Source organism: Gossypium hirsutum, chromosome D07, assembly GCF_007990345.1.
Source record: "Gossypium hirsutum isolate 1008001.06 chromosome D07, Gossypium_hirsutum_v2.1, whole genome shotgun sequence".
NCBI lineage: Eukaryota > Viridiplantae > Streptophyta > Magnoliopsida > Malvales > Malvaceae > Gossypium > Gossypium hirsutum.
This window is the reverse complement of record NC_053443.1, coordinates 22,982,406-23,054,494: the sequence shown is the minus strand read 5'-3', so window position 1 is coordinate 23,054,494 and position 72,089 is coordinate 22,982,406. Positions and strand designations below refer to the sequence as shown.

The 72,089-nt window shown below is 34.5% G+C and overlaps 3 protein-coding genes and 1 pseudogene across 4 annotated transcripts; 1 reads left to right on the top strand and 3 right to left on the bottom strand.

Annotated features, from left to right (window-relative positions):
- The first annotated feature begins 23,374 nt into the window (after positions 1-23,374).
- LOC107954493 (cyclic nucleotide-gated ion channel 1) lies at positions 23,375-27,152 on the top strand. The gene is made up of 8 exons (XM_016890075.2): positions 23,375-23,662; positions 24,151-24,258; positions 24,484-25,033; positions 25,147-25,658; positions 25,733-25,844; positions 25,943-26,179; positions 26,267-26,661; positions 26,738-27,152. The coding sequence occupies exons 2-8, from the start codon at positions 24,230-24,232 to the stop codon at positions 27,039-27,041; spliced, it is 2,139 nt and encodes a 712-aa protein (XP_016745564.2). The 5' UTR covers positions 23,375-23,662; positions 24,151-24,229; the 3' UTR covers positions 27,042-27,152.
- A 56-nt stretch (positions 27,153-27,208) lies between these two features.
- On the bottom strand, positions 27,209-27,903 carry LOC107954494 (non-specific lipid-transfer protein A). Its single transcript, XM_016890076.2, has 2 exons — positions 27,478-27,903; positions 27,209-27,385 (listed from the first exon to the last, which is right to left on the bottom strand). The coding sequence occupies exons 1-2, from the start codon at positions 27,843-27,845 to the stop codon at positions 27,373-27,375; spliced, it is 381 nt and encodes a 126-aa protein (XP_016745565.2). The 5' UTR covers positions 27,846-27,903; the 3' UTR covers positions 27,209-27,372.
- Positions 27,904-31,645: 3,742 nt separating this feature from the next.
- On the bottom strand, positions 31,646-50,376 carry LOC121219098 (uncharacterized; annotated as a pseudogene).
- A 1,701-nt stretch (positions 50,377-52,077) lies between these two features.
- On the bottom strand, positions 52,078-55,565 carry LOC107954491 (O-acyltransferase WSD1). 2 transcript variants are annotated; one of them, XM_041096740.1, is made up of 7 exons: positions 55,164-55,565; positions 53,462-54,031; positions 53,294-53,360; positions 53,085-53,191; positions 52,761-52,970; positions 52,556-52,693; positions 52,078-52,480 (listed from the first exon to the last, which is right to left on the bottom strand). In XM_041096740.1, exons 1-7 carry the CDS (start codon positions 55,446-55,448, stop codon positions 52,325-52,327), a joined length of 1,533 nt encoding a protein of 510 aa, XP_040952674.1. In that variant the 5' UTR covers positions 55,449-55,565; the 3' UTR covers positions 52,078-52,324. The 2 variants fall into 2 exon arrangements, with proteins under 2 accessions (XP_040952674.1, XP_040952675.1); XM_041096741.1 differs by having other exon boundaries at positions 53,297-53,360.
- Positions 55,566-72,089: the final 16,524 nt, after the last annotated feature.

The window sequence follows — 72,089 nt, the reverse complement described above, 5'->3', positions numbered from 1 at the left end:
CCGCCAGTACTATCCAGTACAGGAAAAGTCTACTTGGAACTAACGATTGTGAAAATTCGTTAGGGACTCTCTAGAAAAGAGGTATTCCACTAGAGACTATATGTTATGGGAATTCCTGGTAATGGCCTAAAATGGAGAAAGTTCCTAAAGGACTATACTAAATGCAAGTCTGCAAAGGAAAAAGGGTACATAAATCATCTTCCAAATTTCATATTCAAGGCCGTAAAAGAGGATGTTAGATTGTGTCTTCCATGAGGAAGGGTCTATGCCATGGATTAAGCCAAAAAAAGAAATTACTGGGTAATATGGTAATTATATGTTTAGTTTAGTGTGGAATGAGCAGATCGAGGTAGGGATTCGTCTTAATAGCAAAAACGGTTGTAAGTCTACCAGTAGCAAATGTAGTCACTAAATCATGTATGCGCAAATATGGTTATCTTGAGGAGGCAAGACCATGAGAGTTAAAATGGGAATCTAAGATGAAGCAGGGCAGGATAAAGTTCCAAAAAGAATTGTTAATTGGAAGAGCATGCTGCAATTAATTAGATTTACAATTGTGCACTGCAGTTTGAATGGATGCCATACGCCGATCCGGATATCATAGAATGTGTCCCGGTCACATTTTTGGCCATTCGGAGTATGTGGGACGCGAATGTTCCATTGATAGTGTACGTGACGGTAGAGATGTATGAATCGAATCGAGTGATGAGACATTTCGAATTAAGGCATGAAATTTTGCCACCACTAGAGACATAGAGCACTATATAGGTTGGATCTTTAGGGGAAGACCAAAGAGAATTGGCGAGGTTACCATAAGGAGTTCATCGAATTTTGAGATTGTAAGATGGAATTCCTACCCATCCGCGAACCTTTTTTGCATCAGACACGATATTCTATTTGGAGTAAACACCCTGATTCAGAGTCGCTGGCAAACCATATCTACTATTAGTGAGGTGATGAGTAGACAACTTTATCAAAAGAGGTCACAATGAGCGCCCAATAGCGTAGGTCCAGAGGAGGTGTGGTGAAAGGTTCATCCTCGTCTTTGACCTAACAAGCACCAATGATGTCTATGCCACATCTCGATCAGTTCACTCTACTTATTCATATTCATTTCACTAACCTCATTTTTTCACAAGCACCACATTATGCACCACTACAGCACCCTACATCTACACCTCTTGCAAGTACGTTTTTAGGGGCACCTTCATCCTTAACATTCTACGCCCCATGCCGATGTCGATGCTGATACAAATATCGACATATATGTCGACCCATGAATCGTCACCGATGACGACACCAGTGTCATCATCGATAATAGTATCGATGCCTAGGTCAGTGTCAACGTATTTGAGTTTTACAAACATTGTACGATTATTCGCCGATAATGTCACAAACACCCATCGTATCGTTGTTTTATCGAGGTGGGTCATCGACATAACCACCTTCTCGTGGAGTGGAGGAAACACGATGAGAGGCTAGGATGGCACTGACATCAAGCGCGAAGTAAGGCAATAGAGACGAAGATGAAGTTAAGGGTGGGGATAAAGATGAAGCCAAGGGTGGAGATAAAGATGAAGACAACGATGGAGATGAATATAAATACAAAGGTGGAGGTGAAGACTAAGAAGAAGAGAACGATGATCATGATCAAGACTCAATCTGCCACCACTAGTTGTACGCAAAAATCTTGCGCGCCCCTGTCAGCATTCACCTTGCGGCACTCATTCGGGCCGACGCCATTGATGATGTCTTTTTTATTTGCTTATTGTGATGTAAATATAAATGAAATCAATAAAGAAATGATCAATTTTTTTTATATTTCTATTGCAAATCATACTTATTTTTGTTAAATTCTAATGTAAATTATACGTAAATTTCTATATATAATATTTGATATGAAATATGCAACTTTGGATAGGTACCTTTATTAAACTAGTGATTAATAAAGGTACTTAAAGTAGCGCTTAAAGTAGGAATTTTACACTATGTAAATGTTAGTAGACAGTGGCAAAAACAATTGAAATGCAAGATAAAAAGAAAGAAAAATTTTTGTACACAAAAAAAGAAGAAGCTTGGTAATCAATTTTATATAGCTGAAAAAAATGAATGCTACCAATGTTGAGGCACCATTGTATCCCTCAATACAGAACATATTTCCTTCATATGTCTTAAGTTTCTACAATACCCACAAAACCTTTGTTGGTTTTCCCTCTCTCGAACATTCATATTCGTGCGTACCCGAGTGGAAGTCGGACGACCTTTCGGGATGCGATACAAGTTCATGTTTGGGGCCAACTCGAATGGCATACTGGACATGGAAGCCATACATTCTTATTTGGTATGGGTGGAAATTTAGGTCTCCATACATTGTAAATGCATTCCACTCCATACACATCGTTGACATGAGGTGTCTACTCAATTCATACATTTGCGTATACGGCAATTACATGTGCGTATAGGAATCGAAGTGCCTGGAATCTTCCATAATCACACTTCCCTTCTGGAAGGTTGATATGATATGATTCCCTCGACATGTCCTGGTTGGGCCTATCATACTTCGTGACCCGATATTTCAAGTTTCGATGTGAATGACACACTACATACATAATATTCACTCTTACTATATTTCGTCTAATTTCTTTCATGACATCTTCGCACCAAACGTGACTGCCCATTATCTGCCCAACATACACCACCGTTCACTTTGGAAATAAAGTAGCTAGGTGAAGCTATGTTTCTTTGACAACTGAAATTATCGAAAAATGACGCGTCCTCTTCAGGATGAAATTGATGCATTCGGCTAGGTTCGTCGTCATGTGCCTGTACAATAGACCCCTATCATACGATTACTTCCACTATTCGAAGTGTATGTCGATGAGGTTGTCCGTACTGGCCCTGTTGATGGTATACAAGTTATCCAACATCTCATGAAAACGAGGTTGGACGAGCTTGTACGATGTCAATTAAAGCATACCGATGAGTGCAAACGATATACAATGATATATGGTTTAGCATGACTGTGGTCAAAGTGGAAACTGCGTACCCATGTCAGTGCATTGATCTCACTCACTTTCTGAAGGTCATTTTGTGTGGTAGTTAGATTTGACATGTCGTATATAGTACTTATGGTGGGTGTAATCCCAAAGGCTACCCTACCGCTCAATAGTGGACAAGATTCTGATTCCCCTGTCTGATATGAAACATATGTCAGGTTGTGGGCAAACACGATGGGGTAATCAATTAAGGAAGAAATCCCAATCATCTACCTTTTTGGAGGGAGTTATTACAAACGCTATCGGTAGAATTCTCCAATTACCATCTTGGGCAATAACCATCAACAATAGATGTTGATACCTCATGTCCAGTCAAATGCTACCAATTTGCACCAAAGGCTTGCAGTGCTAGAAGACTTCCCTACATTGATCGAATGTCTAAAAGAATCGGTGAAATACTCTTTTTCTAGAGACCAGACGATTGCTGAAGTATGTTGGTTGCATTTCTAGATCAATTATGAAACTTGGTACGTATTGATCCAATACCTGACATTATTTCCCTAAATCATTGTACAACCTTTCCCAGCCGTGATGCAACTTGTCCATAACCTTTTACTTTGCAACCCATGCTTTATAGTACTGTGATATGTAAACGTACTGGCTACGGATGTTGGCAATCAACACCGGGACGGGAATCTTGAGACTCGCCTTCACCATAGGTAAAATAATGTTAGCTACCATGTTAGAGTCTAGCCTCGGATGATCCTGACTTATACCTGTAAATTACGAGTGAAATTTACGTTATTGAAAAAAGTAAAGACCTCAGTCATATCACATTATGTCAGAAAATCGAGTGATCCCATTGCGAACCTATTGCAACACAAATATGTAGACCAGAATACTTCTTTATCACCCACAAGCCCGTCTGAATGATATTTTCCTTAAGGCCGGGTCATTTCATCTTCCTAGACCAACTAAAGCATATCGTTAGGTCCCTCATGGCACCATTTGTCCAATTTGGGTATCAGTAGGGACAAAACTACTCAAGAACTTTTATTAATGGTGAAAGCTAAAATTTAACAAAATTATAGAAAAGGCACTTAATTTTTCTGAGAATACATACCTTTAGTGTATTGGAGAGTCTAATTTGACGTATCAAATTATGATAAATCACTAAGAGCCAAGTTATTACTCTTTTCCAATAGAAATAGGTAGCCAAAATATTGGCGTGTATGATTTGGTATCTGTTACAAGGAGGCCACCAATGTTGTGGTAGATGCATTATCTAAGAGACCTAACTTATAGCATATTGGGATCTTGTAACACCCCTTACCCGAGACCGTTGCCGGAGTTGAGCATGAGGCATTACTTGACTTAACTTAAAAGTTCGGGGCATAAAAATTTACTTTTAAAAGTTATTTCACTGTTCATAATAAGGCCTAACCACTCAAAATCAATTATAATTTGAGCTATGAAACTCAAAATTTAGATCTGTAAATTTTTCCTGAAACTAGACTCATATATCCTTTTAACATAAATTTTTTTAGAATTTTTGGTTCAGCCAATTAGTACAGTTTATTAGTTAAAGTCTCCCCTGTTCCACTGATCGACTGTCCTGACCTCTCGTCACTAAAATTAAATTATCTCATTGTACAGACTTCATATGGTGTTCTCACTTATTTCTACAGAAAACAAACTCAATGAGAAATCTATAAATATAAATTAAAACTCATAAATATTTGTTTACAATTTTTAATGATTTTCCAAAGTCAGAATAGGGGATTCCAAAAACCACTTTGACCTTGTCTAACTAAAATGCAAATATCTCAGAATACATAATTTTTTTTGTCTACACCGTTATTTTTCTATGAAAATAGACTCAATAAGATTTAATTATATATCTCATCCACCCTCTAATTCATTTTCTACTATCCTTGGTGATTTTTCAAAATCACGTCACTACTGCTGTCTCAAAACTGATTTACTACCAATTTTTACTTTTTCATGATTTCTATGCATAATTTAGCACCTAGAATTTTATAACAACAAACACCTTCATACTTAGCCATTTTAATAACTATTCATCATTGTTAGAATTATGTGACCCAAATTCTAAGAGATTGCTTGCAAGTCAAGTTAAACAAAAATATATTTTCTTTCTAGAAGATTTAGTATTTATTAGTATAATATATTTAGCATTTATTAGTATAGTTTATTTGACTTACTAATTTAGCCTATAAATAGGCTCCTTTACAATCTTAGAATTGAGAGACACCCATTAGATTAGAACTCATAACACATTCAGAGAATTTTGTGTTTACGTTTGAGGGTTCTTTGTTTTTCGGGTTTTCGGGGTTTAGTTTTTATCTCTATCTTTTGTACTCTTCATTCTTTTGCCATTATAGTAAAATTATCTTTGCCCGTGGTTTTTTATCCTCTTTTGAGGGGTTTTTCCACGTTAAATTTGTGTGTTCATCTTCTCAATTTCTTCTACTATTTTTACTTGTTCGTTGCTTATTCGGGATGATCCTAACAAGTGGTATCAGAGCTAGTTTAACTTTCATAGATCAGCCTGGTCAGAGATGGCAGCAACAAGGTTTGAAATTGAGAAGTTCGATGGTGAGACAAATTTCAATCTGTGGCAAGTTTGGATGATGGCAATTCTAGTTCAAAATGGCTTGAAAAAGGTTGTTACAGGGAAAAAGCCTGAGAATCTAAATCAAACAGAATGGGAAGAGCTTGATGAAAAGGCCTTGTCTGCAATCCAGTTGTGCCTCGCGAATACAGTATTGCAGGAGGTATTGATGGAGAAGACCTCATTCGCCTTGTGGAAAAGGTTAGAAACTCTTTATGCGACTAAGTCTCTGGCTAACCGTTTAGTGTTGAAACAACATCTATTTACGTTTCGCATGAACGAAGGTGAGCTTCTTAAAGATCACATCAGTCAATTCATTACTCTTTTAAATGATTTAAAGAATGTTGAGGTTCATATTGACGATGAAGATCAAGCTATGCTATTATTGTGCTCTTTACCCTCTTCATACAAGTCTTTCAGGGAGACCCTGATTTATGGCAGAGACAAACTCTCGTTCGAAGATGTGAAGGGTCATTTGTTGAGTAGAGACAAACTCGACAATAAGTTTGATTTGAATAGCAAAGCAGATAGACAAGCTTCCGTTTTGGTAGCATCAAAGAAATGAGACAAAAGGTGTCGCTATTGCAAAAAGTTAGGTCACGTCAAAGCAGATTGTTATAAACTGCGAAATAAAAGAGCTGCTGAGAGTAACGAGGAAGATGTAGCTGGTGCTAATTTGGTCGATGAAGGCGGTGATGATTTCTTGTTAGTGTCAACGAGCGATAACTCCAAGCTTACGTCTGAGTGGATCCTAGATTCAGGATGTTCTTTCCACATGTGTCCCAATAGAGAATGGTTCTCCACATACAGTTCAGTTGAAGGTGGAGTTGTGCACATGGGAAATGATTCATCTAGTAAAATAATCGGTATTGGTACTGTTAAAATTAGGATACACGATGGGACGATTAGGACACTCTCAGATGTCATGTATGTACCTGATTTACGAAAGAATCTCATCTCCTTGAGTATTTTAGACTTGAAAGGATGCAGAATCAACATCGAGTCGAGCGACATTAAAGTATCTCGTGGAGCTCTCGTTTTGTTAAAAGGTAAAAGAACCGACAGTCTTTATATTCTGGAAGGTTCTACAGTGACCAGTGAAATCGGATGTCCCTCGTCCGTTACGGAGTCAAAGTCAACTCATTTGAAGCGGAGGTAACTTGGTCATAGGAGGGAAAAAGGTATGACTGTTTCGTTGAAGAGAGGTTCTCTTTTGGATGCAGGTTTTGAAAAGTTAGGGCACTATATTCATGAAAATCAGACCCGAGTTAGTTTTGATTTGGCAGTGCACAAGTCGAAGGCTAGAAGTCTTCCAGCTTCTAAGCATAGATTCGACTCAGTTAATTCCCTGCATAGTTCAAGATAGGCCCGTGGCGGGTTTTGGCAAAGATGGCATTGAAAGAATTCGTGTCAAGGTGGAGATTGTTAGAATTATGTGACCCAAATTCTAAGAGATTGCTTGCAAGTCAAGTTAAACAAAAATATATTTTCTTTCTAGAAGATTTAGTATTTATTAGTATAATATATTTAGCATTTATTAGTATAGTTTATTTGACTTACTAATTTAGCCTATAAATAGGCTCCTTTACAATCTTAGAATTGAGAGACACCCATTAGATTAGAACTCATAACACATTCAGAGAATTTTGTGTTTACGTTTGAGGGTTCTTTGTTTTTCGGGTTTTCGAGGTTTAGTTTTTATCTCCATTTTTTGTACTCTTCATTCTTTTGCCATTATAGTAAAATTATCTTTGCCCGTGGTTTTTTATCCTCTTTTGAGGGGTTTTTCCACGTTAAATTTGTGTGTTCATCTTCTCAATTTCTTCTACTATTTTTACTTGTTCGTTGCTTATTCGGGACGATCCTAACAATCATCAAATATTTACATATCATCTTTTGGTCATAATTTAAGAATATAAAATCGAAATAACTAAGTCCCGACACATGCCATAGCTCAAAACATTTATCGTCTTAAAATATCGAGTTGTGATGGTTGATAGTGTGAACGCTCTCCGACGTCTTCAAGATCCTGACTATGCTGGATAATACTATATGAAATAAAAAGAAATAAAAGAAGTAGGCATAAAACTTAGTAATTTCACAAGTAAATAAATAACAACGTTTATCATAAACCATCATACTCAAAAATTTTCATCAAGCACTAAGATCTTTACTTTCTTCTTTACTTACTCACTTACTTGTTTACTTACTTACTTGCTTAAATAACTCACGATTATAACTTACTCTTCACTTACTAAAATTTTCTCAACTGATAACTGAGATATTTTCAATCCTTTATAACTCACTTGAATCTAGATATCATGCTTTTGTTTGAACTTTCATGTAACATAATTCATTTTCTAGCCCGTTGAATCACTTGGAATACTAAGGATACTCGGGTCTCTTGTGTGAATATAACATGCCAAAGCTATGTCCCAAACATAGTCTTACATGGGATGTTTCCTGTACTGCCAATGCCATATCCCAAATATGGCCTAACATGGGAGTTCTCATATCGGTGCCCATGCTATGTCCCAGACATGGTCTTACGGGGGACCTCTCGTCTCGGTGCCAACGCCATGTCCCAAACATGGTCTTACATGTGACCTCTTATCTCGGTGCCAACGCCATGTCCTAGACATGGTCTTACATGGGACCTCTTTACCCAAATGTCATGACATTTGTATCCAATACACTCCTAATGTTTCAACGGGGCTTTTATCACTAATTCTCTGTCATCTCATACTTAAGTCAACATTAAATAATTTTATTAAATAAATACATAATTGCTGGAAAATAGCAGCATTAATAATAATTATTGAAATATTGTATTTATTTACCGTAAACTTACCTCAGTACAAAAATGTGATCAAATCTAACACTTTTGTCCTCAATCTTTTTCTTTCCCCAGTCTAGCTCCGGATTTCGTTCTTCGTGATATATAATTACAAATTTAGCTTATTTAATACCCACATTCATCAAAACATTCCTCGACTCTAACTTTGATAAAATTATGATTTTGCCCTTAAGCTTTTACATAATTACACTTTTCCCCAAAGCTCGAAAATTAAACTTCATCCCTTATTCTTATGTTTTATGACATGATGAACATTTTTCCCTTCTATGGCAACATCAAATTCCCACTCTAACACTTACTTATGAACATTAGGTATTTTTATCGATTGTGTCGTTTTACTCGTTTTCACTTAAAATCACTTAGCAAAAGTTGTTTAACATAATTTCAAGCTTCATATTCTACCATAAACATAAAAATAAACACATTTCACCTATGAATATTTTTCCAAATATGAACCCTAGGTAAAATTATTGCTAGAATAAGCTAAATCAAGTTACCGAGACTCTAAAAACGTAAAGAACATTAAAAACGGGGCTAGAGCAGACTTAAAATCGAGCTTGGAAGCTTGAAAAACCCTAGCCATGGTTTCCCCTTGTGAAATTCGGCCATGGGGTTGAAGATGGACAAAAATTGGCTTTTAATTTTGTTCTTAATTCATTTTAATAACTAAATGACCAAAAAAGTCCTTAATGAAAAACTTTGGAAACATGCCTAACCATATCCATTTTTGTCTACCAACTTAACCAATGGTCTAATTAACATATAAGGACCTCCAATTTAAAATTTCATAACAATTGGGCACCTTTAACATGTAGAACTCAACTTTTGTACTTTTTACAATTTAGTCCTTTTGACTAAATTGAGTGCCCAAACGTCAAAATTTTCGAACGAAATTTTCACGAAATCATTTTTTGAAATCGTAGATCATAAAAACATAATAAAATAAAAAAATTTTCCTCATCGGATTTGTGGTCTTAAAACCACTGTTCTGACTAGGCCCAAAATCGAGATGTTACATTTCTCCTCCCTTTTAGGGATTTTTGTCCCCGAAAATCTTATCTGTGAAGAGGTTTGGGTACTGTTTTCGCATGGCCTTCTCAGGCTCCCATTTAGCCTCATCAACTCCATGCCTATTCCGTAATAGTTTCACAAGTGCAATACTCTTATTCCTTAGTTGCTTAATCTCTCTTTTTAGATTTTTTTTACCAGTTCTTCAACATAAGTCATGTCTGGCTGAATCTCAACCTCTGTCGGTGAGATCACATGTGACGGATTGGAACGGTAATGATGTAACATAGACACATGGAATACATTATGAATCTTCTCTAACTTAGTTGGCAAAGCTAACCGATATGCTAAGGGCCCAATTCTTTCAGTCACCTCGAACGGTCCAATAAAACGTGGACTTAGTTAGCCTTTCTTGTCAAATCTAAAAATTTTCTTCCGCAGGGATACTTTCAAAAACACTTTGTCACCAACTTGATACTCGACCTCTTTTCTTTTTAAATCTAAATAAGACTTTTGTCTGTCTGAAGCTGTTTTTAAATAATCTCTGATAACTTTTACTTTCTCTTATGTTTCTTTAACTAGATCAACCCCGTAAATTTGATTCTCCTTAAGCTTTCTCCAATACAAAGGTGCACGACATTTACGTCCATACAAAGCTTCATAAGGTGCCATCTTCAAACTCGACTGATAACTATTATTATAGGAAAACTCTACCAATGGCAAATATTTCTCCAAATTGCCTTGAAATTCTAAAACACAACATCTGAGCATATCTTCAAGTAACTGAATAACTCTCTCTGACTGACCATCGGTCCGAGGATGAAAAGCTATACTGAAATTTAACTTTGTACCCAAAGCTTCCTACAATTTCCTCCAAAACCGCGAAGCAAATCTCGGATCTTTGTCTGAGATAATCGATAACGGTACCCCATATAGTCTGACTATCTCTGAAGCATACAATTTAGCCAACTTGTCAAGTGAATAATCCATACGAACCGGAATAAAATGAGCTGACTTTGTTAGCTTATCAATTACAACCCATACTGCATCTTTCTTTTTCGGTGTTAACAGTAACCCTGGTACAAAATCCATGGTAACTCGATCCCATTTCCACTCAGGAACTAACACAGACTGCAATAAACCTGAAGGTACCTGATGTTCAGCCTTTACCTGTTGACAGATCAAGCATCTAGAAACAAATTCTGAAATATCTCTTTTCATTTCTGCCCATCAGTACATTTTCTTTAAATCGTTATACATCTTGTACTACCTGGATGAATAGACAAAGAACTGCTATGTGCTTCCTGTAAGATCTTCTGAATAAGCTCATTATTCTTTGGTACACATACTCTGTCTCTAAACATCAAACAACCATCTGAACCAATCTGAAAATCAGACTCTATTCCCGACTCGCATTGAGCTCTTTTAGCTTGCAACTCACTGTCATTTTTCTGAGCTTCATAGATTTCTTCGAGAAACATCGGTTTAGCCATCAACTCAATCAGGTGATAATTGATCACTAGCTCATGATCTTTAATCAACTCTAGCCATCTTCTTTGCCTTAAGTTCATATCTTTCTGAGTCATCAAGTATTTCAAAATTTTATGGTCAGTGAATATTCGACACTTCTCACTGTACAAGTGATGTCTCCAAATCTTTAACATAAATACAATGGCAGCTAGCCCTAAATCATGCGTCAGGTAGTTTTCTCATGTAGCTTTAACTGTCTGGAAGCATATGCTATTACTTTACCTTCCTGCATAAGTACACAACCCAATCCATTCAAGGATACATCACTGTAAATCACAAATTCTTTACCCGGTTCTAGCTGTACTAAAACAGAAGCTTCAGTCAACAATGCCTTTAACTTGTCAAAACTCTGTTGACACTTCTCAGTCCATTCAAACTTGACATCTTTCTGCAACAATCTTGTCAATGGGGTAACTATCATGGAAAATCCCTTTACAAATCGTCTGTAATAACCAGCTAATCCAAGAAAAATTCTAACCTCTGACACATTTCTAGGTGGTTTCCACTCAACAATTGCTGAAATTTTACTCGGATCAACTTTAATACCATCACCTGACATAATGTGTCCAAGGAATCTGACTTCTTGAAGCCATAACTCACTTTTACTAAACTTTGCATACAACTGATTATCTCTCAGAATCTGTAAAACTGTTCTTAAATGTTTGGCATGTTCAGTCTCATCAAGAGAATAAATCAGAATATCATCAATAAACACAACTACAAACTTATCCAAGTACAGTCGAAAGATTCGGTTCATTAAATCCATGAATATGGCAGGAGCATTAGTCAAACCAAATAACATCACAAGAAACTCATAGTGACCATACCTAGTCCGAAAAGTAGTCTTCCAAACATCTGATTCTTTAACCCACAATTGATAATAACTGGATCTCAAATCTATCTTGGAGAACACAATGGCTCCCTTCAATTGGTCAAACATATCATCAATTCTAGGCAGTGGATATTTATTTATTTTTATTTTTACTTTGTTTAGCTACCGATAATCTATACACAACCTCATCGAACCGTCTTTCTTTTCACAAAAAGTACTAGTGCACCCCACGGAGAACAACTAGGCCTTACAAAACCTTTATCAATTAATTCCTGCAACTGAGCTTTCAATTCTTTCAATTCCATCGGAGCCATTCTATAAGGAGCAATAGAAATAGAAGTGGTACCTAGAATCAACTCAATACCAAACTCAACTTCTCTAATAGGAGGCAAACCTGGCAATTCTTCCGAAAACACATCGGAAAACTCTCAAACTACTGGCATTGATTCAATTTTCAACTCTGGATCTTTAGTATTCAATACAAAAGCAAGATAAGCTTTATACCATTTTCTCAAACATTTCTGAGCAGACATAACAAAAATCATGGCAAGAGAACTATCTGACTCATCTGCCTTTTTTTCGAGCCTTGAACTTCAATTTCAGCTTTTCCTTTTTCTTTTTATTTTAACAACTCATCCGCCTTACATGCTCTCTCAACTAGAACAACAAACTCTTTTATCTTTAGAATACCAACTGACAGTCGAATATCATCATTAAGCCCATCCTCAAATCTTTTACACATAATAGCTTCTGTAGATACACACTCTCGAGCATACTTGCAGAGTCTGAAAAATTCACATTCATACCCAGTAACAGTCATCTTACCCTACTTTAACTCAAGGAACTCTTTTTTTTTCTGGTCAATAAACCTCTGACTGATATACTTTTTACGGAACTCCTCCTGAAAGAAATCTCAAGCAACTCTCTCACTTGGTACAACTGACACAAGAGTCTTCCACCAATGATAGGCCGAATCTCTAAGGAGTGAGACAACACACTTCAACATTTCTTAGGTGTACAGGATAACTCATCAAATACTCTGATAGTATTCTCAAGCCAAAATTCTCCTCTCTCTACATCATCATCTTTAGTAGCCCAAAACTCTTTAGCCCCTTATTTTCTGATCTTATCAACTGGTGGCCTTTCTCTTATAACTGTACTTGTACCTGTAACTGGAGGAGCTACATGGGAATCTAAAAATCATGAGGGGGTGGAGGTCTAATAGCCGGATTCGTACGAACGAACTCCGCAAACCATTCATTCATAGCTTGAAAGAAGGCTTTTCGAGCCCTTCCTCCCTAACTAACTGTAACGGGCCTTTCACTACCATCTGGTGGCACCGTCCCTTCTGCGGGAGTGGACGCATTACTTTCTACATCATCTGCACCAGCTCGTTCGGGATCCATAACTATAAAAGAAAACATTTTAAAATCGTCAGGAGTCGTCACACTATCAAAATACAAGTATGACATGTATAACTAGACTCTTATTCATACTAAATAATTCGAGAACCGGCTAAACCTGCTCTGATACCAATAAAATGTAACACCCCTTACCTGAGACCGTTTCTGGAGTTGAGCATGAGGCATTACTTGACTTAACTTAAATGTTCGGGGCATAAAAATTTATTTTTAAAAGTTATTTCATTGTTTATAATAAGGCTGTCCACCAGCGTAGCAGTCACGAAACTTGAAATTTACATCCGTAAATTTTCCCTAAAACTAGACTCATATATATTTTTACCATAAATTTTTTTATAATTTTTGGTTCATCCAATTAGTGCAGTTTATTAGTTAAATTCTCCCCTATTTCATTGATTGACTGTCCTGACCCCTTGTCACTAAAATTAAATTATCTTATTATACAAACTTCATATGATGTTTTCACTTGTTTCTACAAAAAATAAACTCAATAAGGAATCTATACGTATAAATTACAACTCATAAATATTTTTTTACAATTTTTTATGATTTTCCAAAATCAGAATAGGGGATTTCGAAAACCACTTTGACCTTGTCTAACTAAAATAAAAATATCTTAGAATATATAATTTCTTTGTCTACACCGTTATTTTTCTATAAAAATAGACTCAATAAGATTTAATTCTATATCTCATCCACCCTCTAATTCATTTTCTACTATCCTTGGTGATTTTTCAAAATCACATCACTACTGCTGTCTCAAAACTGATTTACTACCAATTTTTACTTTTTCATGATTTCTATGCATAATTTAGCACCTAGACTTTTATAACAACAAACACCTTCATACTAGCCATTTTAATAACTATTCATCATCAAATATTTACATATCATCTTTTGGTCATAATTTAAGAATATAAAATCGAAATGACTAAATCCCTATACATGCCATAGCTCAAAACATTTATCGTCTTAAAATACCGAGTTCTGGTGGTTGATAGTGTGAACGCTTTCCGACGTCTTCAAGATCTTGACTATGCTTGATAATACTATATGAAAGAAAAAGAAATAAAAGAAGTAAGCATAAAGCTTAGTAAGTTTACAAGTAAATAAATAACAACATTTATCATAAACCATCATACTCATAAATTTTCATCAAGCACTAGGATCTTTACTTTCTTCTTTACTTACTCACTTACTTGTTTACTTACTTACTTGCTTAAATAACTCACGATTATAACTTACTCTTCACTTACTGAAATTCTTTTTCTCAATTGATAACTGAGATATTTTCAATCCTTTATAACTCACTTGAATCTAGATATCATGTTTTTGCTTGAACTTTCATTTAACTTAATTCATTTTCTAGCCCGTTGAATCACTTGGAATACTAAGGATACTCGGGTCTCTTGTCTGAATATAACATGCCAAAGCTATGTCCCAGACATAGTCTTACATGGGATGTTTCATGTACTGCCAATGCCATATCCCAGATATGGCCTTACATGGGAGTTCTCATATCGATGCCCATGCCATGTCCCAGACATGGTCTTACGGGGGACCTCTCATCTCGGTGCCAACGCCATGTCCTAGACATGGTCTTACATTGGACCTCTTATCTCAGTGCCAACGCCATGTCCCAGACATGGTCTTACATGGGACCTCTTATCTCGGTGCCAACGCCATGTCCCAGACATGGTCTTACATGGGACCTCTTTACCCAAATGTCATGACATTTGTATCCAATACACTCCTAATGTTTCAACGGGGCTTTTATCACTAATTCTCTGTCATCTCATACTTAAGTCAACATTAAATAATTATTTAAATAAATACATAATTGCTGGAAAGTAGCAGCATTAATAATAATTATTTAAATATTGTATTTATTTACCGCAAACTTACCTCAGTACAAAAATGTGATCAAATCTAACACTTTTGTCCTCAATCTTTTCCTTTCCTCAATCTTTTCCTTTCCCCAGTCTAGCTCCGGATTTCGTTCTTCATGATATATAATTGCAAATTTAGCTTATTTAATACCCACATTCATCAAAACAGTGCTCGACTCTAACTTTGACAAAATTATGATTTTGCCCTTAAACTTTTACATAATTACACTTTTGCCCCAAAGCTCGAAAATTAAACTTCATCCCTTATTCATATGTTTTATGACATGCTGAACATTTTTCACTTCTATGGCAACACCAAATTCCCACTCTAACACTTACTTATGAACATTAGGTATTTTTACCGATTATGTTGTTTTACTCGTTTTCACTTAAAATCACTTAGCAAAAGTTGTTTAACATAATTTCAAGCTTCATATTCTACCATAAAACATAAAAATAAACACATTTCACCTATGGGTATTTTTCCAAATATGAACCCTAGGTTAAATTATTGCTAGAATAAGCTAAATCAAGTTACCGAGACTCTAAAAACGTAAAGAACATTAAAAATGGGTCTAGAACAGACTTACAATCGAGCTTGGAAGCTTGAAAAACCCTAGCCATGGTTTCCCCTTGTGAAATTCGGCCATGGGGTTGAAGATGGACAAAAATTGGCTTTTAATTTTGTTTTTAATTCATTTTAATAACTAAATGACCAAAAAAGCCCTTAATGAAAAACTTTGGAAACATGCCTAACCATGTCCATTTTTGTCTACCAACTTAACCAATGGTCTAATTACCATATAAGGACCTCCAATTTAAAATTTCATAACAATTGGACACCTCTAACATGTAGAACTCAACTTTTTCACTTTTTACAATTTAGTCCTTTTGACTAAATTGAGTGCCCAAACGTCGAAATTTTTGAACGAAATTTTCACGAAATCATTTTGTGAAATCATAGACCATAAAAATATAATAAAATATTTTTTTCTCATCGGATTTGTGGTCCCGAAACCACTGTTCTGACTAGGCTCAAAATCGGGATGTTACAAATCTAGTACCTTTAGTGTAGTATTTTCGTCTATATGTACTTTTATTTTTTGAAAAAATTATTTTAATAAAATATCCATCAGTTTAATTGACATATTTGTATATTGTCCTCAACGGTTTTTACATGTAAAGCAAGATGAAAGCAAATATTGACTCGTTGATTATCTATCGTCTAACTAGTACTAACTAGTATTACATGGTTAGACTGTGATAAGAAAAAACAACTTACATTAGTAGATAATCTAAACATGTCCTTAGTCTAATTGAAAATGAGCAAACTAATTGAAAAACTAATATTTCATATATCAAGTCCAATTAGAGAGGTGTTTTGTCTTGGGCATTAAAGCGAATGACTCCTAGAAGATAGAGACATATATGTGACTAACTGGACTAGCAATGCATTGGACAAGTAGAATAGATCCTAGATTTGTTTATAGATTTATTCACTTGCGGCGTTCATAGTTTGACATATCTTAATCTTAAGTGGATGATGAACTATAGATTCATGACTCGTATACTTTGATGTAAATGAAAGCCTGAGTTAAAATAGATAAGAAATTGAAAGGTGGTATGTTGGGTATATGACTTCTGCAATTTGTAGTATCATTCCATAATGGTAGAATTCATAGCCCAAATAAAAGCATAAGTGATATCCTCTTATCGACATTACATGATAGATAAAAAGTAAATATGGTCATGGGTTATTTCTCTTTGTGATAAATGATTTAATTACTATTTGATAGTAATTGACTTTTTATGAAGGAAGATGTAATGGTTATTGTGAGATAAAATAGGATCATATTGGGAGAACAAATTTATCCTAAAGAAATTAAGGATTTCTTATAGGGGTAACACATTTATGTTAAGCTCATTGGGTGAGCAGTTATTAAGTAGCTTTCGTAATGTTATATAATAAGGGAGAGCTCAGTCACGATAATTTAGTGGAATGACTTCGTGACTAAATAAGTTTATAATTAATAGGCAAAAAGTCAGAACTTAATTATAAATTAATTATGCCCTAATTATATATGTCCAATTTATCCCTCTACTAGCTTGAGATAACTAAAAATGAATTAATTAGAACCAAATACTATGGAATGAATGAAAATGACAAAGTAAGATAAATAAATCACAAGTATCACTATCCGCTTTTCTCACTAAGTACAAAAGATTACCTGAGAATTAATTTAAGTTATTTGAATTATTATTTAATTAATTATATTGAAGTTTGAAGTGAAAATTAAATTAAGTCATTATGGATTTTTTGAATAGGGTAATTAAATGTATTTTTCTCATAGATTTTATTACGATAAAGTTGCTTCGACTTTAATGAAATTAGAATTGAGTTGTGAAAATAATTTAATTGAAAGTTTATTTTAAATAAATAAAATTTTGTGTAATAGAAAATAAATATTGTGTTGGATAAATCATAAATGTTGTATTAAAGTTCAGGAAACACATATAATTAGACCAAATACAAGAAATGCCCAACTTGGCCTTATACCATGTAAGAGACGGTAAACCCTAATGTTTTACTTGGGGTGTTGTCGCCCATTGTATTATAGTTTTACTATATTATTGTATTTTTTATTAAAATAATATTATTTAATTAGACCTTATTCAAATATAACTTTTGTACTTTTTCTCTATAAAAAGGAACTACCAGTTAAACAATTTACAACACTTAATAGACGTATTCTGACAGAAAGTAGTGAAAATTTATTTAACAAAATAAATTTTATTTTTTGGGAAAAATGCGTAGTTATCGATTATAAAGAGAAATTAACTTTCCTACTGAAAGTTAATTAAACATTTTCATGGTGATTTTGTTTGTGTTGCTCGAGCTCATACTTAAGGCAATTTGTGGTTTGTGGATAGTGAAAAAGGACGTCTCGTTGAAAGCAGGGATCAACTTAACTGCCTTGTACAAAGAACATGTACTATTTCGATCAGTAGGTTTATTGCTATAAATAAAACAACAACTTGATTTTAGAACATTTTAAAACTTTTGTTGTACCTAAGATAATTATTTTCCAACAGTGTTTGTGGCCACAGATTTGGTACAAAAAATTAAACTATCTTAGCAAGTTGATGATAAGATTCAAAAGCTTATTGGGGGCTTGGTAGGATCAGTGGGTCTCATGCTAAATATAATTTGGATGGTCAATATTTGAGAAGAAAACAAAAGTTGGTGGTTGGTAATAACTTAGACTTGAACTTTCATAACAGTTCTTTGGAGGACCATTCAAGGGTTCATGGTGTTGGAAAAAATCTGGTTTGAAAAAGATTTTTTTGCACAGCCAAAAATTAAAATTTTGAAAATCGACTTGGTTTGTGATATTTATAGTAATTAACCTTAAACCTAATTCGTATCTATGTTTTCGAATAAGCGAATCCTTGATGTTTTTTGACTTTCAACCAATTGATCTTCTCCGTTATTCTCGTACCACAAACTGCTTCGAGTGTGAGCTCGAATCAATTGAATCAAAACACAGAACTAAAAAAAGTTTTCTTTTCCGTTAGGGGTGAAAACGAAAATTCTCTCTTCTTTAATAGAAATAGGTAGAGATGTTATTATGGAAAAATATATATAATAGTTGAAAATAAATTCTCTTTATTTTTCGGCAGAATAACAATCTCTCAAAGTTGTGTAAATAGCTCTATCAGTGCCATCTATTTATAGGGAGAGAAGGTAGAACCCTTGTTGAGTTGTAGAGGTTTATTTCAAATAAAAACAGCCTCCTAGTCCAACTTGGAGAGGGAGAGGGGCTAATAAGGTGTGCTTCCCCTCATAAGTATTATGATGGAGATTCGGACCTCTCATTGTATTAGGCCAAATTATATGTGCTTTCTAAACTTTTAACCCAACATTTTATAATTTAATATAACTCATACATATTTTTCTATTTTCCAAAATAAACATTAATAATTTATATTAAACAAATTTCTCATCCCTATTTTACCCCCAGTAAAATTTTGACGATTTTACACCCGATAAAATTTTGATGATTTTACCCTTAGTAAAAATTCAAAAAAATATGTTTAATATTTCACAACTCAACATGTTTAGTGTGACCGAATGATTTATTTTTATTTGTTGGCTTCAAAATAGCTCAAAAACATAAACTCATTTTTTCGATCATTTTTAAGTAATTCACATAGATTTCCAAATGGATCATTCTCATTTCCATTTCCATTTTGGAAACCTACATTCTTTTCCAAATGATTTCATTTCTCCACTTTGGAAAAAACCATAACCATACCTAAATGTTTCCCATTTCTCTTTTCCTATTCATTCCATTCATTTTTATTCAAACATGCAATTCATTTCGGGTTTCAACGAGCTAGCAGAGAGACCGATTGAACATAGTAATTAGGGATCAAATAATTTATAATTAAGTTCTAGCTTTTCGCCTATTAATTATAAACTCATTTAGTCACGAATTCACCACTATATTATCGTGACTGAGCTATCCCTAATGACATACCATTATGAAAGCAACTACTCAATGCTCATCCAATGACCTTGTCAAAAATGTGTTACCCTCATAGGATATCCTTAATCTCTTTGAGATAATATCCGCTCTCCTAATATGATCATATTTTATCACATAGTAACCCTTACATCTTCTTTTATAAAAATCAATCATTATCAAATAGTGATCAAGTCATCCATCACAAAGACAAATGACCCGTGACCACGTTTACTTTTCATCAACCATGTAATGCCTATGAGAGGATATCATTTAACCTTGTCTCGGGTTATGAATTCCACTATTGTGAATGACGCTACATACTGCAAAAGTCGTACACCCAACACACCAACTTTCAGTTTCTTATCTATTTGAACTTAGGCTTTTGCTTACTTCAAAGTGTACAAGTCACGCATACATAATCTGTCATCTACTCAGGATTTAGGTATGTCACACTATGAACATCACAAGTGAATAAATCCATAAACGGATTCAGAATTTATTCTACTTGGGTCCAGTCTGATGTACTGTTAATCCAGGCAGTCACATCTATGTCTCTATCTTTTGAGTCATCTGCTCTGATGCCTAAGACAAGGCATCTCCTTAATTGGACTTGATAGATGACATATTAGTCTTTCAATCGGTTTGCTTATTTCCTATTAGACTAAGAACATGTTTAGGTTTGTCTACTAATACAAGTTGTCTTTTCGTATTATGATTTGTCCACGTAATATCGCTTAGTATTAGTTAAACATTAACAATCAATGAGCAACATTTACTTCTATTTTGCTTTGCATGCAAAACCATGTGAGGAAAATATACAAAGTATTAATGTAATTCATGAATAATTTTATTAACCAATCTGTTCGAAAAATTACAAGTGTACTTAGACGAAAATACTACACTTATGGCACTAGATCTAGCACATGACATCAGGAAATGGTTGGCTAGTTTCTTGTACTGGAAAGGAATGAGCAAAGATGTTCAACCTTGGGTCGCTGAGTGTGTGGTGTGTTAGAGGTGTAAAGTTGATAATGCAACCTCAATTAGAGTATTGCAACCTCTGTCCATACCTAACAAAGCTTGCATAGAAGTGAGTCTTGATTTTATTAAAGGATTGTTAGTTTCAAAGGGAAAAAGTTTCATATTGGTGGTAGTGGATGCATTGAACAATTATGGACACTTCCTAGGTCTTTTTCATCCTTACTCTGCCCTAATTATGGCTCAAGAATATTTGAATAATGTGTTTTAATTGTGTGGGGTGCCTGGATATATTGTTTCAGATAAGAAAACAATGTTTTAACACTTTTTTGGCATGAACTTTTAGGAAATTGGGGTATAAACTTAAGCTATCAACAACCTATCATCCCTAAACAGATGGTCAAATTGAGGTTCTCAACGGGTGTGTAGAAGGGTACTTGAGGTGCATGACTAGGGAGAGACTTGGGGATTGGTTTTGCTAGCTACCGCTAGCTGAATGGTAGTACAATACCTCTCATTATTCCTCTATTGTCACTACTTCTTATGAGGCCTTGTATAGCTAGCCTCCACCATTACATTCTCCTTACTTAGTAGAGTCTTCTTTGGTGGCCACAGTTGACAAAATTTTACCAACAAAGGGGAAAAATGTGAGAATGCTCAAATTTTATTTTCAATAGACCAAGAACAAGATGAAACATATGGTATATAAGAAGGCAGTGATAGGGATTTTTCTATGGGTGATAGGGTCTATATGAAAGTACAACCTTATAGACAACACACAGTTTGTAAAGGGGAAATCAAAAACTTAGGAGCAAGTATTTTGGTCCTTATCTAGTGGTGGACAAGGTTGGGAAGGTGGCATATCAATTATAGTTACGAGAGAGGTCTTAAGTGCACCCTACTTTTCATATGTCTCAACTAAAGAACCATTTAGATGATCAAATTTGCCAAGCTGACTTACTTATTGTTGGCTCTTACGGGGAAATGGTTAAGGAACTTTTAGTTGTATTTGACAGGAAGATGGGTAAGAAAGGCAATCGAGCTGTAACTAAAAACTAGGTAAGGTGGACAAACTTATTCCCTGAAGATTCGACCTAAGAAAACCTCTATGATTTGCAACAATAACTTCTTTCTTTCAATCCTTAAGGTCAATGATCTCTTTACAATGGGAGATATTGTTGTGAATGAATAAACTGTTATAAGGATACGATGTCGTATGGAATTTTGTGTATTTGTTTTTGTGATACGATGCATATTGTTGTTGTTTGTTGTAATGGTCATTAATAGATTATAGTTACTAGACTGTTATAAGTAAGCACCAATAGTTATGTGGAAGTTTCAAGCAATCAATTTAAGAATTCTTTTTCCCTTCTTCTTTCTTCTCCCTCTTCTTTTTCCCTTTTTTTTTTCTTTAAATTTAGTGTTAGTAATTAGGTATCACCGGAAACAATAGCCTTGCACCTTAATAGAAACACAATATAGTGAAAATAGAGAGCATCAATTGAAACTAACAAAGAAGCATTGCCTCAGCTTATAGATGATGTAATTAAAAAGTGGGATCTAACAAAATTATTTTTTTATTAATATCTAAGACATATGAAGAATCCTAAGTTATCGTTGAAGTCACCACTGTCCTTAGTAGTTTTCTCTTGCCAAATTAGGCACTAAAATAACTCTCTTCTTCCCCTATTTCTTGTTCTGCCTTTGGATTGTTCTAAAATAACCCCAAATCTCATGAACTTGGAACCCAAAATTTGAACCCTACTTTATCCGATCTTGAGCCTTTCTTTAAAAAAATTTGATGATGTGTTTCATGTTGCTTATATGTAAATTTTAAGTGTTAACTTTTTTAAAATCAAGATTAAATTCATATAAAGCATAAACATTGAAGACTAAATTTATTATTGTGCTAATTGTTGAACTATCATGTTATCTTTTGATCACCAAGTTAACGATATTTAATAGAATTGGACAAAAAATGACAAACAAAATTAGTTAAGTGATTGGTTTATAACTTTTTATAGTTAAAATGAAGATTAACAAAATTAGTCCCAATATATATAATTTGTTTTATTGTTTTTTTAAAATGAAGATTAAATTACTCATGAATAATATAAAATTTTTAATTACAGAATGACATTTCTGCAATTCTCTTAATTGAGTTGATGATGCGGTTGAGAGTGATATCAACTCAATAGAACATTTAATAAATAGTATAGATAGAAAATTTATTTTTTCACCATATTTTAGTATACGGATTAGTAATAAATTAATTTTAAATAGTAATTTTTAATCATCCACATGAATTGTTTTTGAAAAAGAGAAATTTTTTTGTTTATTTTAGAGAGGTTTTAATTTTTGAAATTTTTGATTAATCATTCTAATTTCAAATTTATATTTTTATAAATATTTTTTATTTTAGGTTTAAAAATAAACTTTTTCCATAGTAACCGAACTAAGCTTCCGTAAAGTTGTCTCACTTATAAATCCAAATGACTTTTTTAATGTACTTGTAATGCCCCCCAAAAGCTACGCTATACAATTTCTTAGAGGCGTCAGCCAAGTTTTTGGCTTGACTTGTCTTCCCCTCTGCCCTCTGTTTTCCAATTTTGTTTTTGGCTACATTTTTTTTTCTTAGTTTTCATTTTGTGTGTATATATATATATTTCCCTCCCTTTTTTCTTTTTGAAAAGGCATTAAAAATTGCAGATAGTAACTGTCACTAACAACTCCCTCCCTCCCTCCACGAACTTTCTTCTTCTTTTTGTTTTCCTGTTTTAAATGCGAATCCTCTCCTTCATTTTCCATTGCTTTTAAGTCTTTATAAGATCAAAGACAAAACGGCTGTTGCTCTGTTTTGTCTCTCTCCCTGGTTTTTGTTTGGTTTGTCTGAAAATATTCGAAACCAATTACCTAAACAAGTTTTCGGTCACCGGGATTTTCGAAAAATGAAATGGAACTTATTTTTGAGTATTGACTTCATTAAGGTGAGTCTTCCCCCCCCCCCTCCGTTTTGAAGAGAAAGCAACGTAACAACAACGACCGTTGCTTCTCTTTTTCGTCAACTAATTTTGTCGTGAATTTATGAGAGATTGATGATCATGGTCTTTATTGGATCTTCATTTTGTTCTTCTTCCATTTTTGTTTTGTTGAAAATATATTCTGTTTTATGTAACTTATTTTCGTAGTTAAAGTAGACATGATTTTCAGTGCTTTCTTCCTCATACTCTCAGGTCTCCATTAAGAAAACGAGGAAAATGAATGAACATTAACAGTAACTTGTTTTACACTCTGAGAAAAAAAAATACTGTGCAGGTTAGGTAAAGTAGATTATAATCATGGCACAAGTTGAAGTTTATGTTTTATATTAAAAGATTTTCTAGATAAACCAATGATCTACTTTTTATGTTTAATGGATATTAATAATATGAGGTTTTGCTAATAATCTGATGTGAGGTTTGGTTTTGTTTGGCAGGGCCTGGATTATAGGACTAGACTCAAAAGGTTTGAATTTATTACACTTGAAGAAACCGCCACATAACTTGAACGAATTCATGAATATCCGGCGACAAAGATTTGTAAGGTTTGTAGACAGTTCCAGTTTTGTTTGTTTGCTTTGTTTTCGTCGGTTTAACTTTAGAATTATTGACATATTCCAAGTATATAGTACAAATCCTAGCATGAACATATAAATAGTAGTCAACAATAAGGCCCTGTTTGGAAACTGTGGACCAATTTACATGGTTTGATCGTTGCCTTTTCTTGAATACTAAGAAATTACGACTAGTCTAACTTGTTTCAAATCCAGGTTCCAAGATTGGAATTCAGATGATGGATTGTTTCAAATGAAAGTTGGACAATCATTGAATGCATTTATGGAGCGCCTCCAAGGAGTGTTTGAGAAGGGTGTTGAAAGGATTAGAAGCTTGAAGAAATCAATAAGTTTCCGATCTTTGGGCAGTAATCCGGCAACTGAGAAGGCAAAGGCATTGGGTTCCAAGAAGAGAATTCTTAATCCACAGGGACAGTTTCTTCAGACATGGAACAAAATGTTCCTTTTATCATGTGCCATTGCTCTTGCTGTGGATCCCTTGTTCTTTTACATCCCTGTTGTCGATGGCCGTCGCAAATGCCTTAATTTGGATGACAGATTGGAAATTACAGCTACCGTGCTTCGAACATTCATAGATGCCTTTTATATACTTCACATGATCTTTCAGTTCCGCACTGCGTTTATCGCCCCGTCGTCCCGGGTATTTGGTAGGGGTGAGTTGATTGAGGATCTTTGGCCAATAGCGAAGAGATACTTGTCCAAGTATTTCATCATTGATGTTCTGGCAATTCTTCCACTCCCACAGGTATTTGATGCACCTAATTTATTTCCTTTAGCTTCAAGTTACACATCAAACTTGTTTCGAACAATATCATGATGGTTCTGTTGTTTTAACACTAATGTGTTTGTTTTGCTTAGGTGGTAATCTTAATTATAACTCCAACAATCAAAGGCTCGGTTTCATTGGTCACAAAGGACTTGTTGGAATTCATTATTTTCGCCCAGTATGTTCCGAGGATCATTCGAATCTTTCCTCTTTACAAAGAAGTTACAAGAACTTCTGGCATACTTGCAGAAACAGCATGGGCTGGAGCTGCTTTGAATCTCTTCCTCTATATGCTAGCCAGTCATGTAGTAGGAGCCTTTTGGTACTTGTTCTCAATAGAACGAGAAGACAGCTGCTGGCGCAATGCCATAGGCGAAGGTGAAGAAAGTGCATTGTACTGTGATAAACACATTACGACCATAAACACCACATTAGTGAACTTGCTGAATAGTTCATGCCCATTTATAAATCCTGATGACATAAAGGATTCCAAGGCCTTCAACTTCGGTATATTCATCGATGCACTTGACTCACGGGTGGTAGAAACTTGTGATTTTCCAAAAAAATTCTTTTACTGCTTTTGGTGGGGTTTGCGTAATTTAAGGTTTGTAAACAATGACCCTCTCTAGTTTAGTTCTTGAAAAGTTTGCTAACTTACAGGTTCTTTTCTTATTTTAGTTCTCTGGGTCAAAATCTCAAAACCAGCACTTTTGTGTGGGAAATACTCTTTGCTATCGTGATCTCCATTGCTGGACTGGTTCTGTTTTCACTGCTTATTGGGAATATGCAGGTGTTTTTTAATTCATCGTCATTGTTTTTATTTTTATTTTTATTTCATGTTGCTAACTCTTTCATACTACCTGAACATTACTTGTTCCGTTTTGCCAGAAATATCTGCAGTCGACTGGAGTCAGAGTCGAGGAAATGAGAGTGAAAAGGCAAGATGCAGAACAATGGATGTCCCATCGAATGCTACCTGAGAACCTGAGGGAACGTATTAGGAAGTATGAGCAGTATAAATGGCAAGAAACCAGAGGGGTTGAAGAAGAGACGTTGATTTCCAGCCTTCCTAAAGATCTCAAGAGGGATATAAAGAGGCATCTTTGCTTGGATCTTCTCAAGAGAGTGAGTGCGCTCCTAATAATTTCCATCTTATGAAATGAGCATGCATATTTACGTCAAAGATTATTAACCTATAGATTTTCCTTTTAGGTGCCAATGTTTGAAAAAATGGATGAGAGACTGTTAGATGCAATGTGTGATCATCTCAAGCCGGCGCTTTACACCGACAAGAGCTACATCGTCCGAGAAGGGGATCCAGTAGAAGAGATGCTGTTTATCATCCGAGGAAATCTAACAAGTACGACCACCAACGGTGGAAGAACCGGCTTCTTCAATGCAGTTCATCTCAAGGCTGGTGATTTTTGTGGAGATCAGCTTCTTACATGGGCCTTGGATCTCCAGTCCTCATCCAACCTACCTATCTCAACTAGAACCGTGCAGGCCTTAACTGAAGTTGAAGCCTTTGCTTTAATGGCTGATGACTTGAAGTTCGTTGCCTCCCAGTTCCGTCGTCTTCACAGCAAGCAGTTCCAGCACACTTTCAAGTAAGTCTAGAAGAAATACACTTCGCTTCCATAATTACCAATTCGAATACTTGCCTCAAGTAAACTTTATTTTCAGGTTCTACTCGGTGCAATGGCAGACTTGGGCAGCATCTTTTATACAAGCGGCATGGTGCCGGTACTTCAAGAGGAAGCTTATGAAACCCCTTCGTGAAGCAGAGGATAAGCTGCAGAATGCTTTGGCAAAAGAGTCCGGAACCTCGCCAAGTCTCGGAGCCACTCTTTATGCATCAAAGTTTGCTGCCAATGCATTGCGAACCTTGCGGAAAAATGGTTCGCAAAGCACCAGGCTGCCTCAAAGATTACCACCACTTCTTCCTCAAAAACCAGCCGAGCCTGATTTTACAGCTGAAGACAGCTGATTAACAGTTTTTATCATATAACGCATTATTCCAAACAGATATATGTATAGTTTTTTCCCCATTCCAAGTTTATTTCCTGAGGAAATTTAAGTTATTATGAAGTTTTCTATACTACATGGGTGATTTTAAATACAGAAACTGAAAAAAGAGCAACGAAGAAAGTATGATTTCACATTAACGTCATGTATGATCTTATTTGTCCACAACTAGGATTTGTTATTCACTAAGTACAATGTAAATTACTTAAAGAAATTTAAAGGATGATGGATTGAGCTAGATATAATTAATATCTTCCCTAGTGTGGCACAACACGATGGTATATCAAACGAAGTCAAGGGAAGAGCCTGCAAGAAGAAAACTCAAATCAATGTGGCCTTAAACGTTGAAAACACTGATGAATGAAAGATGGAAACAAAAAAAAGGAAGACATTGGTACTTGGAACAATAATCTTTGTCGCTGGTAATTGGCGGAAGAGAAACATCAACACCGCATTGGGTAGCAATTAAAGGTATCCGCGCAGTGAAGGAGTCAGATGTGCCAATATTTGCTAATGCATTAACAAGGCACTCGCAGATAGCCCGTCGGTCATCTTTGGTCTGTGCTTCGTAAGCAATAGTTTGAGCACCCAAACAACATGCCCGCGATGGAACATCTGCAGCACCGTTGCCAGACAGGAAGCTGAGGCATGGGAGTAATTCTATGGCAACTTCAGTGCAGGAAGGTGCAGCTGAAATTTCTTGGACAGTCAGGGCTGATAAAGTAAGCAAGAGGAGCATGGGTAGAAAGTTGAACGAGCGAGTCATGGTGGCCTATGAATTTATTCCCTGATGTAATTTTGGTGTTGTTTCAAGGACGGGGATCCCAACCTTAAAACATATATTATATATACCCTTTTAACTGCAGTTTGTTTGTTAGGGGAAGTAGTAGTGAATGTTGCAACGCGAGATTCATGATAATGGAAGTTTGGAAGTGATGCGTCTTCAGCTATTAGAATAATAGGAAAAGAGAATTCAAGTTGGAAAGGTGATTGGTGAATAGGACAGGCACTTAGCACTGTCATTTCTTCAGCCTTGAAATGCTTTTGTTCTGGCCAGCAACCTCAACCAAAATGATCAATTGCGCCTTAAAGTTTATGATAATAGAAGGGCCAAGTCTAAACGTAGGATCTGGAATCCTGCGAATCAACGTCTGAAATTAAACGTAAAAAATTATGAACAAGTAAGGGTAACATTTATTATTATTATTATAAATAAATGAATAAATAGAAGTGAAACGTAAAATGTTTAAACCAAAATTTCTTTGTTTTAGAAGTTTATGATTAGGTCTTCTTAATTGGTTTTAATTTAATTCTTAACTTTAATTTGTTTTATTATTGAATTTCATTTAAATTTATGAAAGTGAGTAATCTCATGTGTTAAAACAAGGTTGACTTTAAAAATCTATGAACTTTTTATTTTATTTCAATTAAAATTTAGTTTAATAATTTTAATGCATTTGAATAAACTTAATTTATTATCATCAATAGTTGTTTCATACTATCACTTTTTCTTTATATATAATTGTTTAATTATTATTATTATAATATATTTTTTCACACTTTAATATATAAGTTAAAATTATAGTGAAATGGTAAGAAGGTTAAAATATAATAATTGAAAATGAATATTCTTTTTAAGCAGGAATAATTTGTTGTTGGAAGTGAGAAAATACACCATTTCAATTGAAATATTTTTCAATCGGGAATAACATGTTTAAAAGTGAGAAAATTAAGTAACTTCAATGAAAAACATAAAGTTGGAAATTACTATAATTTTATAAAATAAATTAAAAATATTTTCTCGTGTTAATAGAAAAGTTAGAACTCCCATACCAATATATAAAAAGATTTGTACTGATGTTACGAGAGTGCCTACTGGCTGTTGTATCTGACTTTGCGTCAGTGTTGACATTTGTGCTAAATATCAAACAAATCACATAAAATCACATGTCAAAGCAGTAAAGAGGATTATCATATAAGTTTTGATTGGGGAATTTGGGTATCAAAGGACAATGCTATAAGTCTTGTGGGATAATAGCGATTTTGATTGGACAGGTAATTTATATGATCAAAAAAACACTTCAAGTGATATAGCAAAAGTAAAGTATATTGCAACAAAGAGTTGTTGGGCTCAATTGCTTTAGAGTGACATTGCTAGTGACCACTGTCTACTGTGATAATACTAGCGTCATTAATATTTCTAAGAACTCATTGATGAACTTGAGAATTAAACATATTGATATTAGTTGAAGTTTGTGTCTATACAAAACCAATTGACAGTTACAAAAATCTTAAATGCAGCCAAGTTTGTAACCTTGAAGAACTTTGTTGGTATCTACCACTTGGCAGGTAATTGGTGGCATCCAAACCCTGATTCCTAATGTTGTTTTATTTATTTTGAAGATAGAATATTTTTAGACCATAATCTCTGTATCTTTGGAGGATAGTTTTCAAAATTTTCTCTCCCTATCTTAGATAGTTCCCTTTTTGGGACAATATTACCCACGTCTTAGTCTCCACTTTTTCCATCACTTCACTAAGTTTTTTTGCAAGACCTAAAAGTTCAATCGTTTTTCTAAAGGTTTAATGTTTCTCTTTTGTCAACCAAGTTTCTTTCTTCATCTTCAAGCTTCTTCTTTGTTCTAATGGCTTGAGTCAAGTACACCTCACAAGATCAATTCGAAAGACAACATCATGAACTTTAAACGAATGAAGGAGTTAACCCAAACCCTAAAAATTCTGAAGGCATGACTCATGAGGGTGAATCACATGGAGAGTCGGTCATAGTGATGGACTCGGAGGCCACTACCAATGCCACTACTCTTGTGGCGGTTGTTCAAGGGACTCCCACAACCATTGTTCCTTATACCTCATCTAAGGATTTTGGGAGTATGAAAGCTACAAAGGAAGTGGGAGAAGCTACATCACAAGCCATAGATGTAGAAACCATATGAGTTAATCCTTCTACACAAACCCTACAAGTTGCCGCTAAGATTGATAATCTTCTCTCCAGTCTATATATGCCAGAGCATGTTTCTATGCCTAAGTAGAAGATTGATGTCCTGGTCAATGTCATCACAAGTTGATGTGCATTGAATCCACCAAAAATAATTTTTTTTGTACTTAAAAAGAATATATAAATAGTAGTATAGGAGTAGGGTCAATCTACAGGAATTGAGATATCTAAATTTATTTTTCCTTATAACCAGAATGCGTAGTAGGCAGTTATTGTGCCCACAACTCGTGTTGACCTATATGAAATAAAAGGGGATTAAATATGGAAAATAAACAAATAACATAAAATAATTAAAAAAACAAAATTAAACTAATAAACTGAATGGAAGATACTCTAGCTTCAGGCATGATTTAGGCTTCGACTTCAAGCTAATCTCAAACAATAATTTTTTTCCTCCAACCAATAAGTCGGTTATAGTGATCGAGAAATGCCTCAGACTACCAATCTTTTTGTGTGTAAATTAACTACGGGAACACTCGACAATTAACCCTTACAGAATGAACAGCTCTGAATTCGCGTCGACGATTGAGCCTTGATAGCCTTGCGAACTAGAAAGACTCGGCTAGAATCAACGACCTCAACAGTGCAAGCCATTTAAATTTGATCGTTATTTTCCTTGATGGATCTAACCTCTCACTCAATTAGTTGCATCAAGTTGATTGAATTTTTAAATATAGATGGTTAAATTTGTTAAATTATTTAGAATTAGGACCAAATTGATAAAATGTGTAAATATTGAGTACTAAATATACTATTATACCATTAAAAAAATGCCACATCATCGTTTCTGTTAAGAAATTAATGGAGGGTGACCAAAACAAAATCAATAATAACGTTAATGATTAAATTAAAATTTTTTATAACTGGATATTTGAATAGTTAATTGTATAGTTCACCCTTAAATTATTTACTAATTATATATAATTGACAAATACTTCGATGTAGCAAACTTCTAATTTTCTTGGCTAGTAAATTGGCCTAATATATTAAATTGGTTCTTAACTCTTTTTTTTCTTTGTTAGTAGTATCCTACAATTAGTTTTTGTCTCTTTTTACCAAAAGATAAACAAATCCAATAAAAACATATCTCATGTCATTGTTTTTAGTAAATTGAGATAAAATTGTTTGTTTAGGTGCTTCTTATAATTTTAAAAATTTCAAGGATGAATATGAAAATAAGGTATAATTCAAAAACAAATTTACAAATATTTTTTTTAATCTAGGAAACAACAACCAAAAGGTAAAAGTACAATAGAGGCTATTGTATACTTTACTTGAAAAATGAGTAAATTAATCCCTATACGATAGATAAAAAAACAAATTGTCCTTTTTATTAAAAAATTATCAATTTCTACTATTAAAACTTGGCGTGCTTGACAGAATAACTAGACAAATACATTGGCATGCTACATGTTCCTTTGCTGACATATAATGACCAGTTTTTAACCGTAAGAGTAGATAGAATTTTTAACAAAATGATCAGTTTACTCTTTGATCTAATATACAAAAACTAATTTATCCGATTTTTAAATAGATTGGACAAAATGCAATTCAAAAATTCATTTCTCAAATCTTTAATGCTACAGATAGCAAAAGATAATTTACACCTTCATTTTCCAGAGTAGGTTACGCACTTGACAGAAAATTGTGAGTCTTTGCTTTTCAATATAGTAAACATATTCTGGGGACTGTGGGAAGGGATAATTCATAATTGTGATGGATGGTCAAAATCAATAGTCAAAATTTACAGCTTCAATATAGAAAGAAACTTGATTTGAAGCTTATAGCTGCAGTGTAATATATTAAACTATTTTGGTAGATAAAAAAGGTGAATTTAACTATACCCTGGCACCCTGAAGATATGTTCCTCCCCACTCTCCTCATCAACTTTAACAATCCCTTTGCTCTTAGCAGTAGCAGTATTCTTCAGCGGAATTCCCCTTTTAATTTACGTTCCAAAGTGACCTCCACCACCCTGATCATGCCTTTCACTTGTGTTGGTTTTTCCAATTGTAGTAATTTCCATTCCTTTCCCAATGGGATGCTTCATGGACCTCACTGTAACCTTATTCTTCTTTCCTACGATGTGAGCTCCCAAGCCTTGTTTGTCATCCGATAAGTTGGTAGCCACTACTACTGCCCTTTTTGGGTTAACTTTTATCGTATTTGGCAACTTTGGGTAGTCACCATTCTTGCAATCAACTAGAGAAAAATCAATCTTTCCATAATTTTGTAAGTTTTGAATTCTACAACATCAGTGAGACCTAAATCTTTGCTTTCTCTTTTGACTTCAGGAAGGGCTGCCTCTGGTAGAATGCAGACGAATTTGGCCCCAGTATGCTTCGCAGCAGTGGCTAATGCTAATGTGGATGGTGATACACTGGATTTAACCTCCACTATCAGTTTAGATTTCATGCGTGCTGCTAAAGCTGATATGAACTCGTTGCTTCTAGGCTCTCGTGTTTTACACTGTAAAAAACGAAAGCAGATCGTCATTATTTATCATTATTTCTAAATAGAAAGACTTGAAAGCATTTTCTTTTCCCTAGTTGATTTTGCAGATCATTATTTATCAGCTGGTTTTCTGCCAAAACTAGCCAACAAGGCAATGGAAATAAGAAACTTTGCATTCATCATCCACCAAGCTGTTGGAGCTAAGTGCAACAAATAGCAAGGTTCAACAAAAAGCTTGCCGAGCAAGAATCGAGACTTGCGGCAGAAACAAAGAAGAAAAATGAAATAAATTTTAAGCAAAGCTAAAATAGAGAGTATATGGATGAAATCTTGATTGAATTCATTCATATTTTTTTTAAAATGGCATAAAGCCTATTTATACAAGCTTACAACTTGACAACTTAGTTGGAATACAACTAAGTTTCATCATTACATCCACTTAAAATAAATCACCACCTACTACACTAACAAACTTAGTTGGAATACAACTAAGTTACATCATTACATCCACTTAAAATAAATCACCACCTACTACACTAACAAACTTAGTTGGAATACAACTAAGTTACATCATTACATCCAAATAATAATAATAATAATAATAATAATAATAATAATAATAAAACATGTGATTGCTACATGCTAACCATTGCTTCAATACTCCTCCTTGGTTTGCATGGAGCAAACACCTAGCTTCCTTCTTAGACATTCGAACCTTGTGACATTAAGGGCTTTAGTCAAAATGTCTGCAAGTTGATCCTCAGAATTACAATGGATCAGCTTCACTTCCTGAGCTTGCTCCATTTCTCGAACAACATGCAACTTGATGCTGAAATGCTTTGTTCTTCCATGGAACACTGGATTTTTAGCAATTGCAACTGAAGATTGGTTGTCACAGAAGATCTCAGTAGCTTCCTTTTGATGCACTTTCAAATCAGCTAAGATTTTCCTTAGCCAAATGGCTTGGTTGACAGCACTTGCAGCTGCCACATATTCTGCTTCAGCAGTAGATTGAGCCACCAGACTTTGCTTCTTCGAGCTCCAGCAAAACATGGCTGAACCAAGGTTGAAAGCATACCCTGAGGTGCTTTTCATGTCATCTATCGAGCCAGCCCAGTCACTATCAGTGTAGCCAACCAGCTTCAGATTTCCTTCCTTGCTGTACTTTAAACCATAGCTCAAAGTGCCTTTGACATATCTAAGCACTCTCTTAGCAGCTTGTAAATGCTTTTTATTGCAACAATGCAAGAACCTTGAGAGCAATCCTACAGCATACATTATGTCTGGTCTAGTGGCAGTTAAATATAACAGACAACCAACTAGACTTCTGTAGGTTGTTTCACAAACCTTCTCAAAATCACCTTGGCTCGATAGTTTTTCTCCAACAGCAACAGGTGTTTTAGTTGCTTTACTGTTTTGCATGGAGAACTTGGTCAGAATCTTTGTGGCAAAGTTTCTCTGACTTAGAAATATCACATTTTGTGCTTGAGTCACCTCCATTCCAAGGAAATAAGACATTTCCCCTAGATCAGACATTTCAAATACTTCTTGCATCTTGGTCTTGAAATCGACCAGCACTGCTCGATCTCCTCCTGTCACCAGCAGGTCATCAACATATAGGGATACAATGAGCTGTGTTTGTGTCCCTTGCTTCTTGACATACAGTGTTGGCTCACTCTTGCTTCGATCGAATCCCAAATTAGTCAAGTAGCCATCGATTCTGCTGTACCAGACCCTTGGAGCCTGTTTTAAGCCATTTAGGGCCTTCTTCAGTTTGTAGACCATATGCTCTCTGCCAGCTATCTCAAACCCTTGTGGTTGTTCAACATAGATCTCTTCATCTAAGAAACCATTCAGAAAGGCTGATTTCACATCGAGTTGATGGATCTTCCACTCGAGCTGTGCTGCTAAGGCAATCAGTAATCTGATGGTGTCTAGCCTGGCCACTGGTGCAAAGGTCTCCAGGTAGTCCAGGCCATACCTCTGACTGAACCCCTTGACAACTAGCCTTGCTTTCAGTTTGTTCAAGGTACCATCAGCATTTTGCTTGGCTTTGTACACCCATTTCACCCCAATTATTTTCCTTTTGACTGGCCTTTCAACTAATTCCCAGGTCTGGTTCTTCTCAATCATGCTAATCTCCTCAGCCATTGCCTGCTTCCACTCTTGCTGAGCTTCAGCCTCTTCAAAATTGCTTGGTTCAGCTATGGCTACATGAGCTCTTTCATAAATCTCAGTCAATGGTCTTGTTCCTCTAACTGGTTCATCATCAATGTCCATTTCAGGAACATTTTGATCTGGCTCAGCTTGATCTGCTGCAAGTCCTTCTGAAACTTCCCCAGGTTCATGTTTTTCCCAGTTCCAACATGACTTTTCATCAAATACCACATCCCTACTGACTGACACTTTCTTTGTTGAAGGATCCAAGATCCTATAGCCCTTCTTAACAGTGCTGTAGCCCACCAAAATACCAGGTCGAGCCCTTTCAGACAATTTGTCCCTTTTTACAGCAGGTACATGAGCATAACAGATGCATCCAAAGACCTTCAGATGAGCCAGTGATGGCTTGAATCCAAACCAGGCTTCGAATGGAGTCTTCTGATCCAAGGCCTTGGTTGGAAGCCTATTTTGAATGTAGTTTGCAGTGTTAACTGCCTCTGCCCATAGTGCTTTAGGCAGATTCTTCTGAATCATCAAGCACCTGGCCATATCCATCAAACTCCTATTCTTCCTTTCACTTACACCATTTTGCTGAGGTGTATATGTGTTGGTAAGTTGATGTTTGATGCCTGCCTTATCACAGAAGGCTTGGAACTGAGCTGAGGTGTACTCAGTCCCATTATCAGACCTTATGGACTTCAGCTTGCAACCTGTTTCAGTCTCAGCAGCAGTCTTGAACTTCCAAAACACTGAGGCCGCCTCTGATTTCTGTTTTAGGAAGTAAAGCCAGCAATATCTTGAAAAATCATCAATGAACAGTATGAAGTACCTGTTTCCACTTAATGACTCAGTCCTCATAGGGCCACACACATCAGTGTGCACCAGTTGGAGTTTTTCAGAGGCTCTCCAGGCTTGATTCGAGGGAAATGGGAGTCTGGCCTGCTTTCCTAGCTGACACACTTCACACACATCATCATGATCCACTGAGTTGATGAAGTTTTCAGCCAAGTCCTCTCTGACCATTCGAGCCATCGATCTGAAGTTGGCATGTCCCAGTCTTTGATGCCAAAGCTTGGATTCATCTGATGTAACTGTGTAGGCAATGTTTGACTCCCTGGTCCAGTCAACTACAAAGCTCTTATTAGCCATAGGAACTGCCATCAGCTTGGATCCACTTGGATCATTGATTTGGCATTGGTTGTCTTTGAACACAACAGAATAACCTTTCTCCAGCAACTGAGCTATGCTGAGTAGGTTTCTGTCAATTTCAGGCACCAAAAGCACATTTGAAATCACTTTGGCACCTGTGGGGGTGCATATCAGCACATCACCCTTGCCTTCAGCTTGAATAAAATGTCCATTTCCTATCTTGACTTTAGTTCTGCAGCTTCTGTCTAAAGACTTGAAGATTGCAGCATCAGGTGTCATGTGGTTGGTGCATCCACTGTCTAGAAGCCAACCATATGAGAACCTTTCTTGAGCAGCTGAGCATAACATAGCAAAGACTTGCTCCTCTTGGTCACTATCCTCCTTAGCTACTCGAGCCTCAGCTTTCATCTGTTGAAACTGACTCTGCCTTGATTTGGCCTTGCTCTTGCAGACTCTCTCAACATGACCCTTCTTTTTACAATGCTGACATACAGCATCTGGATTGAACCAGCAGTTTTCTTTTGGATGACCAGCCCTTCTGCAGTGCTTGCAAGTCTGACCCTCTTTTCTTGCAACATCAGTCCTTGGCTTGTCTCTCCAGGCCTTCTTGCCTTTGTAGGCAGTGTTTGTTCTTGCCTGAAAGGCACCTTCTTGATGCTCCTCCAGTCTGCTTGCTCTTCTTTTCTCTTGAGCATATAAAGCATTGATCAACTCTGTCAGGGAGATGGTGTACAGGTCCCTTGAGTCCTCGAGAGATGAGATTTTTGCCTCATACCTCTCGGGCAGAGTTGCAATAACCTTCTCCACTATCCTAGCTTCCTTGAGCTGCTCTCCAAGGAGCCTAATGCTGTTAACCACAGCCATAATCCTGTCAGAGTACTGCTTGATAGTTTCTTCTTCCTTCATCTTCAAATTCTCGAAATCTCTCCTTAAGTTCAGCAACTGTTGCTGCCTTGTCCTCTCTGTCCCTTGAAACTCCTCTTGCAACTTGTCCCAGGCTTGTTTTGGTGATTCACAGGCCATAATCCTTGTGAAAATCACATCTGACACTGAGTTCTGGATGCAAGACATGGCTTTGTGCCTCTTGGTCCTCTCATCAGCATGCTGCCTGATTTGAGCTACTGTTGGATTGCCTCTAAGTGGCTCTGGTTCAACATCTGAGTTGACTACCTCCCACAGATCGAAAGCTTGTAGGTAGGTCTTCATTTTAACCACCCATATGTGGTAGCCTTCTCCATTGAAGACTTGAGGTGCAGCTGGTGAAAAGCTTGATGAAGCCATGAATTTGTATAACAGATCCCTTAAGAAATAGGCTCTTGATACCAATTGTTGGAGCTAAGTGCAACAAATAGCAAGGTTCAACAAAAAGCTTGCCGAGCAAGAATCGAGACTTGCGGCAGAAACAAAGAAGAAAAATGAAATAAATTTTAAGCAAAGCTAAAATAGAGAGTATATGGATGAAATCGTGATTGAATTCATTCATATTTTTTTTAAAATGGCATAAAGCCTATTTATACAAGCTTATAACTTGACAACTTAGTTGGAATACAACTAAGTTTCATCATTACATCCACTTAAAATAAATCACCACCTACTACACTAACAAACTTAGTTGGAATACAACTAAGTTACATCATTACATCCACTTAAAATAAATCACCACCTACTACACTAACAAACTTAGTTGGAATACAACTAAGTTACATCATTACATCCAAATAATAATAATAATAATAATAATAATAATAATAAAACATGTGATTGCTACATGCTAACCATTGCTTCAATACAAGCATCAACGAAATATTTCTATTAACATTCCAAATATGACTATAAAAAGGAAAAAAATGAAGAAGTTGCTTAATTACCAATTGGAGAGTCTCAAGATATGCTTTAGTAGCAGATGCTGCAGACCATTCCATTTGGACAAGAAAAAGGGTATTTGGCAAAGCACAAGATCAAGGAGAGGGAAATCTTTGTGTTCCAATATTCAACCCTTTTCTTTTTTTCGTTTTTTTCAACCTTTCCTTTAATCTTTTGTTTAAAATGAAGGAGGAGAGGAGGCAACTTGCGACGCAAAACAGTAGGGGGTTGGAGCCCTGTTTATAGGTAAACAAAGGCCTGCATGCAATATCGGAACTTGTCTTTCATTTTTATTATCAGCAAAAATCTAGGTTCCTGCTTTGACCACAGCCAACTTGTTTGATTTCTAGTTTGACAAAAATCAGTAATGAGTTTGGCTCTAGCTTTTGATTCTCACCATGTCCTAATGAGTTTGACTCTTGCTTTTGATTGTTGACTATGCCAAAAATTATGGGTTTACATTTTTAGAATGGCATAACAGAAACTAAAGTGGTTTGACATGCATGCCACTTGTATCTTCAAACCATCCAAAATAGTTTATTCCTAAATTTTTACTAAGAAATTGAACTCAAAATTTATTTTATTTTATAAAAAATAGTTTTTGCTCACGCACAAAAAGTTTATTTATTTAAATATGTATAAATACATATAAATTAATTTGTTTTCAAATTTATATTTAAGCCTTTACAAACAATAAAGTAGAGTACTTCGTTTTGTTTTTTTAGAACCAAATATGTACTATAGTAAATAAATGAAAAAGGGTTAAATATCTATTTAACTCTTTCTTGGCACCTCCTCCAAATTCATAAATATTTATGATTTTTTTTCTCAACTGTTTTCAATTTTATTTTATAACAAAATCATATTTATAACTATATATATAAGTAATATAAAGTTGCAATTTTAAAAAATAATCTAATGTGACATAATTTAAATGTTGTTATTTGTCGCATGAAAATTGAATAGTAATATAATTTTGCATTTAAATGCTTAAAATTAACTTAATCAAACACTAAATTTCCGTTTGAATAATCATATACATGAGTTCCTTATGACTATGCTGTGTAAAAAAATTACCAAGTATAACATTAATTTTAAATTTAAACATTCCCATTGATTTTGCTTGGTGTCAAGGCTTAATAATTGTTAACTTTGGGCGAACAATTCCATTGTCTTAATAGATGTTTATGGGTGTCAATGCTTAATTTCATTATATGGCTTCTTCTTTAGACCAGGAAACCAAAAATGTGAGATTTAAAGAGAGAGAGATGGTGATGCGGATGTTGACATGGTTGTGGATTTGGACTCGCAACCAAAGGTTTCATGGAGACAGATGTTAATTGGGATAGGGGTTTCGGAACAAGAAGAAGGATCTCGATCATCTGAAGTCGAATGTACTGAAGATTTTGAATTCCTAGAAGGCGATGTTCAAAAAAACTATTATAGAGTTTTCGGATCGCATACAACAGATCTTGTTCAAGGATATGGAACAATGGTGGTTTTGAAGCTGTTAGGCTGAAATATTGGTTATGTCGCCTTGTATAATCGAATCAGTAGTTTATGGCGCCCATCAAAACCATTCCATTTGATGGATATTGAGAATGGTCACTACCTGGCCAAACTTTAGTGTGTCGCCCTTTCGCAAGGACCTTGGATCATATATGGCCAATACCTCATTATTCAGCATTGGACAAAATCTTTTAATCCCAAGAAACCTTACCCGAGTATGGTGTTGGTGTGGATCAAGCTGTCGGGCCCCCCCGAGATTTATGCATAAAAGAAGAATTTTGGAAACAGTTGGAGGGTTGGTGGATAAAGTGGTCAAATTTGACTTCAATAAAAATAGCAAAACCAGGGGTCGATTTGCGAGAATGGTCGTCTTCGTTGATCTTGACAAACCCTTGGTTTCTCAAGTGCTGGTAAATGGAGAACTACAACGGATTGAATATGAGGCTCTACCTACCATTTTCTTTTCGTGTGGAAAATATGGACATCTAAAAGAGTTGTGTCCATCGCCAGTGTCTGATAAAGGAAATGAGACCGGAAAAATAAGTGGTAATTTAGAGTTACCGAAATCGACGACTGAGGGTGAGGGGCCGACGTTCAGACCGTGGATGGTGGTGGAGCGAAAATCTCGACAACGACTGAAGGATCTGAGAAATCAGAGGGAGGGAGATACAGAAAATGAATTTTTGGGATCAAGATTTGCGGCATTGAAGGGATTAGAGAATTTGGAATTAAGGAAATAAGAAAGGGATGAGAGGATTTCGGTGGGTGTAAGTGAAAAATTAAAAGATAATGGAAAAATAGCTACGCGAATTTCGGGGAAAAGCATGGAAGGTTTTAAGAATGGTATAGTTGGTAATTTGAGGGACTCAATAATGATTTGGGTAATGGTTTTTTTTGAAGCGGGCTCCAGGCCTAAAGGGGATTTTAGGAAAATAAAGGAAATTATAGGTCATAACAAGGTTGGAGGAGGTCCTGGTTCTCTCACAAATGGTGCAGGTCGCAAGTCCAAATTTGGGGAGATTCGGTTTAAATGGGTCAACGAGTTTGGGCCGAAAACTCAAAAAGAAACAGATCTGGGCTTGAGGTCTGTTGGGTAACTGGCTTAGACGTTAGCCAAGTGGCAGACCAAACGTAATAGGCCAAGTAAATTTGTGGTTGGGCCTTCCTCTGCTGGGTTACCTTCGGCCGAAAAACTAGGTGAAAAGACTGTTGGTTTTCATTCTGGGCCACATTCGCAGCATAATGTATCCAAATTGCCAGTGGCCGATTTCGGGGTTGATAAAAAATTAGAAAATTCACTTAGTGACCCTTCAAAGTTTTCCAATTCTTGAAATAACCCTAACATGATGATTACTCATTTCAATCCCACATTTGAAGAATCAGAATGAGTGATGGTGGTTTTAGATGGAAATGTTTTAGATCTTAGGAAGCACTCGGCTGTAGTTTTTAAGAAAGATTCTAATTCTAAGAAAGGTCAAGTTTAGGGGATCGGAGGAGATGATGGGGTTGGAAAGGTAGTGTTTATTCTTAAAGCGCGGGATTTAAACGACAAAGGTGGAACAAGTTGAAACGGTAGAAAGCTTAATCAGACCATTCAAAACCATAAAGATAGTTTTAAATTGACTTGTACTACTGATGTTCCGTTGTCTGACTCTATGAGTTCCTTAGTTGAGTTAATTAACACCCACATTGACGCTTCGGAAGAAATGTAAAAACTAGAGTTTTGGGGCTCTAAGATGTAAGGTGGCTTCTTTTCTCATCTATTTTATATATGAATTTGATAGTTTTTCTTAGAATTGCCAGGGTTGTGCTAGTCTGAATTTTCCTAGAGTTTTTTGTGCATAAAATAGAGAGCATAATCTCGATGTTGTGAGTTTGTTGGAGATGAGGGTAAGCGATTTCAAAGTTGATAAAATTATTTCAAGTTTGTGTTTTCAGTTTTCTCATAGGGTGGAGGCTATTGGATTCTTTGGAGGCATTTAGATTGGTTGGAAAGACTCAATTTTTGTTGAAATTATTTGTAGTAATCCCCAATTCATTTCTATTCATGTTCTTAAGGTTAATTATGTTTTGCCTGTTCACATTGCTTTTGTGTATGAAAGCCCATATAGACAAAAAAAGAGGAAGCTTTGGAAAGATCTATCAACTGTTATTCTGACAGGTAACACCCATTGGTTAGCTGTTGGCAATTTTAATGCTTTACTTTCTTTTAGTGACAAAAAAGGATGGCGTACAGTTCGGAAAGGTTGTCATCTTTTTAATGATTTTCTTGAGATGTTTAATTTTCAGGTTATAGGGTTTAGAGGCCACCCTTTTACTTGGCAGTTAGGTAGACTGTTTGAAAGACTTGATAGGGTAATTGGTAATGATGTTTGGTTGTGTTCATTCTTGAACTGCTTCGTCACTCATTTGTCGAGAATTAAGTTGGATCATAGACCCCTGTTGCTTTTTCTTAAGCCTAATGTTACCTTACCTAAAGGCCGCCCGTTTAGGTTCTTCACTGGTTGGGTTGAACATCCTAAATTTTCGGCCTTTGTTAAGGAGAAATGGTGCTTTAAAGGTAACATGGCTAATTCTCTAAATTTCTTTACTAATGACATTAAAGATTGGAATCGTTCTGTGTATGGTTATATTGTGATGCACAAGAGAAATTTGATGCATAAATTATCTAATGTTCAAAGAGCTTTAGAAAATTATGACTCTGTGCATTTAAGTAATATGAAAAATCAGATAAGGGAGGAATCAGAATGTGTCCTCCATAATTGGTTACAATTTGGAGATCGAAACACTAAATTTTTTCACTCCTGTACGATTCAAAGAATAAATTATAACAAAATTTCTACTTTGAAGAATGAGGAGGGTGATTGGATTTTTGAGGATGAGAGGCTCCAGCCTAAGGTAATTAGGTTTTTTCAGAAATTGCATGGTGAGCTTCCGGATTCCATGAAAACTTTACCTACTAATTCTTTCCCTAAACTTGATTAGAATGATGAATTATTCCTTAGAAAAAAAGTTTTGAATGAAGAGATAAAGGCCGCCATATTTGACATGGCTCCATTAAAAGTGCCTGGAAGTGATGGATATCACGCACTCTTTTTTCCAAGTCAATGGGAGCTAATTGGTGGTGTAATTTGTGATTGGGTAAAGAAAATTTTTGATGGGCAGGTCATTGATAGAGAGCTTAATAATACTTTGCTTGTGTTTTTTCCTAAGGTTCATAACCCTGAAAGCTTTACTCAATTTTGTCCAATAAGTCTTTGTTCAGTTCTTTACAAATTGTTCATGAAGATTATTGCGAATAGATTTAAGGTGGTCTTTCCCAGAATTATTGAACTAGAATAGGCTAGCTTTATTGTTGGAAGGAATATCACTAACAACATCACGTTGACTCAAGAAGTTATCCACTCAATGTGAAGCAAACACAAAAAAATGGATGGCTATTAAGATTGATTTATAGAAAACTTATGAAAGGGTTAATTGGAAATTCATTGACGCCTCTCTCCAATCGACTTCCATTCCAGATTTCTTCAATAATGTAATTATGTCTACCATCATAAGCTTTACTATGCAGATCCTCTAGAATGTGGTACCGACTCAAAAGTTCAGTCTAGTAAGGGGCATCCGACAGGGATGTCCTCTGTCTCATTATCCTTTTGTTCTCTGCATGGAATGATTGAGTCAAAGTATTAATTCTTCTATAAACTGTGGTAGCTAGCCTCCTATTCGATTATCCAGGTTAGGCCCGTCACTTTTTCATTTTTTTTTGCTGACGATCTTTTTATCTTTGGAAAAGCAAATGAACACCAAGCCATATTGACCAAGGACAGATACCTTTTGTGTCTTTTCTGGGCACCGGGTGAATGCTCACAAGAGGAATATTTTTTTCCCAAAAGACTGGATGACGATTTGGCAAGGCGTCTGTGTGACATGCTTGGGTTTCGCATCTTTCATGAAAGGGTTACCAATAACTTTCTGAAGTTCATGGTGGAAAACTTTAAATCTAGGTTACAAAGGTGGGATGTGAGGCAATTATCTCTAGTGGGCAAAGTTACCTTAGCTTAATCGATCCTTCTTACAATACCTAGTTACTTCATGCAGTCCTTGAGAATACCGCAAGGTATATGTGATGAAATTGAGAGTATTGTTGTTCATCAATTTATATGGGGCTCGACTAGAGGGAACAAAAATATGAAACTTGTTAGTTGGAACTTGGTGTGTCAGCCAAAGACTTGTGGAGGGCTTGGGTTTCGACAGTTGAATCTGTCGAGTTTTGAGGCTTTGTGGGTTCGTGTGCTATGTGTAATATGGGATTATGAATGTCATTCCCCTCAGTATTGTTCGTATTAATTGTTCCTTTCTCTAGAGAGCTTTATCTAAAGTTTGGCCTTTCCTTAGAGAAAACATTTACTGGTAAGTTGGAGATGGCAATTCCATTATGTGTTGGAGGGACAGTTGGATTCCGGAGATCGACCCACTAATTAACCTTATCCTAGAAAATGCTAACATTTCCACAGATTGTTGTTTAAGGGAGATGATTACATATGAAGAAACATGGAATCTAGAACTTTTTCGGGTTTGGCTTTCCAAAGATTTAACTAGACGAATTACTAGTATTCTTCCTCCAGATTCTATAATAGGGTCTGGCAGAATTGCTTGGTTGGGAACCTCTTCAAGGTGTTTCTCTATTAAGAGTGCTTATCATAAGATTAATGAGAGTTCATGGAATCCTAGGGAAGAAGCTTGGAATTTGCCATGGAAGGTTAAGGGACCATAAAGGGTGCGAGTTTTTCTTGGCTGGCTCTTAAACTGTGATTGCTTACTCAAGTTGAACGGCTAAGGCGTGGTGTGGGTAGTGACGCAAGATGTCTAATTTGTGGCCATGAAGTAGAGGACGTATTACATGTTTTAAGGGATTGTGATATAGCAAAGAAGGTATGGAACCGAATAATCCCTCCCCATAAACTAACTTTTTTCTTTTTAGGTAATTTGTAGGATTGGATTGAGCCTAACTTGGAAAATCGGCTCAACATAGTTTGGAGGAATGTTGATTGGTCATGTTTCTTTGGCCTAGTTGGTTGGCGGATATGGAAGAACAGGAATATTTGCACCTTTAATGGGGTCCCATGGAGTGTAAAAGGGATTGTCAAAGTTTCGCACAATTGGGCTAATCAATGCATTACAGCTTACAGGGGAGGCATTGCTGTGAGACATACCTCAAGAGCAAATATGGTGGAAACAAAATGGTGGATCCGCATAAGATCTGATGGAGTTGTTAAAACCAACATAGGTTGCGCTGTGGTAGGTGACGTATTGAGAAATCATAATGGAGATTAGATACTTGGCTACAATAGCAATTGGGGAAATGTTTTGTTTTTGAAGCTGAATTGTGAGGCATACTCGATAGTATGACACTGTGCAGACAAACAATATGGAAGTCATTGGGAATTTCAAGGAATCCCTATCGAAAGGATCAAATTCTGCATTAATAAGGAAGTTTGGTCAATTGAATATGTTCTTAGAGATGAAAACATGGAAGCTGATAGTATCACCAAGCTGACTTTTGGTAGGGATGAGGGTTTATAGTTATATGAGACCTCTTCTTTGGTGTTTTACTAGTATTTTGTAATGTTCTACTTTATTTTCATAAAAAAACCATAATTGAGAATAATATCAAATCATTTTATTTTATTTTAAATATTAAAATTCCTATGTTATAATTTAGATTATCATCTTTCTAAAAAATAAATATTTATATTATTTTTAATTTTTCAATAATAAATTCTATAAAATGTTACAAATTTTATACCTAATTTCAATAATTTAATATAATATTTTTTATTTAATACACACAACTAATCTGTGATTTGCATGGAGAAAAAAAACTAATTTTGAAATATGACAAAAATTACTATATTATTGCTTGAAACTAAAAAAATTATAAAAATATAATATAAGAAATTTCTTTAAAAAATTATAATAAAATTTAAACCTACCGGACAAAACCTAGAAATGGAAAAACTGAGTGTTTGGAATCCAATAATTTATTCTAAACACCATGGACAATTTTACAATTTTTTTAAAAAAGAAGTATTGTTGTCGAGAAAGCTTGCTGAGCCAATGTTAACATTGCCATAATTAGTTATTAAAACTAAACTTTATGACAAAATGAATTCATATTGTACATTGGTTTACAATTGTTTTAATTTGTTTCAAAAGTAATGTTGTAGCATTTAGTTGACATAATTTTTAAATATAGTATAATATAAAAATTTAGTAAAGATTGAGATAGATATTGTTTATGCAGTGCGGATAAAAATTTTATCTTTGCGGAGCCTTATTTCGAGTTTATTAAACAATTTTCACAATACTCCCAATGTTTTAAGCCTTAACTACCCAATAACATAAGGTAAATGTAGCTCACTAATGCAAAAATTTTTACACTCACTCTCGCAAAATATCCTCAGATGCAAGTGAATGAAACTCTCCAATAAAACCTAGGATATCAAAGATAAAATACTCAGTAAAAATGTCCCAAAATAGGTAGAATAAAGCTCTCACAACTAATGCCAAAGTATGTAAGTCAACATTCTTTATATATGCAATACAAGTGACATTTAAACATGGATAACACTATCTTACCAACTTGTATTTAAACTTTGAATGATCAGCTGATAATCCTTATTTACAAACATGACAAGCCTCTTGTAAATTCTCTCATTGGTTGGCCGCATAGCTCTTTCCCACAGATAAGAGAGTTGTTGTGAAATTCGAATTGTAAAAATAGTCTCCTTCTTATCAAGGACTTTGTGAAATTTATCTAGTTCCACTTTTATAATTAATCCTTATATTTACCATCCATTTTCAAATACAAAACTATTAAATACAAGTATACAAGTCAAAATTGTCAATCTAACAAGCCATGTATAATATGAACATCGAAAAGGTACATTGAATGGCCAAGAAGTTATTGTTTATCATAAAAGAGGTACATTGTAAAGGTAATTCAAATGTTTAATATTGATAAAGCTAAAATGGGGAGCAAGCCAATTGTTATGTAGTTCAAATTGAGTGTTAAATAAGACTGAAGAAAGTTCCTTATTCTTCAATCGTAGGTAGTTTGATGTATGTAATGGTATGCACGAGATTCAACTTTGCCTATTCTATTGGTACAATTGATTGGTTTGTTTCTAATCTAAGCAAAGAACATTGAAATGCGATGAAGTGGATTATGATATTGTACCACCTCTTACTCAATCCGATCGCCAGATTTGAGCTACTGAGTGCTACAATTAAAGTCAAACTAGAACACATTCAATTCACATCGATTATTTTAAATAAACATGGAATTTTCTCATGATTACTTAATTAACATTCAATTTAAACATGGATCATACAATCATAATAAATTCAATGCATATTCACCAAATATAGTTTTGGTCGGGCCTTATACTATCTTATGCATACTCTAATATCAACCTAGAATTTAACTAGGACTAATTTGCAACATTTCCAAAATTACAGATCAATTATATCATAAATAAATACTTCAAATAATCGATCATGTCATAAACATTCAAATATTATGATATACAATTAAATTCGAGTCTTAATCGAGCTTATGAAAGCTCTTAAGTTGACTCAAACACAATACGGATCAAATGGAAACATTTTCAAACTATAAGGGCATTCATGCAAAATAGGGGACACAAGACTGTGTGCTCGGGTCGTGTAACTCACTGAGATTATGTGGATCAAATTGTAAAATTTCATCAAAAGTTACATGACTGTTTGGCTAGGCCCTTCATATCAAATTACCATGGGTCATTCATTTACCAAAAACACATTCACCATGTTACTAAATTGTACATTTGTATACATCTTGTCATAACATCAAAATCATCATCATCAATATACCAAACTTATAAACATTCAAGACAAGATAAGTACAAGCCCAACTCTATATACATGCCACATAATTTGGTCTAGAAACAATTAAAACTCTTCCGAAACAGAAGTTGGATAGTGTGAGCTATTAATAAGCTATAAAAGTAACATATTTTAATCTCATTCTTAATGCATTTTTGGATGATTTATTATGCAAATTAGTGAATTTGATGCTCCTAATCCTTTCAATTCATGTTTCTATACTTAGGAAAGCATTTGGGAGTGAAATGAGCAAAAAAAATAGCCAAAATCAGACAAAAAGAGCTGTTTTCAGGATCCACATGAGCTGGGCATTTCCACACGAGCTAGCCACATGCCCATGTGCCAGCCTGTGTCGATTTCACACTCTGCTTCCCAAATATGCGAAAAAGCCCAATTTTTAGGCTTTCTGAGCATTCTAAAGACTATAAATACCAATTAGAAGAATAGAGAAGGAAGCCATTAGAGAAGGTCGAAGAAAACACTCGAAGAACACCATCGGAGCCAACTCGGAAGTGGATCTCCATCAAGATTGAAGATCTCCTTTTAATTTTTTTTGAAGTTTTATTGAGTTTTTTCATGTCTTGTTGTTTTTCTGACTTTGAGATGTTTTTATTCAGGATTATAAACTAATCCCCTAGATACCTAAGGGAGATGAAACCTATGAGAATCTTATTATTTAATTTTTGTTTTACACGATAAATATTTGATCCTTGTTCTCAATTATGTATGCTTATTTCTTGTTTTAATATTTCTGGGATATTAATTCATGTTTAATTTGTTTAATTCAGTGGAGCAAAATCCATTGTTTAATAGTAGATCTAGCATAATTGAGTGGAGTTGAATACAATCATAGAAATAGAACGACATAAATCTACCAGATTAGAGTCAAATCTAACAGGGGAATCCATAAATCGAGTTAATGCGACTATAGGAGTTTTAATTAGAAAGAGATTTCAATTAATCAACCTAGAATCAATTGTCCTTACTTTCGAAAGAGATATTAACATAATTTAGGGATTTCTACGGAGGAAGTAACAAGTGAATAAATCGTTTAATTCAGATTCATAATAATAGGTAAAGTCTAGATTGATTCTTTCCTGGGTATTGTCTATCTCATTGGTTATCTTTGATTATTTTCCTATTTCACTCTCTATTGCATTCTTAGTTAAATTAGTTTAGTAATTTTAGATTAGAACACAATCACTCCAATTTGTTGGCTAAATAATAAGAAGACGATAATTACTAGTACTTTTAGCCCTCGTGGATACGATATTCTCTACTCACCATAGCTATACTATTGTTCGATAGGTGCACTTGCCTTAGTTGTATTTATAGTTAGTTTAGTGACCATCAGCTATTGAGTGATCTGATCCGCCAAATTTCGCAAACGTCAACTACAGGACAGAAAACGAACAAAGTAAGCATTTCAAATTCTTAGTAAGTTCATAAGATTTAAAATAGTAAACTTACCACAATTCATAATTAAACATATTGAAATAATTAATTAAACTCAACTACTTGTTACAACGTTTCACATTATCAAGGTGAGTTCATCAATTATTCCAATCATGTATCAATCCAACATTTACTTGTTATGTCGATCTAGTATCGTACAACGGAGTCGTAAAAAAAACTATTAATATGATTCCATTCGCATAATGTACACATCCATTTAGAACGCATGTTATCATTAACCTGATATAGCATTCCACGGTAATAAGGTAAATCTTTCCCTTTTTCTATTAATCAATAGCCTGATGAACATTAGTAATTTAATTCGGATACCTAGGTAATTACACTTCACCAAGGAACGCCTCAATGCTGAACAAAAACACCACAAATGCAAAAAGGCATCGAAATGCTTACGGAGGCACTAAAGAGAAATCAAGGGAACAAAGTGCAATCAGTGACACTGAAGTGCAATCAGGGGCACAAAAGTGCAATCAGGAAACCATAATGCAACAAGGGATAACGTAGTGCAAATAGAAGCATGCATATGCTATCAGGAGCACTGTAGTGCTAACAAGAGTACGAAAGTACTATCAGGAGCACCATAGTGCTAACAGGAGTAGGAAAGTACTGTTAGGAGCACCGTGGTGCTATCAAGGGTATGAAAGTACTTTTAGGAACACCGTAATGCTATCAGGAGCACAAAAGTACTGTCAGGAGCACCTATTCAAGATTCAGTACATTCATGTTATCACAACACTTCCAATAACTAAAGCATGTATCAAATTCATCTCAATATCGTCCAATACTCTACACAGTGTTTAATTATCCTATACACATATAAATATCTTTCATTTAAGTCTCTATCTCAATAATTAGTCAAATTCACACCAATATGATTCGATTAATCATAACCAACTATCAATTCATATATCAACATTTCTTACAAATTAATCTATTCGTATAAAAATTTACATCCTTTCGATGTAACGCATCTTCCCATATTTATCCTACATTTCAAATCTTATCGAATTAATCCATTTGGTACGGAGACAATATATATACCTAACAATTCGATCTAAAAAGCAAATCAGAATATTAAAACTATGTTATGAATTTAAAAATTAAGTTTCATATGAACTTACCTGACAAAAAAAAGCAACAGATAAAGCGTCAAAGACTATTCAATATTTTTTCCTTTTTCCACGTATATCCTCTGATTGTTGAAAATCTCGATCTAGAGCATAATTTAATTCAATTATCAATTACAACCCTCATTTAACAACATACTAAAGTTATATGACAGTTTAATTTCATCTATCGAATAATCCCTCAAGTTTTGCATTTTATTCAATTTATTCCTTAAAATCGAAATATCTTTCAAATTCAAGCTTTATTTTACAATCCAATTTCAATTCCATCCCTATATATCCCTCTAAATACATAAATTTCATATCAAACTTTACATTATTACATTTTAGTCCCTACACTCAAAACTAACCAAAAATTACTTTACAAATTAGTCATTGAACACATATAAGCTTATAATCAAGCTATTAAACATCATAAGCTTCCAATTTCATCAATGAAAACTTTGAAGACGGAGGTACAAATTAACTAGACCTAGTTGTAACAATCTCAAAAATATAAAATTTACGAAAAACAGATACTCGGGAGACTTACATGCAAGAGAATAGTAAGCTTCAATGGAACAACAATGGCTTCCCCTCCTTTTTGTTTGAAAATTCGGTGAAGGTGGAGAACATAAAGATGATGCTAGTTTTAAGTTTCTTTTAACTTTTATTATTTTTAGTATAAAACTAAATTAACATTATACTTAGCATAATTTACAAACCAACCATTTACCTACCGTCCATCAAACTCTAAAAGTGGATAATTGACACTTAAATACTTCCTATTTAACCATTTTTAGCCCTTTTTAACTAATAACAACCAATACTAATTAACTTTAGTAGTTTTTTTATGATTTAGTCCTTTTTTCTTAATTAACTATCAAATCATCAAATTTTCTGGACCAAACTTCAATCCAATTATACAATAACTCCATAAATATCTTATAAAAATATTTACGAGGTCGGTTTATGAAAACGAGGTCCCGATACTATATTTTCCAAAATCACTAACTTTCGGTACAAACCACTTATACTTTGACTAACTGGCCAATTAATAAAGTCTTTCAAATCAAAATTCACAATAACACTATATTTAACTCATAAATATTTAATAATAATATTTACGAACTCACTAGTTAAAATTGTGGTCCCGAAACCACTGTTTTCGACACCACAAAAAAACGGGTTGCTATAGATATATTTCCAAGGCACCTCCAACTTGAAACTTTGTTTCGACAATGAGAAACTTGTTCTAGTTGGTTATATATATTCATATATGGTAGAAGATTAAGGTTTTCAAAACTTGATTGATGGTCGAACTAGTTAGGCTATTAGTTTTCGGTCAAATTAGTTTAATCGGTTTGTCCAGTTCAATTGAATAAATTATTAAAAAATAATATTAAAAATAGAGAAAAACTAGTTTAACTGGTCTGACCTATCAATTTAACTAGTTCGATTGATTGGTTCAATTGGCTTATCGGTTAGCTGGTCTAACCCCTTATTCTAGACCAGGGCCCTAACCGATTCATGGCTTGATCGACTGGTCCAGTCTAATTTTGAAAATAGTGTCGAAGACATTGACTCGAGAAAATCTACTTTGGGTTACCTCATCACTTTTCCAAGGAGAGCTGTAGCTTGACAATTTAGATTACATAAATGTGTTGCTTTGTCCACTACCAATCACAGCGTGAAAGAAGTTGCTTTAGATGGAGAAATTTATGTTGGAACTCGACTTTACTCAAGATAAGTATATCTTACTTTGTGATATTCAAAGTGCTATTCATCTTGGTAAGAATTTGACTTTCTATGTTCGATTTAAACATATTAATATGAAATATCATAGGATACAAGAAACTAAATTTTTAAAATTTGTTATGATAATGGTTGAGATATATCTACCAAAAACTTATTAGTTAAGAAAGTCTGAAATTGTTTCTTAATCATCGGTTTGTCTAACACGTCTTAAAGGAAAATTTTTAAGGTTGTGGGTCTCAGTGAGAAAACCACTTAGTTTCATAGATTAAAATATAGTAAAATTAAACATAGTACTTTTAAAAAGTTTTCTATTCCTTTTGTAAAATAAAACTTGCATGTTATCTTTTATTGTTCATATTTTCACAATTAATTTACTGTTGTGAGTTACTTGTTATTTCTAATGATACCGATGAAAATGATAAAAGGAAAAGATTCTAAGATTATGAATATAAAAAATAAAGTATTATATATATATGGAGTAGTAGTTTAAAATTTTTGTAAATATAAATTCAAATTATGTAATTTTATCTCCACTCTCAAAATTAAAACAACATAAAAGAAAAAAAAATCTTAGCTACATACTATAAATACAAACTGAACCCTATTAATTAATTTCATTAATATGCAGCAATCCTTTCAAGAAAAAATAAAATAATATGCAGTAATATTGAAAATTAAATAATCTCGTGACTCAACGAGACAACAGTTCTCATCCTACCATTACTTAACAAATATCATTAATGCTTGAAGTTCATAAAATTTAGCGGTCTATGGTGAAGAGTTGAGGTTGGATTATGTTTAGCCTCTTATCATGCGTGGTGGTTCTCTAAACTAGGCAAGTCCCCTAGTCATTACGGCGTCCTTGATGATCTGGAGTGATTCCACGATATCATCACATAGCTGGTGAGGGTTGGGTATGGTTCCTTCATCCACTGACAGAACAATGGTCATCTTGTCGATGTAACTCTGGAAGTTTATCATTAGTGCCTGCAATTTTCAGTAATCAGTAGGATATACAATAAACACATCGCTACTGCTAGTTATTCTCAAATGAAGGCTTACATAAGGTTGACCATAAGAACTTGGAGCAAGGAAAGCCATGGGATGACCACAAAAACCAATTTCCTCCACAGGTCCAACCATATTCGAGAAGCACATTGTTGTGCGAGATATAACTTTGTGGGACAGTGCACTTGCCGCCTGTGTTTTACAAGATTAAAACATATATCACTTTAAGCATAATGAATTAAAATATATTCAATTATACCTTGATGCCGAAAAGGTTGAGTGCCCAGTCAGCAATATAGAAAGTGCAAAAAGCTTCAAGGGAGCGTTTCTTTCGGTCGATGATGGCCTTAGCATTACGAACATAATCTAATGGATCTTCCCTTACAGCAATGGTAAAGGGGAGAAGAACATAACCAATCCAGTTGCCCCACTTTACTTCAGCATCCTTCTCCATCATATCAGCTAAAGCCTGCCATGAATTAAACAATATGTTTTATTAAGATAAGTGTGGATTTGGAGAACAGGGGCCCAACCTGTAGTGTAAACCATATTAAGCCTGGAATTTAAAGAAATATGTATTAACCTGGATCCCTGGAGCTGGCCTTATGTTGACAAGCAGATTTGATCGGAGGCGAATACTCTTTGGAAGGTTATTCGTTTCTGTTGCTCCCCCATCTTTCTTGTTTTCGCCTAGCAAGTAATTAGAAAGTGAATCATACAATCTTAATTTCTTGTTTCCCACATATATAAATTATTACATGTTGGTAAAAGGTATAGAAATAGAAATCTCACTACATATTCTGTTAATATAGCGTGACAAACCAGCCTGTGTCATCCCAAAAGCAACATCGTTTATGGTCTGCAAAATTAAGCTCAAAGGATTTTAATAAAAATCTTCTAAAATAAATGACAATGATAATTAAGAAAGCAGTTTATGGAATTTCTTCCTTAGCGACTCACAGTGTTCATCGCATTCTTCACGAACTTGATGTCATCCAAGCTCACTGTCCTGTAAACAATCCGCCGTGGAGTAGACTCACTTCCCGGCAGACCCTTTAGAGGATTCTGAGTATCTGTCAAGAACAATGCCGTGGCAATAAACATGAAAACATCAACCACGGTATTCCAGAACACCTGTAAAACAAACCAAAACCTCAACAGAATCCTCCAAATTCCTATACGATCACTCTTCTTGTCTTTCTTCTTCCTGATGGGAATGGTGGGCAAGGCCTTAGAATCATTCATTTGGCGAGTGCAAGCGAGTAGAAGAGACAGCAGAGAAGTGCCATCGCCAAGGGAGTGATGAATCCTGAAAATACCAACCGCCTCGGATTGGGAAGTTCTTAAGTTGAGCAGATGAAGGTCCCAGAGAGGTTGGGATTTGTCAATGGTGGTTTTGCTCAGGTTGTAGACATAATCTTCAAGGAATTTGTCTGGAGAGTCCATGTTTTGGTCTAGCTCTGGAACTATAACATGCCTTTCCAGATCCACTTCGGTTGGAACCCATCTCATCTCTCCATTGTTCTCGACCTGCCATTTCTTTATATATTAGTTTACTGAAAATGTAAATTAAAAGGAAAACAATATCTTTTAAATGAAATCCACTACTAAAATATATTCTTAAAGTAATCCTCTAGTTTAATTATTTTTTTAAGAAAGGAATGCATCCTGATTTAATAATAGAGTTTATATTTAATGATTTTTTTAATAATGAAAAATAATTTTATTTATTATTCATATTATTATTTAATTGAAATAATCATATTTTTATTATTTAATCAATTTGAAAAAAATTATTCAATTTTATAATCGTCAAGATAATGATCTAATGTTGAAGCTATTATAAAGGAGATTTATAAAGTTTTAAAAATATTAATTTTTTTTAATTTAGTATATATTTTTTAATTTCATATTTTTTTATTTTTAATAAATTTTTTATTTTTCCATTTTTAAAGATTTTTAAGGTTTTTTAGATGATGATCTCACGGTGACATGATACATGATAGTATATGAATGGCCTTTAAAAATATCTAATACTGAAGTGGGACAAAAAAAATTTAGTGATCAAAGTGGAAAAAGCAGTATATTTTAGGAATTTCATGTTCATTGTATCATCTATGTTCAAGGCTTGTGGTTTTCATTTCCACCAATGTTATCTCCAAGCTTCAAACTTATTTTTATATTTTTAAGACCGTAATTTATCTTATTATTACATTAAAAAAATTTTAGTGTTTCATGAATATAATAATTAGTTGTGACGGTTGTTTTTCGTATAATTCTAATATTTAAAATAATAATAAAGAAAAATAAACACTAACCCATATAATTTTGGAATAGACTTGCGTTGGTGCCAAAATCAAGTGAATATTTGTCTTGGAGTTGTCGGGTTTAAGACTTTAAGTTGGTAGCTTAAGTTATGTAGACGTTGCAAACATAGATGCGGCTGAACCGAGGTGATTTATGCCAATAGAATATAACTTTCATCACTTCTATATATAGGTTTAACATAGATGCGACTGAACCGAGGTGATTTATGCCAATAGAATAGACACCTCGAGGGTATGTTAAACTGGTAAAGGAATGAAGCCCTAGCATTTTCAATTAGCACAGGTAGGGAAAGTAGAGCACCTAAAGAAGGAAGTGTGTTATGTTTGTATTGTACCTGCAAACTAGAGAAACGAGGGTGTCTAAGCAAAGTATGGCCCAAGTTGGCTTTGACGACGTCTGGGTAAATTCTCGTCTTGCACCCCATGATGGCTATAACATAGACGTTGAAATTTGGTTCGTGATACAGGCGAGACGACGGGCTCAATGGCTCTTCTTCGCATGTTCTTTGCCCATTATTCTTACTCACTTCTTCTTCGTCTCTTTGGCTTGCTGATGATCTTGCTGTTTCAATCGGTTTGAGAGCTTGCTTTCTCAATCTGAAACTGTTCGTAGATTCCATTTTTCTTCCTCTCAAAACCCAATTCCCGATGAATTTCTTTTTGGAATTTGACAACGGAAATGGAAAGAAATTATAAATGGTCCGAACGTACGTACGTTGGGGTAGCTCGATTTTGTGTGCCATTTATCATCATGCATTTAAGGTTTTCAACTTTGTTCACTAAAGTTTGTTGGATACATTTATTACTACTGTTTTGTCTTTTTATAATTTATATTATTTATGAGTCTTTATGTAATTTTTTTGGCTTTATTCATTCTTTGACCCTCAACTATATCCATTTCTCCATATTAGTACTTAAACATTTTTTCTCCATTTTAGTACCTAAACTATAATTCCTTTACACTTTAGCCCATGTCACTAACAGTGTTAAAGAAAAGCAACCAATTAGAACACATCACATCACGTGTCCCCATAGATCGCTGATGTGGATGATAACGTGGCCGTTGATCACATTGATTGTGCGTTGACCGCGTTGCCAAACAAAAAAGTGTAAAATTTTTATTATAAATCATAAAAAATATTTTAAAAAATATAAAATTGTAAAAAATATTTAAATTATTAAAAAAATTAAAAATTATAAAAATTAAATATTGCAAATAATTATTAAATATTGTTGAAAATAACTTAAAATTTTAAAAAAAGTTATTAAAAATTACAAAACATTTTTTAAAATTTATAAAAATTATTAAAAAAATTGCAAATGATTATTAAAAAATTATTTAAAAAATTTGAATTAGTGTCATTTAATCGACAATTTCATAATTTTAAATAATTTTTACAATTTTTAATCAAATCATATGTTGTTATTGTTTCAAGATTGTGAATTTGAAAACAACGGCACTAAAATAAATCAAGAAAGAAAGTAGATGACAACATAGAAAATCTCTTGTATTCTTTTGGAATTTGTAGGGAAAGTTGAAGAAAAAGAAGAATTTGATTAGTTAATTATTTACAATTTTTTAATAATTATTTGTGGTTTTTAATAAATTTTAAAAATGTTTTATTATTTTCAATAACTTTTTTACAATTTTAAAATATTTTTAAAAATATTTAATTATTATTTACAATATTTATTTTTACAAATTTTGATATTTTTAATAATTTAAATATTTTTACAATTTCTATATTTTTCTCAATATTTTTTTCTAATTTTTATTATTATTATTTTTAAATTTTTGGTCTAGTCAATGCAATTAACGACCACACCAACGTCCACATCAGCGGTTAATGGGACACATGATGTGTTTTGATTGGTTGTTATTTTTTTAATACTATTAATGGAAGGGCTCGAAAGATGTAACGGAACTATAATTTAAATATCAAAATGGGACAAGATAAAGTTTAAATACCAAAATGAATATAATTCATAGACAAAAAATTTTATTTTATTTTTAACATTATAATCGTTCATTGTCAAATTGATGTCCATTGTATTTTAATGAAATTAAATTTCTTAGTTATAAATTAGTTCATTTTAATTTAAAAATGTAATTAAAAACCAGTTGTATCCTTTTATAATAAAAAATAAAGTAACTATTTTCATAATTAAAAAAATAATTCGTATAAAGTTTAAGATTAATAATTAGCTTAATCAGTTAGGGTAATAATTAAAAAAAAGTTAAGTTGTCTCCATCATTGATATTTTTATTATTTGCATCATAAAAGGTGAAAAGTGAAATAAGGTTGTTGAAAAACAAATTAAGAAATGAGTAGCTAATTGAGGAGACAAGTGGTCTGTCGTTTATTTAATGCTTGAGGTCCATATTTAATGTGCGATAGGCGGTAAAGGAAGGGTGGTTTATGAAATAGATCCTGTGGCAGTGAGCGGGGGTACCTATATCTCTTTTAGTTTTATTGGTAAGCTTAGTCAGCCCCGTAATCAGTAAGTATGGTGCAGCTAGCTGGAGTAATTTTAAGATATCATTATATATTGGCAGGTAAATTGGTGAGGGATAGATAACGCTACGATTCATCTACTCATCGATGGACCCAAAAGCCAGACATGCCAGCCAGCTGTTCTAAATTTAAGATAACAAATCAGCGGGACCAACCAGCCTGTATGATCCATATCCACAAATAAACATCCTTTTGACGTATGAATTTTTCGGACATAACTATTCAACACATTTATGGCATCTTCTTCCTAATGCAAACGCGAGGTGTTGTAGTAAGATTTTAACCTTTTCTGTACCCAATTAAGTTTAACATCAAATGTTGATATAGTTATCTATTTTAATATAAATTAAATTTTATATATTAATTTGTTTAATTGATGGAAGTAATTGATTAAAGGTTGATGATTACAAAATAATTGTCTCCATCTATTAGGATTACATAAAAAAGTTAATAGTAAAATTATAACTTTCATCGCTTATGCCTCATTTGGTTATCAGTGTGATAACACGAGGAAAAAATTTATTTATTATTGTTATTGAATACTTTAGAAATCTGAAATCCGATCCGCTCTGGTGACCTAAAATCTGACTTGATCAGGGAAGGATGACACCACCTCGCGACTCTCTAGTAGCTCGCCACTCTACTAGCTTGCCACTCTCTGCTAGCTCGCCTCCTTGTTAGCTCACCTCATTGCTAGCTTGCCTCCTCGCTAGCTCGCCACTTTGCTAGCTCACCTCCTCGCTACCTCACCACTCTGCTAGCTCGTCACCATTTACTAGCTAATCACTATCTGCTAGCCCACCACTTTCTAGCTTGCCATTTTGCTAGTTCGCCTCCTCGCTAACTTGCCACTCTACTATCTCGCCTCCTCGCCAACTTGCCACTCTCTAGCTCCCCACCCTGCTAGTAAAGTGATGAGCTAGTAGAGTGATGTGGTGTACTCTACTGGAAAGATGGCTATCCATTCAAGCTTTGAAAATTGTAATGAATGGAAGAATTACCCCAACTTCATTGGTTTTTCTGGTGTATCATTCTTCTGAGGTAGGGGTTGGCTTAACTTATAAGAGTTCATTTTTCAATGATGTCAGAAACAGTGGTTTCGGAACCACAAATTTGATGAGTGAGTTTGTAGATATTATTATTAAATATTTTCAATTCAAATATAGTATTATATTAAATTTTTAACATGATAAATTTTGCTAATTAAATGAGTAGTTAAGTACACGTGGATTGTCCCTAAAGTTAAGTGGTTTTAGAAAATAAGGTATTGAGACATCATTTCTGTAGGTCGAGCTCGTGGAATGATTATATAGGTGTATTAAAATTTGGTCCAAAATCTTTTACGTTTGGGTAGTTAATTAAGAAAAAAAAGACTAAATCGTAAAAGATGCAAAAGTTAATCGCTATTGGTCTATAATGGCTAAATGGGTTTAAATATGCCATATTTACTTAATTTGGTCGGTTAATGAATGGTTTAAGTATAAAAATTATGTGTTTTATAATAATTTAATAAAGTTAAAAGTTCATAAAATAAAAATAAGAAAAAGGTGGCCATTTTATTCTCACATTCTTCAACCTTTCTTCAATCGAAAACCATTGTTGAGAAACCAAAGCTTAGGCCAAAGCTTGTTTCTTTTGCATGCTATGTATTTTTTTACCTGTTTTTAGTAATTTGTATGTTTTTGAGTTTGTTGTAGCTTAATCTAGCTAACCCAGAGACTAATTCATAAATATGTTAAATCTGTTAAATGTTTTGATTTATGCCATTGATAATTTGTGATTTTTTTTGAAGTTTGATGATAGATTTACAAGCTTTGTTAAATATGACTATTTTGTAAAGTGATTTTGGTTAGTTTTAAAGTTGAATGACTAAATTATTAAAGTAGAAAAGTTGCATGAAATTCTTGTGAAAAATTGATAAATATGGGCTGTATAGGGGCTATATAAAATTTGGCCAGCATTGATTTGGTTAAATTGTGATAGATTTGAAAGTTTCGGGTTTAGGGACTAAATCGAATAAAAGGTGAAAGTCTAGGTAAAAATGTAAATTGTCGATAAAGGGTCAAATATGTGAATTTAAATATTTTAAAGTAATTGAATTGGATAATTGAATTAAACTATTATATTTAGATCAAGAAATGAATCAACCAGTTGATAATAGTGGGAAAAGAAAAGTCGTTGTAGAGGTGTCGATAACTACTGTGTTTTGGTAAATTCGTAAATTGGTTAAACTAATTAACTGTTGTTTTTGTAATTTAGTACCTATTTATGTATGTTGTGATTGAGTTTATTTGCTTGATAAATGGTAAGTGATGAAATGGATTAAGTTGCAATGTTAATTAAGTTAAAAATCATGTTTGAAAATGGGAAACTACATGGATAAATTCTTGTGATGAAATTATGTGTATATAATTAAATGATAAAGATATGAAACATAGCCCATATGAGCCTTGTGAATGCTTAGGTAACAAATGACATGTCGTTAGGGTTATTACCATTTCAAGTGTTGGTCTTGGATGTCATACAATTGGCTAAGATTATTCATTTGTTACGGATTCTTCACAGCTCGTGTAAGCAGCATTGTGTAGCTTAACATCCTGACCCACAACTCGTGTGAGCAGACTCATTCCATAGCTCGTGTGAGCATTGTCAGTTACAACTTGTGTGAGCATTGTTCCTGCGTATCCAATGTTATTTCATTTTGGTTCATCTAGTGAAAAATGAGTAAATTAGAATGATTATATGAAATGGTTTATGGAAATGGATATATGAAAGGGAACATTTGATGTGGATATTTGAAAGGAAATGAATTATCATGGCGTGAAATGTTATTTATTAATTGAATGCAGGTTGGCATATGTGTTATGTTGTACAATAGCTTTGTTGATATTAAATGATCATGATTGACCATTTGACATAGTAGGGAATGTGAAACATGGCAAGAAATACTAATTTGTATGTTAATTTCAATTGATATGCTTTTAAATGACAGTTATGTTATGTTTAATTATTCAAACTTATTAAGCTTTACGCAAACTTACATCGTTTTGGTTTTTCTTCCTTGTAGATCGTCGAATTTGAGCTGGCGATCGGATTGCTTTTGGAGATCACACTATCTGTCAACTCTTTTGTTAGCTATATACTTATTTTCACCCGGTTATAAGTGGCATGTAGATATGGTTTTGGAATAAATATACATTATGTAACGCCCCAAAAATGGCCCAGAAGTTTTGGCTGAATTTCGGAGGTCACATTATCACCAAAGTGATCGAAGAAAAATTTTTGTTTAACAAACTGAAAAACATTGTAGTATTTAAGTTGCGTAAAATTCTCAGTTATAAAATCCTGATATTTCAAAAGAAGATACAATCCTAATGACACTTACGTACCTAAAACACAAAATTTCATACCACAATTTTCAAAATAGTAATTACAATTCAAGGCGTTTAATTATAAACTTAGAAATTATTAAAATACTATTAAAGCCTGTTTTTAACCGTGACTGTCTGAGACCTCCGTATACCGAGTCCAGCATCAGAATTCAAAAATGTACCTGTAAGGGGAAACATTAATGGGTGAGCTACACGAGCTCAAAGTGAGTTCGAGACATGACTAACAAAAAAATTACAGACCAAAATTCTAGATAGCAGTACAACAATGAAACGTACTTACAGAGATATACAAAATTAGAAGGTATACACGAAGCCAACGTCCCAAACGGACGTACTCAAGCAAAGTATTTATCAACACACGCAGTGTTACAAAACCTTATTACATGCAAGAACAATCACAAATAATAAGTCACATAGACAGAATGCAGACAAACAAACTTACATCCAATCACTTAATCAGATGCTTATGAATGCAGTCAAATAGTGAAAACCCACCCATCCAGCCAAAACACCTCTTCATCCCCTGATCACACCCCAATAGAGTTGTTTAAGCTCATCCAACCAGACACACCACATAGGACCTCGAAAAGCCCATCCAACCCTACACACTATGTATTTGGACTAATCCACTCAGATAATAAAACACAGCGAAGCTGACGTATATACAATACAGTGTATTGCAGTAAAACGCTTTACAGATATGTTGCAGTTAAACTGCTAAACCAGATCAGAATCAGTCTTCTTTCTCTTCACAACCAAACCTCAAATCATGATGCAATGCAATAATGCACACCAAACACGAACAGTTACACAAACACAAAAGGTCGTAAAAAGTCAGTCAAATACAGAATTCCGTGCGATTACAAAAATGCACACTCTTTGGAATCAGACACACAAAATCAGAGTACAGAATCAGAATGCCCTCACACACACAGACTCACTGTCAAATTTCTTCACAGTTATCAGACACGGTTTTATTTCGTAGAGCACATTACAAACACGAACTATCAAATCGAAAGTTTAGCACCACGCTTACAGTTAATCATACGACCCTAAGCCGCAACAGAGTCCTTAATATTTATACATAGGCCCCAACAATCGTTGGACAGCACAAGAAACAGAACAGGTAAGTTATGCTACAGGACACAAATTTGCAAAATAGGGCCACACGGCCGTTTGCTCCGACCGTGTAGAAGTGCCTAGGTCGTGTGGGGATCAACACGCCCATGTAGAGAGGCACACGTCTCGTGTGAAAAGAGGCACACGACCGTATGGCTAAGGCACACGCCCGTGTGACCTAGGTACATGGTCGTGTGATCCAGTCGTATAACTCTCTGTCCGTTTGTGCTAAAATATGGTACATGGTAGACACGACCGTGTGAGGGTCTCACATGCTTGTGTGACCACCAGGCACGATCCTGTGTTTAAAACACACGCTTGTGTGGCATCCCTAAATACCCAAATTGGCCACATGATCGTGTGGTATCAAATCACATAACCCTAATTCTCAAACACAAACGCCCGTGTGAAGAAGGGACACGATCGTGTGGAAGTCGACTAAAATCCCCAAATCAGCCACACGACGTGTTATACCCAAAAACCCTAAACCCCATTTACATATGGCCATGTAAACCGCCCGTGTAGGACCATAAGCCCATGTGGCCACTTGTGTGGTCACGAAACCACCCAAAACCAACTTGAAAATCAAGCTTTTTCGATCACTAAATCGACCCCCAATCAAAGTATTTCAGAAACATACCATAACAAATCAAATTTTGTGTAACTTAACATCGATTCGAGACTCAATTGCTCAACTACCAAATCACCCTAAAGGTTGCCGAATTCCATAACAATTCGATATCGAGTTACATAGTTCAGAGCACACACGTTATGTCGAAATTCACAGTATCAACTCAGTATTTCGATAACGAAAAGAAGAGTTCAAAACCCATACCTTAATTCGCAATCAAAATGCCCAAAACGATCGACGCCTCAAACCCGCCAATTTCGATTTACACTTGACGACTTAGTGAATAGTTTCTCTAATGAAAACACTTGGGGACTCGAAACAAAAGATCAAGGCACCAAAAAATAAACAACGGAACAAAATTGGAAAAAATAGATGAAATAATAATAATAAACTGAAGAAAAAACAGAGAAATGTGGGAACGTGTAAAACAAATTGGGGTCCCCTAAATGTAATACCCTAATACAACTAAATGTAATACCCCAATACCTGACCTAGGATTTTAGACCAGATTTCGAAGGTCACATTAATCATCGAAGTGAACGAAGAAAAATTTTTGTTTAACAAGCCAAAAAACATTGCAGTATTTAAGTTACGTAAAATTCTTAGTTATAAAATCTTGATATTTCAAAAGAAGATACAATCCCAATGACACTTACGTGCGTAGAACACAAAATTTTGTACCACAGTTTTCAAAACAGTACTTACAATTCAAGGCATTTAATTATAAACTCTTAAATTATTAAAATACTATTAAAGACTATTTTTAACCGTGACTGTTCCAGACCTCCGCATACCGAGTCCAGCATCAGAATTCAAAAATGTACCTGCAAGGGGAAACACTAAGGGGTGAACTACACGAGTTCAGAGTGAGTTCGAGGCATGACTAACAACATAATTTCAGACTGAAATTCCAAATAGCAGTACAACAGTAAAACGTACTTACAGAGAGATACAGAATTAGAAGGTATACACGAAGCCACCGTCCCAAATGAACTTACTCAAAAAAAGCACTTATCAACACACACAGTGTTACAAAATCTCATTACATGCAAGAACAATCACAAATGATAAGTCACACAGATAGAATGCAGACAAATAAACTTACACTTAATCACTTACTCAAATGCTTATAAATGCAGTCAAATAGTAAAAACCCACCCATCCAATCAAAACACCTCTCCGTCCCCCGATTACACCCCAACAAAGTTGTTTAAGCTCATCCAATCAGACACACCACATAGGACCTTGAAAGGCCCATCCAACCCTATACACTATATATGTGGACTAAGCCATTCAGATAATAGAACGCGGCGAAGCTGACGTATATACAATACAGTGCATTGCGGTAAACCGCTGTACATATATACTGTAGTTAAACTGTCATATTAGATCAGAATCAGTTTTTATTCTCTTGACAACCAAACCCCAAATCATGATGTAATGCAATAATTCACACCAAACACGAACAGTCACATAGACATAAAAGGTCGTAAACAGTCAGTCAAATATAAAGTTCTGTGCGATTACAAAAATACACACTCTTTGGAATCAGACACACAAAATCAAAGTACAAAATCAGAATGCCCTCACACACACAGACTCAATGTCAAATTTCTTCACAGTTATTGGACACGGTTTTATTTTGCAGAGCATATTACACACACGAACTACCAAATCAAAATTTTAGCACCACGCTTACAGTTAATCACACGACCCTAAGCCGTAACAAAGCCCTTAATACTTATACAGAGGCCCCGACAACTGTTAAACGGTACAAGAAACAGAAAGGACAAGCTATGCTACAGCACAAAAGTTTACAAAATAGGGCCACACGGTTGTGTCCTCCGGTCGTGTGGAAGTGCCTAGACCGTGTAGGGGTTAACACGCCTATGTGGAGAAGCACATGGCCATGTGAAAAGAGGCACAGGGCCGTGTGATACAGGGACATGACCGTGTGATCCGGCCTTGTGTCCAAAACACATGCCCGTGTGGGATCCCTAAATTCCTAAATTAGCCACACGATCGTGTGGCTTCAAATCACATAACCCTAATTCTCAAACACATACGCCCGTGTGAAGAAGGGACACGACTGTGTGGAAGTCAACTATAATCCCCAAATGAGTCACACGACCATGTGACACCCAAATTAGCCCGAAAACCCTAAATCCCATTTACACACGGCCATGTGAACCGCCTGTGTGGTCATAGAACCAGCTTGAAAATTAAGCTTTTCGATCACTAAATCGACCCCCAATCAAAGTATTTCAAAAAAATAACATAACAAACTGAATTTCTTGCAACTTAACAGGAATTAGAGCCTCAATTGCTCAACTACCAAATCACCCTAAAAGTTGCTGAATTCCACAACAATTCGGTACCGAGTTACACAGTTCAGAACACACACGTTATGTTAAATCTCATAGAATCAACTCAATATTTCGATAACAAAAAGAAGATTTCAAAACCCACACCTTAATTCGCGATCAAAATGCCCAAAACAATTGACGCCTTAAACTCGCCAATTCCGATTCACACCTGATGACTTAGCGAATAATTTCTCTAACGAAAACACTTGGAGACTCAAAACAAAAGATCAAGGCACCAAAAATAATAATAATAAACTGAAAAAAACAGAGAAATGTGGGAACGTGTAAAAAAATTGGAGTCCCCTCTTTTTTTTCTCTCTCTCCCATTACTAAAATAAAAATAAACTAGAAATAAAATAACAAACAAAATCTTCTATACTTAAAAACAATACTAAAGCAAAATTATTTCCCTAGAATGCACACAAGATGACTCGAACAAATGAACCAGAGACAAACTAACACACAACTAACCACCAGACCAACAAGCCCATTCTGAAACTAAAACACAAAAACACATATAATTGGTCGAGCTATGCGCAGACCCTAATCACAAATCTCAAAACTTCTAACCCTAAAATCTAGAACTTTACATGTTATAAGTATTTGGTTATGTTTTGAGCCTTTTGGTATATGAACCAATGTATAAGTGGTAAGTTTTAATGGTTGTGTTGATAGTTGTGATGATGTAAATCTATTTGGTGTTGTTCAATCTATCTTGGTAAAGAAATGTGCATAAGTTTTGGTCATTTAGTGAACTTAGTTTCATGAATGTGAACATGATAAAATGATGATAAATTTTATGGCTGAATAAGTATAGAATGTTAGATTTTTATGCTTATCTTTATCATTTTTGATGAAATGGTCATTTTATTCTGGTAACTTATGAACTTTGGTTGAGTTGTGCTTGCATTTGAAAGTTTGGTATTAATGAATGATTTTAACACTTGTTACTTGTGGTTTAGAGGATGAATATATAAACATGAGAAGTTAGTTATGCTTTAGTTTGGATGATTAAAGTTTATGTTTGAATGGTACCAATGAGGGCATACTGGTTAGCCATTTAGGTTGAATGCTATTTGGAAGGTTTTGGTACATTTTGAATAGGTTTAAGTGATGATAATTGCATGGTTTGGTACTTAAGGAAGTGTAGGTGAAAAGTCTTGTGTTTGAAGGTATTTTTTGGGTTTACACAGTCTGCCATATGATCGTGTGCCCTACACGGTTGCATGACACGACTATGTAGCCTATTTGATTTTGGTGCAGTTTTTTCCACACAGCCACAGAGAGTTACACGGTCTGGGGACACGGTCGTGTGACCTTAAATTACACTAGCACAATTTGCTACACCATTTGGCTACACGATCATGTCCTTGAACCACACGGGCTGAGTTATGTCACACGACCTGATAACATAGTTGTGTGACCCCTATTTTCTCTTTTGCCTGAATTGTTGTAAAAGTTTCAGTTTAGTCTAGAATTGTTCCCAATTTGTTTTAAATGCTTCGTATGTTTTATTTAAGTCTGGTTATAATTCATTAGTATGGAAATGATTGTAATTTAATTATGAAATAATCTATTTGGATATTTATGTCTAGTTAGTAAACAGTGTTAACGTTTTACAGTTGTAATACCTTATATCTTGGGTCAAGTGACCAAACCGAGTATAGGATGTTATATAACTGGAGATGAACAGGTGCATGCAGATCATATCCATTACTAAAAATAAAATTTAGGGGAGAGCTTTTACTAGTTTCATTTTCTTGCCTTGTACCATAAACCTGAGACCCAAATCTTCATTTGCTTTGAATTTAAGATTATTTCATGGGATTTCTGCATATTGGCATTGGTTTTTCATAATTTTGTTCTATTACTTTCATGAGAACCAAGGAAATAAGTTATAGAAGAAGTATAATTCATAAGTGAATGTGAGATATTCTTAGCAATATTGAATTATCTATGAAAACACCTTCTTTTGAAGTTCAATGTTTTCTTAGTACATGAGGTCTAACTTTTTATGTAGTTCTAGATTTTCCTGATGAATGAGGTGTCCCTGCAATTCAATAATTGAATGTTACTCAACAAGAAAATATGTAACAATGAAAACTTGAATAAAAAGGCAGAAGAGCTTAATATAAAACCTTGTTGTTTAGCTCTTTGATGTCATCTGTTAGAATTTGATCTTGTAAGTAGAGAATAGTAGAAGAGCAATTGCGTAAATATTATCTTCTTATCTTGAATATTTTTTATGAAAGTTTCATCCAATTGTAATGTTTGTCATGCCTTTTTCATACAGAAACCTTTCAAACTCATTTCAAGTTGGTTTTCTAGGTTCTATAGATCATTGATGCTGTAACACCCTCAACTCGATCTGGTTCACCGGATCTAAATCTTGGGTGTTACAACACTAATACAAACTTACTCAAAAATAAAACATACTAGTTTTCAAAATTTACATCTTATTTAATAATATTGTTCCAACTGACTTACAACTGGATGTACCGTAGAAAATTACAATAATTGTACAAGACTTCAAATAACGAGAACATACAAGCGAATATCATAGCTTAATTATAATGTTCTATTTTTTTAATCATTTAGTGATAATACTGACTACAATTGTGCTTCCAACACATTCTATATGCATAATAGTCCTCAGTATTTCTGGCATAGCCTTTGCGTCGTCTTTCCTAGTGTAAACCCAATCAGCTTACCTGCAACATAATACACAAAGGTAAGTTTATGAGAACTTAGTGAGTTAAACTCGATTTTTCTGTATTGCCTCAATACAATGCATCTGTGAATTTCATTATCATCTCATTGTTCTTCATTCTTCGTTCTTCGACTTGACTTTGGATAGTATATTTCTTCTTCATACCATATATGTCATTCCTCACTTTGTAACCACACCTAAACCTTAGCATCTTTAATATATTACTAACATTTTTCTTCCAGCCTTTTCGTAATTCCTTAACTGTTTCCATTCTGGAACCCATACCTACAAAACACTGTTGATGCAGTTGTTCTTCTAGTCTACTTGGTTCATACTATGTATTCGCCACATTCCTTGGCCCATTCCATTTTCTATGTACATATCTTAAGACTATGCTGGATACGCCACAACATTTCTTATGGAACTGTTTCTCTCAATGTTCGCCATACGCACTATTCCTCAAGAGTTCTCCATATGTATTATTCCTTCCAGTCCTTCAGGGCTAGCCACACATATCATTCCTTCGGAGTTTTTCATACTTACCATTCTTATCTTTCAGGGTTCTCCACAAAAGTGTTTCCTTTAGATGGTTGCCACAGTAGTCTTCCTTTAGAATACCCTACGAAGGTTTTTATTTCCATTGATCACCACCAGGGCTTCAATTTTATAGATTGCACAAAGACTTCTACTTTTCTGGCTTGTTCACAATAGGGATTCTCCTAAAATCACATTATGTGAGGTTTTCCCCTCATCATCTTGGGTCATGCAGATAACTCCATTATGTAATAATCTTTCTTTAGTTCTTTCCATATGATGTCATAACCCACCAGTTATGGTCTTATACGATATGGTAAGAAAAATGATGACGTAAGAGAAATAGATCCATTGAAACACTATCCATAGTGAATGTATTTTCTCGTTAAGTACTGGAATGACTTGATAATTAATTTAAGTTTTTTTGAATTATTATTTATTAAATAATTGAAATATGAAGATGGAATTAAAATAATTAGTCATTATGAGATTTATAAGATTTGTTGATTGAGGAAATTAAATATATTTCTTCATGGATTATATTATAGTAAAGTTGTTATAACTTTAACGGAATTAGAATTTGGGTGAGAAAATTATTTATTTGACAAATCAATTTAGATAATTTTATTAACTAAATTAATTGATTAAATAATATTTATTTTAAGAAATAAAAAATAAATATTGGGTTGGATTAAATTATAAAGTCTTAGGTCAAAAGTTCAAGAAGCACATATAATTTGACCCAATACATGAGAGACCCACCTTAGCCCTTGTCTAAACACAAGGGGCGACAACCCTAGTAAAATTAAAAGGGGTGTGTTGCCCTTCACTCCTTTACTTGTAGTAGGAGTTGTATCTATTTAGTTAATATCATTTATCAATGACATAATCAACTAGAACTCTTATACATCTCTCTATAAATAAAGAGCATTGGTTGACCTAAAAACATACTGCACAACAAATCATTATTCTGCCAGAAAGTAGTAGAATTTTATTTACTAAGAATAAATTTTATTTTTAAGGAATTATGAGTTTTACCGGTTTATAGAGAGAACTTACTTTCCTACTGAAAGTAAATATATCATTTCTTTTTTGTGAATTGGTTCGTGTTGCTTGAGCCCACACTTGACGCAATTCGTGGTTAGAGGATAATGGAGAAGGTTGTAACACCCCTTACTCGTATTCAACTCCGGAATAGGGTATGAGGCATTACAAGAACACTTACACATGTAAACGTATTAAACCGAGTTACAAAATTTCATTCAAATTTAAACTCTTCAAATTTTTAACATGCTTTTATAATTCTTTATAACATATCCTCAAAATATTATATTCATAACAAATAGGGCCTACGAGACTCAACACTTACTCATGTAATTCAAAGCTCCATTTCCATTTTATTCAATTCACAATATTTCGTGTTCACAATTCAAATTAATTTCTCAATCCAATATATATATATTTCAATACCACACTCTCATACTATGAAACTTTATTTTTCCATATTAGCTTAAACGATTATCATCACATATCAAAGACAAATGTTCTTGACATTTCCATCACATAAACCGAATTAATCAATGCAACTCAATGATATAATCATCCATATATCATTATTATCAATGATATAATCATCACATATCAATTGCTTTTCAACACCGCAATAGTTCCTTCGATACCAATATGTATTTACCATTCAATTTAACATTTACCGATTATAATCGGGCATATGACCATTATACACAATTCTTTCCTACATTTTATTGTCCTCCTCCTCCTCTCCATTCCACATCCTTTATGTATAAAACATGCTTAAATAGCATTATACATAATTTCACTATTCACTTATATTTAAATTCAAAGCTGTCTATTTGAGTCATAGTCACTAAATCATTTTTATCTGAAGCTACAGAGCTCCAAACTAAGATCCGTTCATTTTCCCTGAAAATAGACTCATATTTCTTCTTATCATAAAATTTTCAGAATTTTTGACTTGGCCAATTAGTAAATTTTATTCTTTAAATTCACCCCTGTTTCACTGCTCAACATCACTGACCTCTCTTCACTAAAAATGAATTATCTCATTGTACAGAATTTGGATGATATTTATGTTTATTTCTTTTGAAAATAGACTCATTAAGGATTCTAAGCATATAAATTATAACTTATAATTATTTTTTTACAATTTTTAACTATTTTCCAAAGTTAGAATAGGGGATTCCAAAATCAATCCGACCCTGCCTCACTAAAATTCAAATATCTAAAACTGTGTAACTCTTTTTCTTTCCTTGTTTATTTCATATAAAAATAGACTCCTTAAGCTTTCATTTCATATCTTATTCACTCTCTAATTCAATTTCCACCATATTTGGTGATTTTTCAAAATCACACTATTGTTACTGTCTAAAACTGTTTTGTTGCACATTTTACTTTTTCATAATTTCATTACTTCTTTTCATCCTACTTAAGGGTCGATTAAATATCGAACCCAATATTCATCACGTAACCTTATTCGATTCACATATATTGTCACTTATCTAATTTCTCCGATGAACACTTCGGAATATTAACCGTTACACGATGGAATCAACACTTAGCAACCACCTTATAATCAATGATACGGGGAATCAGCACATAGCAACCCCTTTCACAGTCAAGGATACGGTGGAATCAGCACTTAGCAACCACCTTTATATTCAATGATGCGGGGAATCAGCACATAGCAACCCCTTTCACAGTCAATAATACGGTGGAATCAGCACTTAGCAACCACCTTTATATTCAATGATGCGGATTCACATAGTAGCATGCACATAGTACTACACTACACATGTGACCATCACTATCCGATACACGTAGTAGCCTGCACATAGTACTACACACGTGATCGAAGCTATCCGGTACGCATAGTATCCTGCACATAGTACTACACATGCGACCTATCATTTTGGTACACGTAGTAGCCTACGCATAGTACTACACACGTGATCGAAGCTATCCGATACGCATAGTAGCCTGCACATAGTACTACACATGCGACTTATCATTCTGGTACACGTAGTAACCTACACATAGTACTACAAACGTGACCATCACTTTCACTTTCACATAGTGGCCTACACACAGTCCATGCCACATATATGATCATTTCTGTCACTTCATTCGTATCCCTTTTTATTCCGAATGTTCAATCAGGAAATTTCTCACTTTTTCTCATTTTTTTTACTAATCAAAGTCAATTCATTGTCTTTCTTGACTTATAATAACACATTTAATTTATTTAACACTCACATTATTCAATCCAGTCCAAAAATCACATTTTGGCAAAATTACTTTTTTCCCCTTAAGTTTCACAAAATTACAATTTTGCCCCTAGACTCGGAAATTAAACTTTATCCCTTATTCTTATGTATTATGACATGATGAACATTTTTCCCTTCTATGGCAACACCAAATTCCCACTCTAACACTTACTTATGAACATTTAGTATTTTTATCGATTATGTCATTTTATTCATTTTCACTCAAAATCGATTAGCAAAAGTTGCTTAACATAATTTCTAGCTTCATATTCTACCATAAAACATCAAAATAAACACATTTCACATATGAGTATTTTTCCAAATATAAACCCTAGATTAAATTATTACTAGAATAAGCAAAATCAAGTTACCGGGACTCTAAAAACGTAAAGAACATTAAAATCGGGGCTTAGAATCACTTACTATGGAGCTTGGAAGCTTGAAAACCCTAACAATGGCTCCCCCCCTTGCTGATTTCGTCCCAATGAAGAAGATGAGCCCAATTTGCCATCTTTTTCCCTTTTAATTCATTTTAATTACTAGATTACTAAATTGCCCCTAACTTAAAAATTTCCTATTTCACTTATCTCATGCCCATTTTTGTCTACCAACTTAACCAATGGTATAATTACCATATAAGGACCTCCAATTTACAGTTTCATAACAATTGAACACCTCTAACATGTAGAGC

What these genes read in the sequence shown, in the direction of transcription:
- LOC107954494 (XM_016890076.2), bottom strand. Translation starts at nt 27,845, where the DNA reads ATGACTCGCTCGTTCAACTTTCTACCCATGCTCCTCTTGCTTACTTTA.
- LOC107954491 (XM_041096740.1), bottom strand. Translation starts at nt 55,448, where the DNA reads ATGGAATCTACGAACAGTTTCAGATTGAGAAAGCAAGCTCTCAAACCG. An exon ending in CTCGTTTCTCTAGTTTGCAG is followed by an intron (nt 54,032 to 55,163) that starts GTACAATACAAA and finishes AAGAAATGGCAG; the next exon opens with GTCGAGAACAATGGAGAGAT. An exon ending in TCAACCTTTTCGGCATCAAG is followed by an intron (nt 52,694 to 52,760) that starts GTATAATTGAAT and finishes TGTAAAACACAG; the next exon opens with GCGGCAAGTGCACTGTCCCA.
- LOC107954493 (XM_016890075.2), top strand. Translation starts at nt 24,230, where the DNA reads ATGAATATCCGGCGACAAAGATTTGTAAG. An exon ending in TGCTTATTGGGAATATGCAG is followed by an intron (nt 25,845 to 25,942) that starts GTGTTTTTTAAT and finishes CCGTTTTGCCAG; the next exon opens with AAATATCTGCAGTCGACTGG. An exon ending in GCTTGGATCTTCTCAAGAGA is followed by an intron (nt 26,180 to 26,266) that starts GTGAGTGCGCTC and finishes TTTTCCTTTTAG; the next exon opens with GTGCCAATGTTTGAAAAAAT.